Genomic DNA, 72,089 nt, shown 5'->3' with positions numbered 1-72,089 from the left:
TTCATGCATACATTTGAACTACTCTTTGAGCCACTATTAAGATGGTTACGCTTCTGCCTGTGTGTCTCCTCGCATAACACTGTTCACAGGAGGGCGCCAAAGCAACTCCCACTCATCCTACTCCTGATACTACTGTTCGCCTGAGCTCAGATACTTTGCCTCCATGCTGGCACCACTCCTGATATGCGGCTTGGGGTGCAATGACAGTGAGCACTGACCACCTGGACAAAAGAAGTCTGCACTGTGGAGAGTTTTAGCCCTTACTCTCAGTCTTGAGGGCTTCCTGTATGATTTTTACATTGCTAAAAATGCTTAAACATGCGAGTCCCTAGCAAATATTAATTTTGACTGTGGGCTTTAGAATCAGTTAAACCTAAAGTAGAATCCCCATTTTGCCACTACTAGGTTCTGTGACTTTGGAGAGATTGTTTAACCTCTTCTGCATAACGGGAATAATAGTGCTATTTTAATGTTTTAAAAGCCACTTAAAGTACCGAATGCAGACTTGACGCATAGGTAATGTTTGAGAAATAGATGATCTTATTATTACCACGGCTGAGAGAAGGAGCCCTTAGCTGCTAACTGAAAGGCTGGCAGTTTGAACCCACCCAATGGCTCCATGGAACAAAGACCTGGTGGTGATCTGCTCCCGTAAAGATTACAGACTAGAAAAACCTATGGGGCACTTCTACTATTTTGAAATCTACTCAATGGCATCTAACAACAACAACAGGTGCCAGTATATGTCTCTGAAATACTGGGTGCTTTGTAGCAACAAACAAACAAACAACAACAAAAATCTATCTCTGAGGAGTCTAAATGGAGAGGTGGGAAGTTAGGTACTCAACTCCATTGCTAGTAATTGAGTCAGAGGTGACTTAGTTTGTTAAATGTTTAAGGAGGTTGTGAAATTAGGGAAGCTCTGAGGAGTTACCAGGAGGAGCTCCTACTATGATTAGCATTTGTCAGGCATTTATGGAAGTACAGAGTCCAATTCGGGGCCCTTTTTTTTTGAAGCAAGATGTAGAAAGCTTGGAGAGAGCTCCAAAGAGCATCATGGAAATGATTAAAATGGGTCCTTTGAGGAAAAGCTAAAGAGATTTGGGTTTTTCAGCATGAAGAAAAGTATCGTGGATGTGAGGAGAAGGGTAAGAAAATGTGAACACAGTGAATTTTATTTAAATTTTGCTTTAAATCATTAGACACAAAAACAACACTTTAAAATTTGATTCTTATAAAAAGTTCACTCCTGGAATTGTTTATAGTGCGGATACCCATACCCATTGCTGTTGAGTCAATTCTGACTCCTAGTGACCCTATAAGACAGAGTAGAACTGCCCCATAGGGTTTCCAAGGAGCGGCTGGTGGATTCAAACTGCCAGCCCTTTGGTTAGCAGCCATAGATCTTAACCACTGCGCCACCAGGGTTCCACAGTGTAGAGATGCCGCTTTTCCTCCTCCAAAGGTATATTGTATACATTCTAAAGCAGTAATTTATTTTTTCACTTTACTGTTGTAGTTACAAAAGAAAATCATTTTTTTCTCCTTTTTTGAGAAACTATTAAAATCAACTGACACAATTTTTTAGTAGGAAAGACAAGTTATCTCTAATTCTACAAGTTAATCAGAGATAGCTTTCTCTGATGTATTAAAGTAACAACCATCTCCCAGAATAAGGCGTGTAAATATTTTTGTTTAACCAAAATGCTAAGCTTTTTAAGTTAGAGTTGTGCATTTGTTTTTGTCAGCCAATGAAATCTTTAATGATGTCTTCTCAAAATAGCACATGTATTTATTATTTTTGTCACACATGTGAATTGCGCTTTTCAAAAAATGAAATAAAATAGACCTTAGTTAGTTGGTTAAAATTATTAAGCTATATGGTAAAGTTAGTATTTTTCTCCTTTTTCTTTTTATTCTTGTCCTAGAGGAGAAGGGGCTCTTTGTTTTTTCAGTTCCTAAATGTTACCTCGATTTAGAATGAATCGGTGCAACGGAAATAAACATCCTTCCTACACCTGTGAAAGAACTATTGCTGCTGAAAATTAGACTACTACTTTAAAGGTCCAGAGTGAATTCAGGTGTTTAAATGGCTTTCCCTAGTCTATTATGTGAGTTTCTTTCAAATCTGATCAACAAATATTAGTCTTGAATTGTGCCTTAAGAGTGATTAGAACGCTTTTCGTAAACAGTATATGAATAAATTTTACTTTGTAATCCCAGCTCTGAGTTTTGATGCATCTTAAATATGAACCATTATAGCCCAAAGTTTAATTAAATCTTAGTTAAAAAACAATAATAACAACAACAAAACCCATTGTCATCAAGTCAATTCTGACCCATGACAGCTCCATGTGTTACAGAGTAGAAAACCACAGAGTTTTCTTACCTATAGTCTTTACACAAGCAAATTGCCAGGTCTTTCTTCATGATACCAGTGGGTAGGTTCAAACCACCACCTCTTGGGTTAGTAGTTGAGAATGAACTATTTGGGCCACCCAGGGACCTCTCAGCTCTTAGCTAGAAGTCATCTTTCCATACCCTTTAATGTGTTAGATGGAATGAGCATGACTCAGAGAGATTAAAGGACTTCCCCAGTGTTTTGCAGCTAGTCAGGGGCAGGGCCAGCATGAGAGCTCAGGATAGTGGGAATTCACTGGGCATTATTCTTCCTAGCACTTAACGCCATGGCTTCAGTAGAGAGTGCAAGCTATGTGATCTTTTTCTCATTCGATTTGAAATAAAATGAAGAATCTTCTCTGTTTTTTTGTGCTATTCTGGGAGGAAATTTTTGTAGTTGAACAAGATAGTTCATACAGGCTCCTTGGTATTAACCTCTAAAGAGCTTAGGCAGTGCTTTCTCCAAGTATCCCAAGACAGGCCCTTTCTGGGGCTAACTGTCCACCAGTTATTTCCCTTCCATCTCTGTGCTGGGTTGCTGAAACTCCTAGAAGAACAAGCATTCATGTTAAAGTTGCAAAGAATACTCTGCTCACAGGGCTCAGGAATCAGCAGCCACTGGGTTTTAGCAGTTACACTAGGTGTGGAAATGGCACTTATAGTCTGTGATTTCTGGTATCCACCCATGCTATCTATGTGAGCTATTTTGAACTCACAAAAACATTAATAAACATAAATTGTCTTAAAATAAATCATTAAAGGTGGATTATGATTTCAAACCACCTAAGCTGTACAAGTCAGAATCAAACACAGCAATGGCAACGGGTTTAAGCTATACAAGTGGCACATTTGCAAATTAATACATTGGGATAATTCGGTAAATTGTACAAAATAAATAAGAACTGGATTTTCGATGAGGTTAGACTGTGCGCAGTGAGAAAACCCCATGTTTTATGGGGGAGAAAGAAAATTTTTTTTTTATCTTAGTGTTTTCAAGTGTTTATACAAATGTAGACAATCTTCAAGGTTACTAAGTGAATTTGATTAAGTGTGTCTTGGTTTCCTTGAGCTGCTGTAACAGAAATACCACAAGTCGGTGGCTTTAAAGAAAAGAATTTTGCTTTTTTCTTGAAGTTATGGAGGCTAGAAGTCCAAATCAGGGTCTTGTCTATTTTGATTCTATCCTTGTCAGTAGCTCCAGGTGTTTCTTGGTTTCTTGGTGATCTTCGCATGGCATTTGTCTTCCCCTGTGTGTGTATCTCTGTGTCTAATCTGCTCTTTTTATAACCTGGAAGTAATTAGATTTAAAACCCAACCTACCTGGATATGATCTAATTAACATAAAGAAATGCCTATTTCCAAACAGGATTAATCCACAGGTATTTTAGGATTCTGAAATTTATTTTTAGAAACAGCATTCAATCCATAACAAGGTGAAATGAGCATTACTTGTGTTTGTACCACAGGAAATGTTGTTATGCTTAAAATTGTTGTTGTTGTTAGTTACTGTCTTAGTCATCTAGTGCTGCTATAACAGAAATACCACAAGTGGATGGCTTTAACAAAGATAAATTTATTCTCTCACTGTCTAGTAGGCTACAAGTCCTAATTCAGGGTATCAGTTCCAGGCAAGGCTTTCTCTCTCTGTCGACTCTGGAGGAAGGTCTTTCTCATCAATCTTCCCCTGGACTAGGAGCTTCTCTGTGCAGGAACCCCAGGTCTAAAGGATGCGCTCTGCTACCAGTGCTTCTTTCTTGGTAGTATGAAATCCCCAACTCTCTGCTTGCTTCTCTTTCCTTAAGATATAAAAGGTGGCGCAGGCCACACCCCAGGGAAACTCCGGTTACATTGGATCAGGGAGGTGACCTGAATACGGGTAGTGTTACAATACCACCCTAATCCTCTTAACATAAAATTACGGTCACAAAATGGAGGACAACCACACAATACTGGGAATCTTGGCTTAACCAGATTGATAAACACATTTTGGGGGGAACATAATATAATCCATGACAGTTATAATTGAGTTGATTCTGACTCATGATGACCCAGTGTGTGCAGAGTAGAACTAACTGTTCCATAAGGTTTTTAAGGCTGTGACCTTTCAGAAGAAGATTGTCAGGCCTGTCTTTCAAGGTGCCTCTGGGTGGGTTCCAACCACCAATCTTTCAGCTAATGCTTGAGCACTTAACCCTTTGTGCCACCCAGGTACTGCATATACTTAAAATTAGGGTATTCATCATTAGGATAATATCAAACTTTTTTTGATTTCCCAAGTAGACCTTCCCTTCTTTCAATTTCTCTCCTCACATATACCATCCCTGAACAAGTATATGCTGAATATACCCTATGGTAAGAGACAGTTCATTAAAGTATTTGACATTTAAGCCCCTAAAAAGACCATTAAAAAGTTCACCAATCTTAAGGTGACTATCGTATTTAAGACAATAAATATCATGATATCGTATGATGTGTATCGCTTGATACATCTTGCTGTTACTACATACAGTTTTTTTCTATAACCTCTCATAACTAGGATTTCCTAGCCACATAAAAGGGGAAAGATTCTAAATTTTACATTCTTAAAAATTTTGTCCTCATTCCATATTAACAAAGAATATTGCTTTATCAGAGAGGATCAAAATATGACAAGATTCTTGATTTGTAAACTTTCACTTAAAGCACAATAAAAATCATAAAAAAATAACAAGATTCTGTTCATATTTTTATGTAAAACCTCTATTTTTTATTATAATTCAAACTCCTCTTTTTTTTTTTTAAACATTCCCCTTTGATACCTTTGTTTCCTTATTCAGAATGAAAGGGTTTTTTTTTTTTTTTTTTTTTTATCATTGATTCTATTGTTTCAAGCCTGGAGCCATTCAAATTAATTTTTATATACTGTACTCAGTTTAGTAAAATATTTAGTGCTTTTATAATCGTGTAAACCATTAGGCTGTAATTACACCAACAAGGCACAGAGACTAATAGTTCTATGGGAACACAACAGTGATGCATGATGGCCTTATTAATATAATAATCCTGAAACACTAAGAATATTAAAAAAATAAATCATTGTTACAGTCAGTATTTAGTTACAGGTTATAAAAAAATACAATTTTACCACTTTTCTCACAGCCACTTGGTGAGGCCTTAAACAATTTTAGTAAAGGTTCAGAAAGTTTCCAGCAGGTTTAAGTACACCTCAATGATCTGGCTGTAGTTTAGTGAATTTTAAAGCATCAATAATGTTACAAATAGGAGCCAGGCTGACTTCACTAATTACTTGGAGCTACTAGATGGCTATAAAGTAGGTAGATGGGTGTCAGTGGTAGCTGACATGTGTACTCTAACATGTTTCCTATTCCTGCTAGATTGTAAGCTCAATAAAGTCAGGTACTTTGTGTGTCTTCTTCGCCACTTTTGTGTCTTTGCCTGACACATACAAGGGGATTAATGAAACTTACGTTGTATGAATGAATGAATGGTCAGAATCCCAGATATTAATTAAGCCATCTTTTTAGTGGGTAAGGTCACTGTGTGTTCAATGTTCTTCACTCTCTTTCTTGCTTCCTTTGTCCTCTGTTTTGAGTGAAGACCCAGCCATTTTAACTTGCTTCTTTCTTTTGACATATTTCCAGCCAGAAGGTGAAATGGTAGAACTCTAAGACTTACATTTTGGATAATAAGGGAAGTACGTACAACAAACTTACTTTGTAGGAATTCTTTACTGGAGTGTCTAGGATTCTTGAAGCTATTAATAAAATGAAACTATGATTCATAGGTGCAACTTTGCAGACTTTTTGCAGGTGGCTAGAATCAACTCCCACCATGCATCTGTCAGTTTGTTGTACTGTGGTGGCTTGGGTGTTGCTGTGATGCTGGAAGCTTTCCCACTAGTATTTCAAATACCAGAAGGATTACCCTTGTTGGACAGGTTTCAGTGGTGCTTCCAGATTAAGGCAGACTAGGAAGAAGGACCTGGGAGTCTACTTCTGAAAAAATTGTCCAGTGAAAACCTTATGAATAGCAGTGGAATATTGTCTGATGTAGTGCTGGAAAATGAGCCCCTCAGGTTGAAAGGCACTGAAAATATGGCTTGGGAAGAGTTGCCTCCTTAAAGTAGAGTCGGCCTTAATGACATGGATATAATCAAGCTTTTGAGACCTTTATTTTCTGGTATGGTACGACACAAAATGAGAAGAAACAGCTGCAAACATCCACTAATAATTGGAACATGGAATGTACAAAGTATGAACCTAGGAAAATAGGAAGTAGTCAAAAATGAAATCAGACAGTCATATGGACAACTATGCCAAGAACGACAAATTGAAGAGGAATGGGATCACATTCATCGTCATAAAGAACATTTCAAGATCTATCCTGAAGTACAATGCTGTCAGTGATAGGGTGATATCCATATGCTTCAAGGAAGACCCCCCTCCCACATGTATATTACTTCATTGTACCGTGGGGGCTTGTGTATTGCTGTGATGCTGGAAGCTATGCCACTAGTATTTCAAATAACAGCAGGGTCACCCATGGTGGACAGGTTTCAGCTGAGCTTCCAGGCTAAGACAGTCTAGGAAAAAGGACCTGGCAGTCTATTTCTGAAAGAAATTAGCCAGTGACAACCTTATAAATAGCAGTGGAACATTGTCTGATATAGTGCTGGAAGATGAGCCCCTCAGGTTAGAAGGTACTCAAAATATAACTGAGGAAGAGTTACCTCCTCAAAGTACAGTCAATCTTAATCACATGGATGGAATCAAGCTTTCAGGACCTTCATGTGCTGATGTGGCCCAACACAAAATGAGAAGAAACAGCTACAAGCATCCATTAATAATGGGAACAATGTATGAATCTAGGAAAATTGGAAATTGTCAAAAATGAAATGGAATGCATAAACATCGATATCCTAGGCATTAGTGAGCTGAAATGGACTTGTATTGGCCATTTTGAATCAGAAAATCACATGGTCTACTATGTTGGGAATGGCAAATTGAAGAGGAATGGTGTTGAATTCATATCAAAAAGAACATTTCAAGATCTATCCTGAAGTACAATGCTGTCAGTGATAAGATAATATCCATACACCTATGAGGAAGACCAGTTACTATGACCATTACTTGAATTTTTGTACCAACCACTAAGGCCAAAAATGAAGAAATGGAAGATTTTTACCAACCTCTGCAGCCTGAAATTGATCAAACCTGCAATCAACACTAATTGATAATTACTGCCTAGTGGGATGAAAAAATTGAAAACAAAGAACTGGTAGTTGGAAAATATGGCCTTGGTGATAGAAACGATGCTGGAGATTGCATGATAGAATTTTGCAAGACCAATGACTTCTTCATTGCAAATGCCTTTTTTCAACAACATAAATGGTGACTATCCATGTGGATCTCATCAGATGGGATATACAGGAATCAAACTGACTACATCTGTGGAAAGGGAAAATGGAAAAGCTAAATATGATCAGATCAGAACAAGGTCAGGGGCTGACCGTGGAACAGATCATCAATTGCACATATGTAAGTTCATGTTAAAGCTGAAGAAAATTAGAAGAAGTCCACAAGAGACAAAATATGACCTTGAGTATATCCCACCTGAATTTAGAGACCATCTCAAGAATAGATTTGACGCATTGAACACTAATGACCAAAGACGAGATGAGTTGTGGAATGACACCAAGGACATCATACACGAAGAAAGCAAGAGCTCATTAAAATGACAAGAAAGAAAGAAAATACCAAAATGGATGTCAGAAGAGACTCTGCAACAAGCTCTTGAAAATCTAGTAGCTGAAGCAAAAGGAAAAAATGATAAAGCAAAAGAACTGAACAGAAGATTTCAAAGGGCAGCTCAAGAAGTAAAAGTAAAGTATTATAATGAAACGTGCAAAGACCTGGATTTAGAAAACCAAAAGGGAAAAACATGCTTGGTATTTCTGAAGCTGAAAGCACTGAAGAAAAAATTCAAGCCTGAAGTTTCAATACTGAAGAATTCTTTGGGCCAAATACTGAACAACACAGTAAGCATCAAAAGAAGATGTAAGTAATACACAGAGGAGTCACTGTACCAAAAAGAATTGGTTGGCATTCAATCATTTCAGGAGGTAGCATATGATCAAGAACTGATGGTACTGAAAGAAGAAGCCCAAGCTGCACTGAAGACATTGATGAAAAAAAAAAAAGTCTCTAGGAATTGACCCCTACGTGTCTGTCAGTTTGTTGTACTGTTGGGGCTCATGTGTTGCTGTGATGCTGGAAGCTATGCCACCAGTAATCAAATAACAGCAGGGTCACCCATGGTGGATAGGTTTCAGCTGAGCTTCCAGAGTAAGACAGACTAGGAAGAAGGACCTGGCACTCTACTTCTGAAAAGAGTTAGCCAGTGAAAACCTTATGAATAGCAGTGGAACATTCATTGTCTGATACAGTGCTGGAAATTGAGCCCCTCAGGTTGGAAGGCACTCAGAATATGACTGGGGAAGAGCTGCCTCCTCAAAGTAGAGTCGACCTTAAGGACATGGATGGGTCAAGCTTTCGAGAACTTCATTTGCTGATGTGGCACAACTCAAAATGAGAAGAAACAGCTACAAACTTCCCTTAGTAATTGGAACCTAGAATGTATGAAGCATGAATCTAGGAAAATTGGAAATCATCAAAAATGAAATGAAATGCATAAACATCAATATCCAAGGCATTAGTGAGCTGAAATGGACTGGTATTGGTCATTTTGAATCAGACAATCATATGGTCTTCTATGCTGGGAATGACAACTAGAAGAGGAATGACATTGCATTCATCATCAAAAAGGACATTTCAAGATCTATCCTGAAGTACAATGCTGTCAGAGAGAGGATAATATCCATACACCTACGAGGAAGACCGGTTAGTATGACTATTATGCAAATTTTCGTACTGACCACTAAGGCCAAAGATAAAGAAATTGAAGATTTTTACCAACTTCCGCAGTCTGAAATTGATCAAACATGCAATCAGGATGAATTGATAATTACTGGTGATTAGAATGTGAAAGTTGGAAACAAAGAAGGATCGGTAGTTAGAAAACATGGCCTTGGTGATAGAAATGATGCCTGAGATCAAAGGATAGAATTTTGCAAGACCAATGAATTCTTCATTACAAATACCTTTTTTCACCAACATAAACAGCAACTATACATGTGGACCTCACCAAATGGAATACACAGAAATCAAATCCACTACATTTGTGGAAAGAGACGATGGAAAAGCTCAATATCAGTCAGAACAAGGTCAGGGTTCAATTGCAGATCAGACCATCAATTACTCATATGCAAGTTCAAGTTGAAACTGAAGAAAATTAGAACAATCCCATGAGAGCCAAAGTATGACCTTGAGTATATCCCATCTGAATTTAGAGACCATCTTAAGAATAGATTTGACGCATTGAAGTCTAATGATGAAAGCCCAGAAGAACTGTGGAATGACAACCTATATGAAGAAAGCAAGAGGTGGTTAAAAAGACAAGAAAGAAAGATAAGACCTAAGTGGATGTCAGGAGACACTCAGCAACTTGCTCTTGAACACCGAGTAGCTAAAGCAAAAGGAAAAACTGATGAAGTAAAAGAGCCAAACTGAAGATTTCAATGGGCACCGCGAAAAGACAAAGTATTATGGTGACATGTGCAAAGAGCTGCTGATAGAAAACCAGAAGGGAAGAACACACTCAGCATTTCTCAAGCTGAAAAAACTAAAGAAAAAATTCAAGCCTCCAGTTGCAATACTGAAGGATTCTGCAGGGAAAATATTAAACGAGACAGGAAGATCAAAGAAGATGGAAGGAATACATCGAGTCACTATACCAAAAAGAATTGGTTCACATTCAACCATTTCAGGAAGTAACATATAATCAGGAACTTTGGGTACTGAAGGAAGGAGTCCAAGCTGCACTGAAGGCATTAGCAAAAAAGAAGGCTTTGGGAATTGAAGGAATGCCAATTGAGATGTTTCAACAAACAGGTATGGTGCCGGAAGTGCTCACTCGTCTATGCCAAGAAATTTGGAAGACAGCTACCTGGCCAACCGACCGGCGGAGATCCATATTTATGCCTACTCCCAAGAAAGGTGATCCAACCAAATGTGAAATTTATTGAACAATATCACATGCAAACAAAATTTTGCTAAAGATCATTGAAAAGTGGCTGGAGCAGTACATCGACAGAGAACTGCCAGAAACTCAAGCCAGATTCAGAAGAGCATGTGGAACCAGGGATATCATTGCTGATGTCAGATGAATCCTGGCTGAAAGCAGAGAATACCAGAAAGATGTTTATCTGTGTTTAATTGACTGTGCTAAGGCATTCGACTGTGTGGATCATAACAAATTATGGATAATGCTGGGGAGAATGGGAATTCCGAAACACTTAACTGTGCTCATGAGGAATCTGTACATGGATCGAGAGGCAGTCATTTCAACAGAACAGAGGATACTGCATGGTTTAAAGTCAGGAAAGGTGTGTGTCAGTTTTGTATCTTTTCACCATACCTATATAATCTGTATGCTGAGCAAATAATCTGAGAAACTGGACTGTATGAAAAAGAACAGGCATTGGAATTGGAGGAAGATTCATTAACAACCTGCATTATGCTGACGACACAACTTTGACTGCTGAAAGTGAAGAGGATTTGAAGAACTTATTGATGAAGATCAAGGACTACAGCCTTCAGTATGAATTACACCTCCAAATAAAGAAAGCCCAAATCCTCACAACTGGACCAATAAACAACATCATGATAAACGGAGAAAAGATTGAAGTTGTCAAGGACTTCATTTTACTTGGATCTGCAATCAATGCACTTGGAATCAGCAGTCAAGAAATCAAATGATGTGTTGTATTGGGAAAATCTGCTGCAAAAGACCTGTTTAAAGTGTTAAAAACAAAGATGTCACTTTGAGGACTAAGGCACTCCTGATCCAAGCCATGGTGTTTTCAATCACCTTATATGCATGCAAAAGCTGGACAATGAATAAGGACGTCTGAAGAAGAATTGATGTCTTTGAATTATGGTGTTGGTGAAGAATATTGAATATACAGACTGCCAAAAGAATGAACAAATCTGTCTTGGAAGAAGTACAGCCAGAATGCTCCTTATAGGCAAGTATGGCAAGGTTTCATTTCATGTTCTTTGGACATTTGGTAAAGTACAGAGTCAGTGAAAAAGAGGAAGACCTCAATGGGATGGACTGACACAGTGGCTGCAACAAAGGGCATGACAATGATTGTGCAGGTCCCAGGACCAGGCAGTGTTTCATTCTGTTATACATGGGTTCACTATGAGTAGGAACTGACTTGAGGGCACCTAACAACAATAACAATAGCTACCTTGATGGATATGCCCCCTTGTTTCTCTGAAAGTGTGCTTCTCTTTCTTATCCTACCCTTTGTGCTGTCTCTTGTCCTGACTGCCCTCACTAGATCTTCCTTTTGTCAGTTTGCAGCCACAAGATTAGAGAGCGTCTGCTTTTCTAGGAAGCAGAACCAATGCTTATTTCTACCTTCCTGTGTCTAGTTACTAGTGTTTTTTCTGATATTTGCACACAACACTTAATATGTTGATTGAGAGTCTCTCTAGTACTTGGCCAGGGTTCTAAATGAGAAGATCAGACCTTGAGAATCTGGAGTTCACATAGCCCAGGATCCACCAGTGATAGCACCGAGCATCTATCTTTCTGGATCAACTTCTCTAGAATCATTGTATAAAATCCACCTACTAACTACTAGTGAAAAAAAAAAAAAAAAACTACTAGTAGCAACTTATAAATGTAAAATTAAAAGCCATAAGCTTCATGATCATCTCAGGAACATCTGACACAAGGCTTTACTGGCAAGGCTGAATGATTTCCTTGGAAAACAATGTGCCTGAGGGTGCTGAGGAGTATGTTCAATTATTTAAACACAGCATATTGAGCCCCTGCCAGGTAGACAGCACTGTTTAAGTTTCTGGGAATTAAAAGATAAATAATGATAAATCTGACAGTGACCTTATCATCGAGTAGCCCTCAGTCTAGGGGAGAAAGGAGGCACATTCATTAACATATGAAATGCGTACTCTGTGAGAAGTAAAGCCCATTAGATGACAGCACTGCCTTGAGATAGAATGTAGACATTCAGGGCTAGAAGGGATTATAGTTTAGTTTACCCATTCTCCCCAGAACCTCTCCACCACAGTGGCAATCCAGCTTTGACTTAACATCATATAAGACAGGAAATACTTACTGAATCAACTTCTCTAGAATCCTTGTATAAAATTTGTCTACTAACTACTGTAAGTAAAAAAAACAAACCCATTGCCTTCGACTCAATTCTTACTCATAGCCACCCTACAGAAGAGAGAACTGCCCTATAGGGTTTCCAAGGAGCAGCTGGTGGGTTTGAACTGCCAAACTTTTGGTTAGCAGCCGTAGCTTGCTTAGCTCTTAACCAGTGCTAAAAAAAAATTTTTTTTTTTTTAGCAACTCATAATTGTAAAAATTAAAAGGCGAAAGATATCATAAGCCTAATGATCATCTCAGGGACACCTAGCACGAGGGCTTTACTGGCAAGGAAAGGTAGGCTGAATGGTTCCCCTGGAATGATCCCCCAAGGCAGCCTGTTCCAATTTTATGTCTTAGAGCCAAAATCTGTCTTCCTACAGTTTCCACCATGGATCCTACTTTAACCTATGGGATCCATCCAGGATTAACTCTTATTTAGCCTTCTGATAATTCTGAAACTGTTGGACAATGGCTATGATAATAGTGACCATTATTAATTGAGCAATTTAAAACAAGGCATTATTTAGATCCCTTATATGTGCTAATTCACGTAATCTCCTTAACAACACATGATGTGAATGTAATTATTACTCCCATTTTATAGATGAGGAAGTGGAGGTACAAAAAGATTAAGTGCATTGGCTGATATTGCTCCATCAGTGAAGAGTAGAGTTGAGGTTGGCAGCTGGGCACCTGACCCCAGAGTCTGCGCTCCCTCCCTCCCTGGGCTCCTTTTCCAAGATAAATATCCCTAGTTTTTCCTATGGCATGTCTTTAATCCCCTCATGGTTCTATTGCTAGTATCAGATTTTTTGTAATTTGAAGTATGTGGCAAATGGAGAAAAGAACATTGCATCTGTTTTCTAACCTACCTCAGGTTGAGTGCAGCTCTCACCTCTATTCACCTGGACATGCTATATTCATTGCAGTAGTCAGGCCCCATCAGCTTTTGGGGCAGTTTTATCACATTATTATTTATATAACATAGCTTTAAACTCATACATTTGACAAATATTCACATATGTCATTAAGCCTAATTTTCTCCACCGTTAACATCCAAAACCAGTCTCATAACTTTCATGCTTCAGATTCTTTGGGGAATGGGGTCCCAGTAAAATAAGCAAATTACTTAGGCTCCTTTAGGATCTAGTTTCTGTTGCTTTTCAGCCTCATCTCCCAGCATCTTCCCATCTTCTCTGAAACCTGTTCAGCATCACAGCAACACGCAAACCTCCATTGACAGAGGGTGGTGGCTACGCATGAGGTGCGTTGGTGGGGAATCAATCCCAGGTCTCCTGAATGAGCACAAATCCTACCACAGTCATCAATGCCCCTAATTTATAAAGGGGGGGGGGGGTGGTTAGGGAGTAGAGATCAGTACAAGAAGCTTCCACACAGCCACCACATGCTACTTTATTCCCTCTCTCTGTTCCTGTTAGCACTAATTTGAAGTCACGATAAGCAAATCTTGGAAATGTTTTATTCTTTTAACAATGAAAACAAATTTTATAATCAGACCAATAGAAGAGTGATTTATTCATTAACTGATAGTACAGAAGGCCATACACAGAGAGATAAAAATAAGAGGTAGCAGAAAAAAGATAAAAAAAATTTACCTCCAATGTTTTAGGATTTTCTTTTGATTTAAAGAAGAAAAATTCTTATCCCTGTACTAATTTTTGTACTTTCTTGGGATAGTGCTATTTTCTCATGTGATAGGACAAGTCATACTTAAATGTGCCTCATTTTGCTAACAGCGTAGTTTAAAATTTAATGCCTAATCTTTGCATGATTTGCCTTAGAAAGTTGCAAGATGTGTTTAAAATACAAAAGCTTCTCTTTGAAGCTATGATTAACTACATACTATACCTTTGGATGAAGCTCGGGTTCTGATCAATATTTAATAATGATTTCACGGCAAGTGGGTGGGTATGCTCATTAGAATGGTGAGGAAAGGATGCATTTTAATACAGAATTAAGAAATGTAGCTCCAGGGCAGGTGATATTTGCTTTAGAGATTTGTTGTAATTTAAATAAGGTGTCTTAAATACAGCATTCTGTGCATTTCTTTTAAATGACAAATTGTGTTCTAGATCTAAAAGTATTACCATTATTATGATGGATGTGATCTGTGATGAGGTCTGAACAGCTCAAATAAATTAACATTGTGAAAACATGGCTCAAAACAATTTGGAATGGCTTCAGCTTTTTAATTCATTCAGACACAAGATGTATTTCCTATGTTACTAAATTCAATAGTATAAAAGTCTAGAATGTTAAGCAGAACTTTGAAAGTTTTCTGCTTTTACTCTTCTTTGCCATGGGATAAATTTAGCTCAAGAACTTCATCCTACTGGCTACAAATTCAACATTGGGAAAATCTTAGATTCTGTTTAGGGTATCTGTAAACAAGGTCTCCACTGATGAAAAACAATTTGATAGATGGATCGACACAGTGGCTGCAGCAATGGGCTCAAACATAGCAATGATTGTGAGGATGGAATAGGACTGGGCAGTGTTTCATTCTGTCGTACATAGGGTCACTATGAGTTGGAACTGACTTGACAGCACCTAATCAACAGTCATGAAAGCAGCAGTCAAGAAATCAAAAGACTTATTGCATTGGGCAAATCTGCTGCAAAGGACCTCTTTAAAGCGTTGAAAAGCAAAGATATCAGCTTGAAGACTAAGGTGCACCTGAACCAAGCCATGGTATTTTCAATGGCATCCTATGCGTGTGAAAACTGGACAATGAATAAGGAAGACCAAAGAAGAACTGACGCCTTTGAATTGCGATGTTGGCGAAGAATATTGAGTATACCATGGACTGCCAAAAGAATGAACAAATTTATCTTGGAAGAAGTACAACCAGAACGCTTCTTAGAAGCAAGGATGACGAGACTCCGTCTTACATACTTTGGACGTGTTGTCAGGAAGGATCAGTCCCTGGAGAAGGACGTCATGGTTGGTAAAGTAGAGGGTCAGTGGAAAAGAAGACGACCCTCAACAAGATGAATTCACACAGTGGCTGCAACAATGGGCTCACACATAACAATGATTATAAGGATGGCACAGGACTGTGCAGTGGTACACAGGGTCGCGATGAGTCTGAACCGACTCAACAGCACCTAACAACAACAATAACATAGCAACAACAAATTTTAATACGCAGTCCCGGAGTAGTGAAAATGGTTAACGTTCTCGGCTGCTAACCGAAAGGTTGAAAGTTTGAGTCCACCCAGGTGCACCTCAGAAAAGAGGCCTATCTACTTCCAAAAAATCAGCCATTGAAAACCATATGAAGCACAGTTCTACTCTGACACACGTGGAGGCATCATGAGCCAGAATGGACTAGAGAGCAACTGTATTATTGTAATGCAGTGGTAAACTGTAAGAGCAAGTTTGACTGGTCACTACTACACAATGCAACAGAAACTGTTGATTAAAGTATGGTTTATCTGGAAAACAGAAAATTCACATTCAAAGTTAAATCACGAAGAGAGTGAAAGGAAGCACTGAAGGTTGACATAGACTGGCAGTCTGCTTCCATAAAGATTACAGCCTTGGAAACGCTATGGGTCAGATCTATTTTGTCCTATAGGGTCTCTATGAGTCAGCATCGACCAGCAATGGGTTTGGTTTGGGTTTAACTAGAATCAAGGATCTTAGAAGGCAAAAGGATTCTATTCCCCACAGAAAGCAAATAGGCCCTGAACAGCAGAGATAAAATGGACCTTCACCTCAAAATGAAGACCATTCTAGGGGATTCAGGCTGATTGATGAAGGCTTGGGCAGGCTTTCTCCTCATGATCCCAAACCTGAAGAATGGGCTTTCCCATGGAACATTCCAAACAAACCACCACCACAGCTGAAGCTGCTGTCTGTCTCATTAAGACCTAAACTGGGGGTTGTCTTGGTTTCCTAGTGCTGCTGTCACAAAAATATCACTGGTGGGTGACTTTAAAGAACAGAAATTTATTTTCTCACAGTGTAGGAGGCTAGAAGTCTGAATTCAGGACACTAGCTCTAGGGGAAGGCTCTCTGTCAGCTCTTGGGTAGAATCCTTGTCGCAGCTTCTGTAGCCCTGCTGTTTCTTGGTTCCTTGGTGATCTTCACGTATCATCTATCTTCTCCCCATTTGACCTTTCTTGCTCTGCTTCTATGCTAATCTTTTTATAAGTCAGAAGTGATTAGGTTTAGAACACACCCTACTCTGATGGGGCTTATTAACATAACAAAGAAAACTCTACTCCCAAATGGGACCACATCCACAGGTACAATGGTTAGAATCTCAAACTGTTTTTCTAGAGACACAATTCAATTTATAACAGGGATCTAAATAGATTATAGCATCATATGTGTGACTCTGTGTGTGTGTGTGTGTGTGTGTGTGTGCATGGGCAAATCTAGAGAGCAAGAGCAGGAGTGAGAACAAAAGTGAGAGAAACAGAAAGACAGAGAACCTGTGATAAAGTCATTGAAATTCTAAATTCTCTGTTTCTGTTTGCTTTATTTTAAGTTTGCTTCTTTATGTCTCTCGTTTGTAGAAATAATTTTCAACTCTTTGACTGATTTCCCAGTCAGGGATTCAGAGGGTATTGAGTGATCTGACCTATTAACATAGCTACTATTTCTCAAACCAGTAACTCAGCTTTTCTCAAGAAAATATTAGTGGTGTTCCAAGAAAAAAAAAGTCTATGCTGGCAATACATTTTTTTAAGACTTATATACACATATACATTTCCATACAATTGTTCTTATTATTATGCATTCATTTACCTTTTAAGAAATGGCATTTCATATATGACAAGGTTGCAGGTTATTTGCACGAGACCTGACGTAGCAGTGCTTGTTGATGTGAATGCTGCGATGGTGCTTTTTGTCATTTGATGATTGCTAATCCATGTCATACAACGTGTCATACTTTCAAGATGCATTTGTGATATTATTAAATATTTATTTTTAAAGACATTAATTTTAAAGCAGAACCTTGTGGTTTTTAAGCTGTCTGAATCAAGTAAGCAATATGTTTGGCTATTATGGTAGATTTTGGATTCTAGAGTAAAAAGGAAATGAGCTGCCCAAGATGAAACAATTAAAGGTACTTGGAGTATTATAACTTAAGGATTATAGAATATGGAAAACATGCAGTTTACATTTTTCTTCTCGCTGCAGGAAAATTGTGGGAGACTGGATTTCCACAGCATTTTGCAGAGAAAACAAGGTATAGGAATGAGATTGGTGTTGCACCTGATATGACAACCTGATTCAGTGACCTTGTTCCTAAGTTTAAGGAGATACGTGGGACGAAGGAGGAACTTAAAGGCACTGTTCATATTTTTAAGTGCTGAGATTTTATAATATTTGTGAAATCAAATGTAGTTTACCTTATTTATTTCACTTTTCTTGTTCTTTCTATACTTATAAAACAAAAATGATTAAATTACTTTAATATACTACATTGGTTTTGTCAAAAAATACACTAAAGCATATGAATTAAAATTCAAATAGTAATTAATTCATTCTCGAGACCATTTATATATATATATATATATACCTCTCAAGATCTTGTGAAGATCTTGTGATCTGTTATTTTCAAAGTTATTTTATTTGTGATCAAAGCTATTTTATTTAAAATACAAGTTTTATTTATGATCAAAAAGTTTAGGAAGAATAATGCATCTGATCTCTGTTGATATAATCTTGAATTTAATAAAAGATGTTTGAGGACATTCTGGGAGCCAGGAAGATAGTGTGTTGTATCAGAAAGAGTCCAGACTTTGGGATTAAGTGGGCCATAGTTGAGACCCCAGCTCTGCTACTCATGAGCTGTGCCAGCTGGAAAATCACAACTTCACAGCTTTAGTTTTCTTGTCTGTGAAATGGGGATAATCAGATGAGCATGGCAGAGCTGTTGGAGTAAACATTGAGTGAATTGGCAGCTGGTGTTATGCATTTCACATGGAAACTTCATTTTCACTGGGCCAGGAATTGGAGAGGAAATAAAGTGGTGAAGATTTTCTTATTTCATTCATATGGGAAGAACAGTCAGGGGAGTGAGGGAGCATCTTGACGAGAAAGATGGCTTGGGACCTCAGCCAGGAAGACGCAGGTCACTAGTCCCTCCTCATGTCTCTAGACTTTTGGAAATGATAGCGTGGAGAAAGAGAGATGGATGGGATTTTCCTGTGAGGGTGCAGACTCTGGGATAAACTTCCTCTCTCTAGGTTTCCAGGAAGAAGAGAGTTAAAGAAGAATAACCAATAGCAAATACTTGGACACCAAGTTTAACATGCCTCATCAGCACGCTTAAAACTGCACCCACTAGGCATAATGAAAAATAAATAGGCTTGACCTTGACTCTGACTCAGGCATGGGGAAAACTGACGAAGGGGCATGGGGAAAAGAAGAGAATGTTTGTCTTTCTTCCCTCAGCACCATGTGCAGGCTGCCGTGGTAGCGGAAATCAAATCAAATCTCATAAGTTCATGCTCTGACTTCAAATATATCTACTGGATTCTTCATCACACAATGTATTAGCCTAAACCTAAGGATTAAGGATAGACCTTCTGAAGGAAATCATGTCAGAGCTGAAAGATGATGGATGAAAAAGGTTTAGCCTCATGAATAGAGTTGGGAAAGACATTGCAGACAGAGAACAACCTAAGTGAACTCATGGAGGCAAGAAATAGCAAGACATTAGTATAGCAAAACTACCAGTAATTTGAAATTAATAAAAAGTAAAGAGTGATACACAAGCGATGGGAAGGCTTGGAGAGGAAGAGGCAGTTGGTATAGGGTTATCCTGTAGGCAGGAGGGGACCATATCTGAATTTTCAGCAAGAAACAGAGGTGTTCCAACGCATGCTTTGGAGAGAGCTGGCTTCCATACTCGGATGAATTCAAAGAAGGCACAGTTAGAAGAAGAAATGAGTTAGGAACCTATTGCACCATGCAGAAATAATGAGGTCGGAATTCAAGCATTGATACCACCTGAGGAGTCTAGGTCATGGATTCCAGAGAACCTGGTGATTAACTGGATAATGCAGGAATTGTATGGATGAGTCCTACCATTGACTGAGTGCAGGAAAACATGAAAAAGGCCAGTTGCTTTCATTTTGAAGCTAATATGTCGAATTGTCCGTTTATTCCTGTCTTTTCATTTTGTTAATTTAGACACGTATTTTCCAGATTTTTAGAATGTTTGTTCCTGTTATTTAATGCATCAAAGTTTGTTTAAACTATGTCAGCTACAAACTTGATAAGTATGCTTTCTAGGCTTTATTCAAGTTCCTGATAAATCACTGAATGGGAAAACGTTACTTGGCACACTGTAGTGGTTTAATGGCGTGTCAGCTTAGGTTATGATTCTCAGTGGTTTGGCAGACACTGTACTAGGTACTTTTCCATAATGTGATAAATATGATCACTTTCCTTTTTGTGATCTGATGTGAGCAGCCAGTCAGTTGAAAGGGGAGTTTCCCAGGGGGCATGTCCTGCCTCCAGTACATAAATGGATGTTCTGGCAAAGCTCTCTTTCCCTCTCTCCTTCCCTCTCTCTCTCTACCCTGCATTCTTCTAGTCACCTGACCTCCAGTTCCTGGAACATAAGCCAACAGAAGTCTCCTACCTGCTACCTGACCCACAGATTTGGCACTTGATGGCTCCCATATTGTGTGAGATATTTCCTGGAAGTAAATCTTTCTCTCTATATTTTTATATATATGTTTCACTGGCATTGCTCCTCTAGAGAACCCAGATGAAGCCATGCACTGATCCAATTTTATACTGTCTTATTATTTGGGTTGGCTTTGATTCAATAGTGTAAATTTTTTGGATGTAAACCAACTAACTGGAATATCTTCCAGCCCATATTTTCCTTTCCTACCAGTGCCAGGTAACTGTGACTTTGGTAACCTCTTCCCCTCCCTACTACCAGAAAATCTGATCAATCTGCTGATCCTAATTACAAAAGAAATTGTTCATGTACCATGTTCTATAAATAGGTATGAAGAACACATTTCTGTCTAGCTTATTTTTTTTTTGCTGAAAAGATTGTTTGCTAAAAATTTTGTCCATTTAAGTAACTGGCAACTGATAGACAAATGTTTATATTTTTATGACTAGAACTTAAATGTATATTGATAATAGTTCCATTTGAAAAAATATAATTGTCTTTATATGATTAATTCTGTAATTCTGTGTGAAGTAACCTTGCCGTTGAATAGGATGAGATTTCTCAAAGAGACAATCCAGTCTTGTGAGTCAATAAAGGTTCAAAATTATTATACCTTTATGTACAATAAGATTTTCTAAAACACAAATGACTCATATATTTAAAAGGTACTAGAAATCAAGACAAAGCTGGTAAGTTCATATTCTTACTTTGAATATATTCCCTGGACTCTTCTTCATAAATGAGTTGATCTTTAGAGCAGTCGTTCTCAATTGGGGGTGATTTTTCTCCCAGGGGACATTTGGCAAGGCCTGGCAACATTTTATGACTGGGATGGGAATTAGGGTGATTGCTAGTCGCATCTAATAGGTAGAAATCAGGGGTGCAACAAAGAATTATCGAGGCCAAAATGTCTATATTGTCTAGTGGTTGAGAAACTCTGCTTTAGAGGTTCTTGACTATCATGTCCTACTTTCAGAGGCACAACACTAACAGCTGCATCTAATCAACTCAGTGGCAACTGGTATAGTCTAGTACTGTATGCTACCAGCATGCCACATCTATGCTACCATTTAAAATATAAATTTTTTAAGTTACTACTTTGTCACCCAAAACTTTTAGTTACTTTACACAGGAAGTGTCTGTTTACTTAAGGACTACTCTTCCAACCCCATTGCTGTGGAGTCCATTCCGATTCATAGCAACTCTATAGGACAGAGTAGAACTGCCCCATAGGGTTTCCAAGGCTGTAACCTTTACAGAAGCAGAGTGCCACATCTTTCTCCCATGGAGCGGCTGGTGGCTTCCAACCACAGACCTTTTGGTTAGCCACCAAGTGATTAACCACTGCACCACCAGCGTTTCTGCTGAAACTTTTTCACTCAGTCCTGTAATAACTTTTCCTCAAAGTGCTCTAATATTATTTCAACTAATTTTCCTATTCACTAGTTCTTCTTGGATTAACAACTTAAATTTACAATATTATTTTATTTTTAGAACTAACATAACCCCATTGCTCTAATCCTACCCTTAAAATTCACATTTTTGTTGTTGTACAAAGGGTGTCCATCTATAAGCCCTTTTTTCTCACGTCGCATTCATGGGAAGCCATCCTTGATAGGAGGATTCTCGTGCAAGTGATTTATTGAGGACGTCCTCCTAGGAGAAACTGATAGTGTGGGGAGAGGGGGTTAGAAGTACAGAGAAGAAGAAGTAGTGACAGGAAGGCAATTTCAGGACAAGCACTGTGGGGAGTTGTTTCAGCCTCATCTCGTACCCCAGGAGGTCCCTGGTGTATGAGATTGAGTGGTCCCATTACCATACAAGGGAGCTGATCTTCCATTGGCCCTCACAGTTTGGTCCTTGGCTAAGAATCTCCTCAAAAGTCATAAACTCCTAGCACTTCCTGCTTTCTGTGCCTGTGGGCCAACTGCTCCAGTAGCTGGGGAATTCCTTTCAGGAGGGCGCTGGCCTTTGGAAGGAAGGAAGGAAGGAAAAATATATGAAAGGCAGGAGAGAGGCTCCTGAAAATGGTAAAAGGGATCAAAGGGGATCTAGGAGAACATCTACAGTGCTTCCTACACCATGGAGTAACCATGTATCAGTAAGATTAATCAAAATAGTAGTGCAGAGTAAATACTTTTCTTGAGGGACAAATACCTATGTAAGTGTTCAGGCTCACAAGGTAATAGTTCCCTAGAAAAGCAAGCTTGAATTATACTGCATGACTCAATGTCAATTTATAATAATTGTACTTTATATCATACTTTTAATGTGAATTTCACATTTTCCAGTTCTCTTCTTATATGTTCCTCATAATAATAACTATAACTTCTCTACTTCAGTGGAATTAGCATTCCCACATGAACTAGAACTATTCAATCATTAATAGTCTCACTATGATTTTTCTACTTGACTTGTTATGACACTTTAATAATTTCATCAGAGTTTAGGTATTGTGAAATGTTACAATTTATACTTCTGGGCTCCCAGGACAATGAGTCAATAAAGCAATCTCTCTGGTGAAAATAAAATGTTAAATAAATTAACACTACATGAAAAACTACCAAAGGAATTACTGTACAATATTATTTATTTTTAATTTTTCCCTTTATATAGAAAGTGTGAAGATATCCTAGGTGCTCTTTGTAAGGTTCTTTTTTTTTTTTTTTAATGCTTTACTTGAAAAGTTTACAACTCAAATTAATTTCTCATTCAAAAATGTATACGCATATTGTTTTGTGACATTGATTGCAATCTGCAAAATTGACAGCATGCTTTCCCTTTCCATCCTGGGTTCCCTGTGTTCCTTTGTCCAGTTCCTGTCCCTTCCTGCCTTCTCATCTTGCTTTCGGACAGGAGTCGCCCATTTGGTCTCGCATATTGATTGAACTAAGAAACATGTTCCTCACATGTGTTATTTTTGTTTTATAGGCCTGTCTAATCTTTGTCTGACAGGTGGGCTCCAGGAATGGCTTCAGTTCTTGGTTAGCAGAGTGTTCGGGGCCATAGTTTTGAGGGTTCCTCCAGTCTCTGTCAGACCATCAAGTCTGGTCCTTTTATGTGAATTTCAATTCTATTCTACATTTTTTTCCTATTCCGTCCGGTACTCTCTGTTGTGGTCTCTGTCAGAGCGGTCCTTGGTGGTAGCTGGGCACCATCTAGTCTGGTCTCAGGCCAGTGGAGGTGCTGATTCATTAGTCATTTGGGCTAATATTTTCCTTGTATTTTTTTTTTTTCTTTCTTCATCCTGCTTTGTTCCAGATGGGATGGGACCAATACATGTATCTTAGATGGCTCCTCACAAGATTTAAGACTCCAGATGCTACTCACCAAAGTGGGATGTAGAACATTTTCTTTATGAACTATGGTTTGCCAATTGACCTAGATGTCCCCCAAGACTATGGGTCCCAAGCCTCAGCCCCAGCTACTAGGTCCCTCAAAGTGTTTGGACGTGTCTAGGAAACATCTGTGCTTTGCATTGGTCCAGTTGTGCTGACTTCCCCTATATTGTGTGTTGCTCTTCCCTTCAACAAAGTTGACCTTTGTCTACTGTCTAGTGATTCCCCCTCCCTCACCTCCCCATCCTCATAATCATCGAAGAATGCTTTTTTCTGTGTGTAAACGTTTTCTTGAGTTTTTATAATAGTGGTCTTACACAATATTTATCTTTTTGTGACTCGCTTATTTCACTCAGCACAATGCCCTCCAAATTCATCCATGTTGTGAGATGTTTCATAGATTTATTGTTATTGTTTATCACTGCATAGTATTCTGCTGTGTGTATGTACCACAATTTGTTTATCCCTTCATCTGTTTATGGAATTTAGGTTTTTTCCTTCTTTTTGCTATTCTGAACAGTGCTGCAATGAACAGGGGTGTGCATATGTCTATTCGTGTGATGGCTTTTATTTCTCTAGGGCATATTTCTAGCAGTAAGATTGCTGAGTCATATAGTATTTCTATTTCTAACTTTTTAAGGAAGCACCATATTGTTTTTCAAAGTGGTTGTACCATTTTACTTTCCCACCAGCAGTACATGAGAGTTCCAATCTCCTTGCAACCTCTCCAACATTTGTTATTTTGTGTTTTTTGGATTAGTGCCAGTATTGTGGGAGTGAGATGGTATCTCAATGTAGTTTTGATTTGTATTTATCTAGTAAAAAAAAAAAAAAAAGTGGCTAATGATGATGAGCATTTCTTCATGTGTCTGTTAGTCACCTGAATGTCTTCTTTGGTGAAGTGACTCTTCATATCCTTTGCCCATTTTTAATTGGGTTATTTGTCTTTTTGTTGTGGAGGTGTTGCAGTATCTTGTAGATTTTAGAGATTAGACCTTTGTTGGGTATGTCATAGTCAAAAGTTTTTTTTAGCCTGTAGGCTCTTTTTTTGCTTTTTTGGTGAAATCTTTTGATTTGCGTAAGTGTTTAATTTTTAGGAACTTCCAGTTATCTAGTTTCTTTGATGGTGTTTGTGCATTGTTAGTTGTGATTGTAATTCTTGGCTGGCAATTTTTTCCTTCAAGGCTTTGTATATATCGTCCCATAGTCCTCTTGCCTGCTTGATTTCTGCTGAGTAATCTGCTAAATAATCCTAGTCTTATTGGTTCTCCTTTGTAGGTGACTTTTCACTCATCCCTAGCCACTCTGTCTTTGGTTTTGGTAAGTTTGATTATGATATGTCTTGGTGACTTTCTTTTGGGGTCTATCCTGTATGGGGCTCGTTGAGCTTCCTGTATAGATATCTTCTCATTTTCCATGATATTAGGGAAGGTTTTCTGTCAGCAAATCTTCAACAATTATCTCTGTGTTTTCCAATATTCCCACCTGGTTCTGGTACTCTGATCACTCGTAGCTTTTTCCTCTTGATAGTATCCCACATAATTCCTAGAGTTTCTGCATTTTTTTTTCATTATTTTTTCTGATTTTTCCTCAAACAAGTTGGTGTCAAGGGGTTTATCTTCATTCTCACTTCCATTATCTCAATTCTGCTCCTATGACCTTCTATTGAGTTGTCTAATTCTGAAACTTTATTGTTAATCTTTTGGATTTCTAGTTGCTGTCTCCATATGGTTCCTATAACAGCTTGTTTATTCTGTTGTTTTGTTCTTGTTTTGCTTTCCTGAATTCTTCTATTGCTTTGTCTCTTCCTTGGTTTGTTCTGTGTTTTGTCTGACCTCCTTCCTGATCTCTCATAGAGCTTTGTATACTAGTCTCTTGAATTCTTTATCAGGTAGTTCCATTGCCTTATCTTCTTCTGGAAGGTTTTCTGGTTCTTTATTTTGGTTGCTGCTGGAGCCATCTTGTCCTGCTTTTTTATGTGATTTGATACCGACTGTTTTCTCTGAGGACCAATAAGTTATTATATTTATTTATCGTATTTTTGTTTTGTTTCATTTTGATATGTTCAAGTAGGCTAGGTGTGCGTATTGCTCTGATCGTTGGTTTCAACAAACTCTCACCTCCTCTCTCCAGGTGGTCAGAGCAACTACTATGAGTGCGAGCCTGGGAGTCTGTTCATTATTCTTGCGGGGGTGCAGGTGTTCAGGTTGCTGGTGCCTGAGTCATTAGTCACCAAGTGTGTGGCACAGAGACTCTCACCTCTAGTCCTAGGTGGTCAAGGCTGTGTGCGGGTGTTCGGAGCAGGCACAGGTCTCTCGTTGCAATGCGGAGCAATGAGAGGGGCAAGGCAGGGGGGCTGTTGGCTGCCCCCGGGTGCATGGATGAGGGCACATTCCTCTTCGCTAGACTGCATAGTTGAGGTGGAGGGTATTGCAGTTTGTCCTTGGGTGGTGCAATTGACTGGAGAGATTGGGAGGCACCACAAATTCTTAGGCCCTAGTTGTGGGTCACTAGATGAAGAGGGTGGAATGCTGGTCCTCAGGCCCCCAGTGTGTGTTGGTAAGGCCCTTTCTTAGGGGATGAGGCAGTGTTATATGTCACAAATCTGCAGCTCCCACTTGGCTGCTATGGGTGAAAATTGGCTTCAGGTGGATACCCTGATTGTGTTGTCTTAATAAGGACATGAGTGTTTGGATTGGCCCACAAGGCACTGGGGTGGGAGTGAAGGGTGGGAATGAAGGCTGCTGCAAATCCACGGACCTGCTACACCAGTAGTTGGGGAAAGAGCTGGTGCCTCCAGACCCAGCCTTGAGTTCCCTGCTTAGGGGGCATGGTGTTGCTGAATGCTGTGGGACTAGTGTACGAGTGGGGATGGGGATGGGTAAGGGAAGGAAGTGCTCCTTGGCCATGGTCTCTGGTTGGGGAAAGGGCATGCAGTGGGTTGAGAGATTGCACTTAACTTTCTCAGGTCTGATGTCACTCCTGTTAGGCTCTGAGGTATGTGCAGATTCGCTGCTGCTTGGCTACACCAGATGGGGTGGGTTTGGGCTCTGGATGTTGCTGCTTGCTTCAGCCCCTGTATGCTGTGCAGATTTAGCTAGTAACACCAGCAATCCCACTATCCATATCCTGTTTCCATTGTTTTTGAATTTTCTCTCCCTCCACCTGCTGCTCAATCCAATTCTTCAGCTTCGTCTTTGATGATTAGGGTTACTAGTTTGTCATGTATATATTTCACTCACTTGTTTTTTCAGGTCTTTGTTGTAAGAGGGGTGATACAAAGCATATGACTATTCTGCCATCTTGACCTCACTCCTTATAAGGTTACTTCGGATTCTTCGATTTTATGTAAATACCTTTTTGTTACTATAACCAGTACTTGCCTCAAATATTAGATAAATTGAAAATTAATGTTTAAGCAATGTGCATGTTAGCTTTGATGCTATCACTAGTAACAGCATACATCTGGAGAATGAAAAGTATTTGACTTTTACAGCTTTGCAAGGCTCCAAATAACCTGATCCAAGTCCAGTTAGACTGTAGACCATTTCCACGCTCCCCACCTTTTTTCCTTCCCCATGCCCACTTACAGACTGGATAGATCTAGCTTGAATTTATTTCTCTTTCACAGAGTTTTGCTGAAAGTGACAGCAAGTAGCCAATACACACCAATATTTTGAATTTTCCCTACATCTCCCTTGCTACAACCTTGAGGATATGGTCTGCCTTCTAAGGTACCACAGGCTAAAGTTTAAAGGTATGTTTTTTTTTATGTGTGTGTGCGTGCGTTTCTACAGCTAAAGAATCATCATCTTCCCAGACACCTGCTCTCTGAAACTTCTTGATCACCATATTTTTAGGGTTTACTATGGGAAGTACCTCAGTATAGTTATCAAAATTCTATAATAGTTAGGATATAGGTTTGGCAAGAAAACAGAGACTCAAAATCACAGTGATATGAACAATATAGAAATATATTCTTTGTAACACTTCTTATAACAATCTGAAGGTGGGATATCCAGGGCTGATATGTCAACTTTGTTCCACAAGAATGTACAAAGATCCAAGTTCCTCCAATCTCATTGCTCTCCACAATATGGACAAAACCTATTTGGCACCAATCAACATTTCAAGCAGCAGTATGTTAAATCAGTTGCCTTCTAGTCGATTTCAACTCATGGCAACCCCGTGTGTGCCAGAGTAGAACTGTGCTCTGCAGGGTTTTCAGTGGCTGATTTTTCAGAAGTAGATTGCCAGACCTTTCTTCCAAGGCATCTTTGGGACTCAAATCTCCAGCCTCTCAGTTAGCAACTGAGCACATTAATCATTTGCACAACCCAAGAACCCCAGCAATATGTTAGCAAGTGGGAAATGAGAACACCTCATTATTTAAAGACAAAAGGGGAAGTTATTAGCCAGAATGGCTACACTTTACATTTACATTTAAAAGAGGCTGGGAAATGTATTATTTATTCTGGGCAGCCCTAAAGCAAGCTAAAGACTCTGGAAGAAAGTGGGTATGGGTCTAAGAGGACCACTACTGTTGTTGTTAAGTGCCGATGAGTTGGTTCTAACTCATAGCAAACCTAAGAACAACAGAATGAAACACTGCCCAGTCCTGTGCCATCCTCATAATTGTTATGCCTGAGCCCAGTGTTGCAGCTGCCATGTCAATATATCTCATTGAGGGTCTTCCTCTTTTTCACTGACCTTCTACTTTACCAAGCATGGTGTCCTCCAGAGAGTCGTCTTCCTGATAACATGTCCAAAGTATGTAAGACAAAGTCTCACCGTCCTCACTTCCAAGGAACATTCTGGTTATCCTCTTCCAAGACAGATTTGTTTGCTCTTCTGGAAGTCTGTGACATACTCAATATTCTTTGCCAATACCATAATTCAAGGGCATTAATTCTTAAAAAAAATTTTTTTTTTTTTAGGTCTTCCTTATTCATTGTCCAGCTTTTGCATGCATATAAGGCAATTGTTGGGTCAGGCACACCTTAGTCCTCAAAGTGAAATCTTTTCAACACTTGAAAAATGCCTTTTGTAGCATATTTGCCCAATGCAATATGTCATTTGATTTCTTGATTGCTGCTTCCATCAGTGTTGATTGTGGGGATCCAAGTAAAATGAAATCTTTGACTTCAGTCTTTATCATGATTCTGCTCATTGATCCAGCTGTGAGGATTTTTGCTTTCCTTATGTTGCCATACTAAAGGTTGTAATCTTTGCTATTCATCAATAAGTGCTTCCAGTCCTCTTCACTTTCAGCAAGCAAGGTTGTGTTATCTGCATAACGCAGGTTGTTTACGACTCTTCTTCCAGTCCTGATGCTGTGTTCTTCATATCATCCAGCTTCTCAGATTGTTTGCTCAGCATTCAGATTGAATAAGTATGGTGAAAGAATCCAACCCTGAGACACACCTTTCCTGACTTTAAACCAACCAGCATGCCTTGTTCTGCTCAAATGAACAGGGTTTGTCCATGTACAGGTTCCATATGAGCACAATTAAGTGTTCTGGAATTTCCATTCTTCACAATGCCATCCGTAATTTATTATGATCTACACAGTCGAATGCCTTAGCATAGTCAATAAAACACAGGTAAACATCTTTCTGGTATTCTCTGCTTTCAGCCAAGATCCATCTGACATCAGCAATGATAACCCTCATTCCACATGCTCTTCTTAATTGAACTTGAATTTCTGGCAGTTCCCTGTCAATGCACTGCTGCAAGCACTTTTGAATGATTTTCAGCATAATTTTACTTGCGTGTGATATTAGCAATATTGTTCAATAATTTCTGCATTCTGTTGGATCAGCTTTCTTTGGAATGGGCACAAATATGGATCTCTTCCAGTTGGTTGTCCAGGAAGCTGTCCTCCTAATCTTTTGACATAGTTGTGTGAGCTCCTCTAGTGCTACATCTGTTCCTTGAAACATCTCGATGGGTATACTATCAATTCCTGGAGCTTTGTTTTTCATCAATGCCTTCAATGCAGCCTGGACTTCTTTCAGTACCATCGGTTCTTGATCATATGCTACCTCCTGAAATGGTTGAATGTCAACCAATTCTTTTTGGTACAGTGTCTGTGTATTCCTTATATATTCTTTTGGTGCTTCCTGCGTCGTTCAATATTTTCCCTGTAGAATCCTTCAATCTTGTGACTCATGACTTGAATTTTTTCTTATATTCTTTCAGCTTGAGAAATGCTGAGTATGTTCTCTCCTTTTGATTTTCTAACTCCAGGTCTGTACACATTTCATTATAATATTTTACTTTGTCTTCTTGAGCTGCCTTTTGAAATCTTCTGTTTGCCTCTCTTACTTCATCATTTCTTCCTTTTGCTTTAGCTACTCTACTTTCAAGAAAAAGTTTTAGAGTCTCTTCTGACATCCATTTTGGTATTTTCTTTCTTTCTTGTCTTTTTAATGACCTCTTGCTTTCATCATGTATGATGTCCTTGGTGTCCTTCTACAACTCATCTGGTTTTTGGTCTTTAGAATTCAATGCATCAAATCTATTCTTGAGATGGTCTCTAAATTCAGGTGGGATATACTCAAGGTCATATTTTGGCTCTTGTTAACTTGCTCTGATTTTCTCAGCTTCAACTTGAACTTGCATGTAAGCAATTGATGGTCTGTTCTACAGTCAGCCCTTGGCCTTGTTCTGACTGATGATCTTGAGCTTCTCTATTGTCTCTTTCCACAGATGTAGTTGATTTGATTCTTGTGTATTCCATTTGGCTAGGTCCACATGTATAGTTCACCATTTATGTTGTTGAAAAAAGATATTTTTGATGAAGAAATCATTGGTTTTTCAAAATTGTATCATGTGATCTCTGGCTTCATTTCTATCACCAAGGCCATAGTTTGCAACTACTGATCCTTCTTCTTTGTGTCCAACTTTTGCATTCCTATCACCCATAATTATCAATGCATCTTGACTGCATTGCTCCAGCCATGCTATGTAGTGATATATATTTCAAATTAAAAGAATATATAATAATTATAAGCTATACAACTAATTGACTCGACGGCGCTGGGGTTTATACAGCTAATTGTACGACTTTTAAATATTTAATGTAAAATTTGAAAGAACTAGAAGAATAGATGCACAAACACACCACCATAATGGAAGTTGTTTGACTGACAGCTTTGAGCACTAATTGATATACAATTCATTTTACTTGTTTAAGGTGTACAATTTGATAGAATTTTGATACACATTTATTCCATGAAGATAATTAACATACTCATCACCCCCCAAAAGCTTCCTTATGCCCTTTTGTAATCTCCTACTGCCTACTATTCTACCCCATCTACCCTACCACCCAGCTCAGGTGAGCACTGATTTGGTTTTTGTCACTATGAATTAGTTTTTATTTCCTAGAATTTTATATGATCTGGCTACTTACATTGTGCATAATTATTATGAAATTCATCTATAGTATGGCATCATTATGTATAGTATACTATAGTATATTATGTATAGTGTAGCACCATTGTAAGGATGGCTCAGGACTGGGCAGTGTTTCGTTCTGTTGTGCATAGGGTCGCTATGAGTCAGAACCAGCTCGATGGCACCTAACAACAACAACAATAGCATCATTAATTAATTCAGTTTTATTGCTGAGTAGCATGACCAAATTTTGTTTTGTTGCTAGACGATTGAGTTTTTTTCAGTGCTTGGCTATAACAAATAAAGCTGCTATGAATGTTTGTATACGATGTGTATGCTTCCATTTATCTTGGATAAATATCTAGGAGGAGAATAGCTGGAGAATATTATAGGTGTATTTTTAGCTTGGAGGCCTCTAGTTGGTGCAAAAATGCTTAAAGAGCTTGTCTGCTAACAGAAAGATTGGAAGTTGGAATTCAGCCAGAGGAACCTCAGAAGACAGGCCTGGTGATCTAGTTCCAAAATATCGGCCATTGAAAACATGATGGGGCAAAGTTCTACTCTGACACACATGGAATCGCCATGAGTGGGAGTTGACTTCACTTGACAGCAACTGATTATTTTATGCCTAATTTTATAAGAAACTTAAAAACTGTTTTCCAAATTGATTGTACCACTTTACACTCCCATCAGCAATATTTGAGAGTTCTACTTGCTCCACATCTCACTAGCACTTGGTATGATCAGCCTTTTAATTTTAGCCATTTGAACAGGTATGCAGCAGTATTTTATTGTGGTTTTAATTTGCATTTTCCTAATGACTAATGATGTTTGTTTTAGGCTGGGTTCTCTAGAGAAGCAAAACCAGTAAAGCATAGAAATATACACATTTAAAAAAAACCCAAACCTGTTGCTGCTGAGTCTATTCTAACTCATAGCGACCCTATAGGACAGAGTAGAACAGCCCCATAGGGTTTCAAGGAGCAGCTGATGGATTCAAACTGCTGACATTTGGTTAACAGCCAAGCTCTTAACCACTGTGCCATAAGAGAGATTTATATCAAGGAAATAGCTCAGGCGATTGTAGAGGCTGGAACATCCCAAGTTCTTGGGTCAAGCTGGAGGCTTCTCCTGATTCGTGCAGCCACAGGGACTGGCAAACCCAAGACTGGCAGGTAAGAGAGCAGGGCTCTGGTTCACAGGCTGAGAAAACTGATCAACAGGCAGGTAAACTATTAGCTCAAGTCCCAAGAACCAGCGGTCAGATGAACAGGAGCCAGCTGCAGGAACCAGGGTGAGCAAAAACCCTTGAGCCTTGCAGAAAGTCCACCTATGTTGGATGTGGGCCACACTCCCAAGGAAACTCCCTTTCTATATAGATGGGCTACTCACAGCAGATCTCATCATGAAAGTGTTCACATCATCACAGGACTGTCAAACTGCATTATAACTGCCAAATCACTGAGAATCATGACCCAGCCAAGTTGACACACAGTCTTAATGATCACAGTGTTGAATATCTTTTCATATGCTTATTTGCCATCCATATCCCTTCCTTATTGTAGTGTCCAAACCTTTTCCCAATTTTTTTATGCTTGTGAGATTATAAGTTATAACTTATAACTTATGATTATAAGAGTTCTTAGCATATTTTGGATACAAGTGCTTTATCAGATATGAGATTTGTAAATATTTTTTCCAGGACTGTGGCTTCTCTTTTCATTCTTTTAACTATCTTTTGGAAAGCATATCTTATGTTTGAAGTCCAATATCGTTTTTTTTTTTTTTTTTACGGAACATTTTGTGTTTATCTAAGATATCTTTGCCTAACCTCAGGTCATAAATGTTTTCTTTCTTGTTATTTTTCTAGAAATTTATAGTTTTAGCTTTCGCATTTAGATCTATAATTCATTTTTTTTTTATATATGATCTGAGATATGGATCAAAGTTTTTTATTTTTTTATCTTTTGCATATGTATGTGTTATATACAGTGAAACCTGTGAGAGCCAGAACTCAATGGCACTGAATTATTTTTCCAGGTCTTGCAAGTTTTCCACCTTTGGCAGGGTGCAATCTTAACCACTTTTCTATCACTTGTTTTAGAGGAAAATATTTGAATTTTCCTTCTCTGACAGGTTTTCACTTTACAGGTTCCATCTTTCATAGGTTTTACTGTATATATGCATGTATATGTTGTTGTTGTGTTGTTAGGTGACAGTCTTAGTTATCTAGTGCTGCTATAACAGAAATTTCACAAGTGGATGGCTTTAACAAAGAGAAATTTATTCTCTCACAGTCTAGGAAGCGAGAAGTTCAAATTCAAGATGCCAGTTTCCAGGGAAGGCTTTCTCTGTCTGTTGATTCTGGGGGAAGGTCCTTGTCATCAATCTTCCCCTGGCCTAGGAGCTTCTCAATGCACAGAACCCAGATCCAAAGAATACAATCTGCTCCCAGTGCTGCTTTCTTAGTGACATGAGGTCTCTCTCCTCTCTGCTCAATTCCTTCTTTTATATCTCAAAAGATATTGACTCAATATACAACTTAATCTTGTAGATTTAGTCCTGTCTCATTAACGTAACTGCCTCTAATCCCGCCTCACTAACATTATAAAGGTAAGATTTACAACACATACAAAAATCACATCAGATCACAAAATGGTGGACAATCATGCAGTACTGGGAATCGTGGCCTATCCAGTTTGACACACATTTTTGGGGGACATAATTCAATCCATAACAGTGCTGCTGAGTCAGTTCTGACTCAGAGAGAGCCTATTATGCAATAGAATGAAACACTCCCTGGTCTTGCACCATCCTTACAATCCTTGCTTTGTTGTATGTGTATGTGTATGTGCGTGTGTTTGTATGTGTGTGTATATATACACACACACCCCTACTCCTCACTTATTGACTATCTCATTATCTGACATTTCACGTTTAGAATAGTAAAAAATCTGCTATCCACTATTTTGCACATTAACAACGTATGTCCGGCAGTAACATGCCAAAGTGCAAGACAAGAATAATGCTGGCTGTGATGGTTAAGGTTATGTGTCAACCTGACTAGGCCGTGATTCTCAGTGGTTTGACAGCTACGTAATGATGTAATTAGGTAGTTACGTAATGATATAACTTGGCAGTTTTGTAATGATGTAGTAAGTCATCCTCCATTTTCACATAATAATGATTTTTCACACAATGACCTGATCTTTGGAACCTAACCATGTCAATAACTGAGGAGTAGGTATATACATACATTTTTTATATATATATGTATACACACACACACATATATACATGTACGTACATAAACTCATTGCCCACAAGTCAATTCCAACTCATAGTGACTTTGTAGGACAGAGCAGAACTGCCCCATAGAGTTTCCAAGGAGTGACTGGTAAATTCAAACTGCTGACCCTTTGATTAACAGCTGTATCTCTTAATCATTGTGCCACCAGGGCTCCATATTATAGTCCAAAAAGATTATTCTTTTTCCACTGAATTGTATTTCACTTATCTTCAGTTATTTTGTCTGTGTTTTATATTGTTTTTGTGGGAAGAGCTTAATTACAAATTTAATTTTTTTGAGTACATATAGGGCTGTTGTGTTATTTATTTCTTTTTGAATGAATTTAGGTAGTTTGTGTCTTTCAAGGACTTTATCCATTTTACCTAAGTTGTTGAATTCATTGGCACAGAGTTGTTTATAATAACTTTTATTTTTGATTCTTTTTTTAATAATATTAAAAAAAGTAATAATATTTTATTGTGTTTCTGGTGAAGGTTTACAGAGCATTTTAGGTTCCTATTCAACAATTTCTACACAAGTTATTCAGTGACATTGGTTACATTCTTCACAATGCATGAAAATTCTTATTATTTCCATTCTGGTTGTTCTGTTTCCATTGATCTAGTTTCCCTGCCCTCTTACATTCTCATCTCTGCTGTAAAGTAATTGTTGACTGTTTCATCTCATATAGGTGATTTTTTTTTAAGGAGCACAGTACTTATGGGTGATATTCATTATTTTTTTGAGTGAACTTTTTATTTAGCTACAAGGTGACCTCAGCAGTTAGTTTCAGTTCAAAGTTTGAAGAGTATCACAGGGCAATAGTTTCAGTCCTCCAGTCTCAACTGGTCCAGTCGTTCTTTTTTTTTTTTTTTTAGGAATTTGAGGTTCAGTCCCACATTTTTCTCCCATTCAGTTGTGGCCCTGATTAGAATAGTCAGTAGAGGTAGCTGGGCATGATCTAGTTCTACCGGTCTCAGGGTAGATGAGGCCATGGTTTGTGCAGACTATTTGTCCTGTAGACTAGTTTCTTCTTTGAGTCTTTGGTTTCCTTCTTTCTCTTTTGCTCCTGATGAGTAGAGACCAATATTGCAGCTTAGATGGCCACTTACAAGCTTTTAGGAACCCAGACATTACTCACCAAGCTAGGATATAGAACATAACTTTATGAACTATATTATGCCAGTTGATCGAGATGTTCCAGGAGTCTATGGCCCTAATCCTTCAAACCCAGAAATCCAGTCACACGAGATGTTTGGTTATGTCTAAAAAGTATTCACAACTGTGGCCCCTATGTGCTTCATTCTCATTATCTTTTTAAATCTGTGGAATCTATAGTGGTGATGGTTGTACAATGTAGTGAATGTAATTAATGTCACCGAGGTGTACACATGAAAATAATTGAAGCAGCAAATATTTTGTTATATGTATTTTTACCACAGTTAAAAAAAGGTGTACGATCTGTAGTGATGCCATGCTTCATTTCTGATACTGATCATTTTTGTCTTCTTTCTTTTTTCCTGATCATCCTGGCTAAAGATTTATCAATTTCATTTCTTTTCTCAAAGAACCAGTTTTTGGTTTCATTAATGTTTATTTATTGTTTTCTTTTCTTTTCTATTTCATAGATTTCTTCTCTGATCCTTATTATTTTCTTTCTTCAGCTTGCTTTGGGTTTCATTTGCTCTTTTTTTTCTAGTCTCTTAAGGTAGAACTGAGATCACTGATTTTATACTTTTCTTCTTTACTAATATAGGTATGCCAAAACAAACAAACAAACCTGTTGAGTTGATTATGACTCATAGCAACCCTATGGGACAGAGTGGAACTGCCCCATAGGGTTTCCAAGGAGTGCCTGGTGAATTCAAACAGCTGACCTTTTGTTTTACAGCCATAGCTCTTAACCACTGTGCCACCAGAGTTTTCAATATAGGTGTACTGTGCTATAAATTTTCCTTTTAGAATTGCTTTAGCTGTGTCCCATAAATTTTGATAATTTTATTTTTCATTTTCATTCAGTTCAAAAATATGTCCCAATTCAAATTATTTTTCATGCTTGATGTGATTTAAAGGTAAATAAGTGTTCATAAAACTCTTTTTATAAACTTAAACAGTATAAGTAAAAAATCTTTATGAATGCTTATAGATGCAATAAAGTGATAATAAAAGGAAAACAAGGGAACAATGAACATTGGATTCAGATTACTAATTACTTTTGGTATTGGATAGGGGGACCATATAATTTATTGTTAAGAAACTAACTTCTGGTGAGCAGTGGCTTTGTGGGTGCTTATTGCATTATTGCAAAAACTAACAAAACAAATGCAATCATTCATGAACTAATGATGACAGGTATTATCAACCAAAGATGCAATTAATTTGTATAATTTAGGTGAAAAAATAGATCCAGCAATTTCACCCTTAGGTATATATCCTCTAGAAGTTCTTGAGCATAAAAAAGAAAACAAGTATAAAAATGTTCAGAGCAGCATCATTTATAAGAGTAAGAAAAATAGAAACTATTTAAATGCCCGTCAACAAAAGAATGGGCAAAATGTGCTATCCAGTTCAGTGCAATAACGAACTTCCCAACTTTATTTAAAGTGAAAGCACCTTTTCTTCCCTTGCTAAGGCCTTCTCCAGGTAGCTTTCTGCTGCTAGTGGCTCATCTATTTATCCAAACAGAGGTTCCTCTCTTCCTTCCTTACTGTCTAGGCTGCCTCTGAATTCGACAGGGATGAATGGTTACTGGGGGGGTCAGGGGTGGAGGGAAGGAAGCAATATCTTGCTTGATTGGCTCTGTTGCTGTAATCTAATGTTGAAGTTCTTTGGGTTTGATCCATGACTACAGTCAACTCTCTTGAGGCCTTTGGTGTTTTTTTATAGATGGGGATGGGATCCTCCCCCTACTTGTACTGCTGGAAATCTTTGACTTGCAAATACCTAGTGTACAGAAACACTCTCATCTCCTGGGCATTCGGTGATATACACCCAGTCTCTTTCCTATCCTGCTGTCATTTGCTTTGTTCAGGCTTTCATGGTTCTCATCTGGACCTTTGCAATAGCCTCCCAACTGGTCTTTCTGCCTTCAGCTACTCTGGCCTCCAATACTTTCTCGATATTTCCATCAGTATTCTTGACTGTGCCACTTCTTAAAATTTGAAGGCTGCTTCTTGCCTATGTAATATAGTCTGTGCTCTTCAGTATAACTTACACAGACATTCACAATTAATGTCGGTATTAGCCTATCCAGTCTTCACTCTTATCCCTCCATGCCCATGCAACTCCAGTCACACTGAATTCCTTATACATATACTTTCATGACTCCATATGCTTATACATCAGCAAATTTACTTTCCTTCTGTTTCCTGAATTTCACACTTACTGATAACCTATAATTCGTAAATCAATTATAGTGATATTTATCTCAGAAATATGTCATATTTGCATGCTCAGCCATCATACATATTGATACATCTAACCATAAGGACTAGACTATGATCTCAGCCAACGAGCACTAAGAAGCCAGCCACTCAGAGATTACCTCAATTTAAATGATGCTGAACTGCCTTTTTTTTTTTTCAACTCTAGCTTGGTATTCCTTGGCCTCTCTTTCTTCCATTATTTTATCTTTTGATGAAGAGTTTTGACCCTTTATAGATGACAAAATGAATATAAATGAAGGTATTGGAGGTGCCACAAAATTGCCCAGAAAATGTACCATGAACTTTTATAGATTTAGTGACCCTTCAAGTTATTAGTCAATGAAACAGAGATTAAAGATCAGCAAACAATTAGGGATAGGTAGAAGTATGTTTGCCTTATAAAGACTATCATAAAGATCACTGAAGCCTGGGAGGATTGATCTGCTATTATATGTACAGCATGTGAACAAAATTATAGCTTGAAACTTGTCAGGACCTAGAAGGACTAAAAGAGAATTCCACAACAGGGGAAGTATAAGATGCCTGGTATGCAACTACATGGAGATTATGCCATGAAGACACCTTATATTGCTTAACCATTCATTAGTTCATTCATTTTCTGAACCATATCCCGTACACAAAATAGAGGTATGCCTACATTTGCTTACCCATTGTCAGGGACTGAATTATGTCCCCCAAAAAATGTTTGTTATCAATTTGGCTGGGCCATGATTTCCCCTATTGTGTGATTGCCCTCTATTTTGTGATTGTAATTTTATGTCAGAGAGGATTAGGGTGGAACTGTAATTTTATGTTAAAAAGGATTAGGATGGGATTGTAACACCTGTACCAGATCACATCCCTGATCCAATGTAAAGGGAGTTTCCCTGGGCTGTGACCTGCACCACCTTTTATCTCTCAAGAAATAGAAGAAAAGGGAAGCTAGCACAGAGTGGGAACTTCATACCACCAAGAAAGCAGTGCAGGAAGCAGAGCGAGTCCTTTGGAGCTGAGGTTCCTGCGCTGCGATCACCCGAGACCAAGGGAAGACTGATGATAAGGACCTTCCTCCAGAGCTGACAGAGAGAGCCTTCCCCTGGAGCCAGTGCCCTGAATTAAGACTTGTAGCCTACTAGACTGTAAGAAAATAATTTCTCTTTGTTAAAGCCATCCGCTTGTGGTATTTCTGTTATAGCAGCACTAGATGACTAAGACACCCATTCTTCAAGGTCTCATTCACAATGCCCCTTCTCTGCAATGTTATTCCTGATTTGTCTAGGCAAAACTTTTTAATTTTTGTGTTACCATAGCATCGATACTTACTTTTACTATAGTACTTACCATATCAAAGTGTGTATTTTTCTGTCTCTCTAAATATGTTTTGAGCCCCTCAGGGGCAAGGATCATGGCTTATTCATCTTTGTATCTCCAACACCTAGCATACAGCTTGACACATAGCAGATGCTTGATAAATATTTGTTGAAACAAAATAAAATATTTACTATAGTTCTTCATTGAAACTCATAAAATTTTCACTTCTTTCCTCCCCTGATACTGAACCATCTATGTGAAGGGAAAACTTGATTCCAAATAACAAATAGAAAATATTACACTATCTAGAAATAAAAGACAGCTTTCTGGCACCCACTTTTCTCTTTTTACTCAATGACTCCTTCAAAGATCACCTGGGACCTAAATTTTAAATATAATGGTAAAGATTTTTCAGCATGATCTTGCCTTCTCACTCTGCCATATTGATACAGTTAACTGCTCTGCTCTCTCTTTCTCTTTTTGGAAATTCTGTCCTTACATGATTTCCTCGGTGGTGCTCTATTCTGGTTTCCTTCTTAATTCTGCTCCTTGTTAGTATCTTCTGTAAGCTAGCAGTCTTCTTACTCTCCTTCGTTTTTTTATCACTCTTACCTTCTCATTCTATATGGGCTTTTATTGGGCAGTCATTCCTGCTCGAGCTTTAATTACTATCTAAACATTGATCACTCTTAAATCTATATCATCTGGGTATTCAAAAAGGGTGTCAACACAACGTCCTCCCCGAGAAACAGAAAATTCCTTTTCCTACAGCATTTTATATCACAATTTAGCTCTAGCGATCACCCCAGTCAGAACTCTGGGAGGCAATGACGGAGCCTTGCCTCTCCCACATGTGATCATTCTTACTGGTTGATTGCACCTACTCCTTTCTGCATCTATTGCCTTCGTGCACCCCAATGGCCTCTCTCTTACCCTTTTCCCACCCATGACCCAGTGTTGCCGGAGCAATCCCTGGAAGACGTGAATCTGATCATGTCACACTCCTGGTAGAAATCTGCCAGTAGTTCCCCCACTGTAGTAATAAAGAAACCCAAATTCCTTAGCATGACATAAAAGGTCCTTCATGACCCAGGTCCTGCTTCCTATCCAGGATCGTCTCTTGACCTCCTCATATCTTTCTGTATGTTCCTTCTAAGCTAAAACACTTGTGGTCTTTAATGTGCCACATACTCTCACCTCCTGCCTTTTCATGTGCTGGTTGTCAGCTTGGAGCTATCTTCCTCCCTTTTGCCTTTCTCTTGGCTAAGGTATCCTTCTTAAATTTCAACAAATATCTGTTACATGCTCCAGACATTCTGCTGGGCTCTGGAGAAAATGGCTGAACAAAAGAGATTTTAATCCCTTCTTCCACGAAGCTTACTTCTTAGTAGGGAAGATAGTAATAAGCAGATAATACTAATAAATATTTAAATACAATCTTGGATGAAGGTAAGAAAAAATAAAGGCTGGGCTGAAAATGATCAAAGTGGAATTTCTTCTACTGAAGTAATTGTCACATTACTTTGAATTGGAATTGTTTGCTTTTCAATCTCCTTGGCTGTAAACTTCTTGAGGGCAGGGACTTCATTATGTCATTCTTTATGTGCCCAGTGTTCAGAAAGAGCTTGGGCCCCAGAAGGTGGTGAGTGGGTGTTTCTTGAACTAATGAAATGTAACCTGTATTCACTAAGAATAGAAGTTGGTAAGGAGTTGAGTGTCTCTGGAAGTATTATGGCACTGGTGGACTGCACGCTGCTAGTGATTCTGTAGGAGAAATTCCCACATTGTGTGGGAAATGAATTAAGTGACCTCTAAGTTATTTTCCAGTTGCCATTGAGTCAATTCTGAGACACAGCAATCCCATGTGTGTCAGAGTATAACCATGCCCCGTAGGGTTTTCAACGGTGGATTTTTCCAAAGTAGATTGCCAGCCTTTTTTTCCGAGGCCATTTGCAAACAGTTAACATACTCAGCTGCTAACTGAAAGGTTGCAAGTTCAAATCCACACTCATAAGACAGGCCTGGAGATCTATTTCCAAAACATCAGCCATTGAAAACCCTATGGAGCACATAGTTCTACTCTGATATACACGGGGTTGCCATGAGTGGAAGCTGCCTTGGTAACAACTGGTTAAAGTCTCTCCCAACTCTAAATATTATGATAGGTTAGCCACCTACAGTATCAAATGACCTATTGGAAGGAACTTGCCTTGTGTACTTTGTTGATACAATGTCTAGGACGATGCTTCCTGCAGTGTGTTGAAAGATGGGAACGTAAGTGTCTAAATTTTTTTTTTTTTTTTTTAAGGTCCTCATTGTTAACTTCACAATAATCCAGTATACCTGCAAGTCTTCCACTAGTGGACTCAGAGGAGATGTGGTTTGGCAAGCTAAATAGTAACTTAAGGTTTTAATAGCTATTTTTATTTTTAATATTTGCTTTGTTAATTGTAATATTTACTTAATCCATGAATTTAAACTGTCTACTGGCATTGTGCTTAACACGATAAAAAAAAAATTAGAGCCAAAAGGAGGTAAATTATAATCTTCTGAGTAGAAACTGAAATGGAAAACTAGGTGACATTTAATAAGCCAACTCTTTTTCTTCTCCAGTTCCTTCTTTCCTCACCAAGGAAGCAGAGGCTTGCTTTCTGAAACTGACAAGATTTGAAAACCCTTTGTTATAGCCTGAGATGTCTGATCCTATTCTAAGAGTTTTGGTCTTATGGATAACATCCACCCCTCTTTACTTCGAGGGCACTTAACACAAGGCATTTGTAATCCGCCATGTTTGGGCATGGAAATGACTCTTGCCTAGTGGAGGGAAAAAATAATTTTCAGTGTTTTTTGTTTTTACTTGTTATGGCTCTGAAATTTTCCTGCTTTGACATGACGGCTAAAATGTGCACAGCTTTTCTGTGCCATCCGCAAACATATTTTCAGCATGCCTGTTTTCATGAAGAAAGCGAAGGAAGCATAAGCTTGGCACGACACTAAGTCTGGGGTGTGTCCATGGAGGCCATCTGTTCCATATACACTGTGCTCTGCCGATGTGCAGCAGGAAAGAAATCTGTGAAATCAGAATGTGGATTTTTTAAGACGTTAACTACCAAATAACTTGTGTGATAGGATTGGGGGCATGACCCTTGCCCCCACTTGAGAGCCTATCTTCCACTTCCACTTCTTTTTAATTATTCATGATAAAAGTATATTTACTAGGTGAATATTTAATATGGCAAAATCTGTGTTACCATCCTGACTTTGGGGCAGCAGGGGAAAGGATGCAGAATGCTAGTTAGCAACACACTTGAGTTTAAACTAAGAGTTAGTCGTTGCTGTTCTTAGCTGTCATCAAGCCGGCCCCTGACTCATGGTGACCCCATGGACAACTGGATTGGACTGTTATTATCTCTAGGGTTCTCATTGGTGGGTTTTTCGGGAGTAGATCACTGGTCCTTTCTTCCTAGCCTATTTTAGTCTATTTTGCCTGAAACCTGGCAACCCACAAGCCTCTACTGACAGATGGGCAGTGGCTGTGCTTGAGGTACATTGGTTAGAAAGTGAAGCCAGGTCTCCTTCCTAGGAGGTGAGAATTCTATCACTGAACCATCACTATTCCTAGGTGTCATGAGGAAGAGGTGTTGCTGCTGGGAACGGACATAACTGAGTCATCGGAATCTGTCTTGTTGCAGTGCTGTCTCTATTAATTTCTGTTTGGTGACTGGAATTCTGGGGGCTGCTGCCAGTTGCTGCCAAAAGTGACTACTTCTTTACACTGTCTTCTTCCCATGGAAAGTCCATACTCATTTTACAGAGGTACAGCATCTTCTTCCTATGGAAAGTCCATACTCATTTTACAGAGGTACAGCATTGGTCTCAACGATGACAACAAAGATTTGCATTCAGAAAATACCTACTTGACTATTCTAAACATGCAAAAAGCCAAACACTGGCTTTTCCTGTAACTAGTTTCTCCAAACATTGGCTTAACCCTTAGTAGTCCCTACTCAATGTATTTGATTCAAAAGAAAATCCTCATTTTCCTGGGCTAATTCATGGTGGAGAAAAAGAAACAGAACTGATGCTCAATGACAGAGAAAGAGAAAATTGCACCCCCAGGAGGATTTTGTATGATGTAAATGGAGGCATGATTAAACCTCCTTCCTTTTGTTTTTCACACCAGGAAAATGTTAGTGAAGCCAAGATCAAACTGACTCTTGCCAGGCTTTCTGGTCACAGAAATAATCATCAGATGGCTACCAAGCTGTGTCAGTTTCCCTAGGGGATCAGTGTCTAGGAGACTGAGAACAGACTGATTTGAATGAGCACAAACTGAATCAAAAGCAAGTTCAGACCCCTTTAGGTAGTCAGACTCACTGCTCTGGACTGGGCGGTACAGGAGACAGATGCTGACATGATAACATCTCTGAGAAACAGCAGGACTCACCCCATGCGGAGTCCCTGGGCGGTACAAATGTTTACCGCACTCAGCTCCTAACCAAAACCTTGGTGGTTCAAGTCCACCTAGAGTCACCTTGGAAGGAAGGCCTGGTGATCTACTTCCTAAAAATCAGCCACTGGAGACCCTAAAGCACAGTTTTACTCTGACACACACAGTATCGTCATGAATTGAAGTCTATGTGATGGTGACTTTTTTTTTTTAACCCCTTGTGGTGCCTGGACACTGTTCTGTTATTTCACTTGGCAGCTTTTATCTTCCTCCATACAAACTGGCTCTTTGTTGGATTCTTGAGCCCAGCCCACAGCTTTTTATATGGAGTAAAAATGTTATTTAAATACAAAGAGATAAATAAATAAGTTAGAGTCAGCCCCAGACAACCCATCATCTGGAAAATTATACTGAGCTACTTTTAAAATCTGTTTCTATAATCTTAACACAGGTGGAGAACTCACCGAATTAACTTTAGAGGTGAAGAAGGGGCTCTATCAATTGGATTTAATCAACAAGCATTTTTTTCTTTTTCTACAAAAACATACTGGTATCAAGTATAACACAAAAAAAAAAAGGAGAGAGAGAGAAAAGAAACATTTCTAGTCCACTTAAAACAAATAGATGCTTTGGAGCACCTATTATATGTCTGCTATTCAAGATAAAAAAGATGAACAGGATAAAGTTCTTGTCTTCGAGTTGCTTATGGTCTTTTGAAAAATAGCCTAGTAAACCTGTGAGATCGCTCTAATAGATGCATGTTCAAGATACTAAAGAAACAAAGAGAAAGGAATACTTAATTCTGCCTAACTTAAGTTTAAGGGAGTTTTCTGGAAGGAATGAGTCCCTGCGTGATACAAATCATTAACGTACTTAGCTGTTAACTGAAAGGGTGGAGGTTTGAATTCAGTCAGAGGCCCCTTGGAAGAAAGTCCTGGCTATCTACTTTTTTAAAAAATCAGCCATTGAAAACCCCGTGGAGCACAGTTCTACTCTGACGTGAATGAAACTGCCAGAAGTTGACGTTGACTTGACAGAACTATTTTTTCTTTGTTGTTTGTTTGCTTTTTTCTGGGAGGAAAGAATGTTGGGTTCTGTCAGAAGACTGGAAGTATGGCGTGGCAGAGTGGATGGTGAGACGGGGGATGCTGAGGGGCCAGCAAGCGCCAAACAGGAGAGGACTAGTGGTGTTCAGAAACAAAGCAAAGTGTCTGTGTGGAATTTCTGGGACTAAAGATGGGGACAAAGAGAAATTGGATAGAGGAGTTCACTGGCCAGATCATAAGGGGCATATCATGGTTTTCTAAAGCTAATTTTTCCTTTAAAAAGGAAAAACCCAAGAAATGTCCCCTTTGGGAGACTCTGGTCTGCCTGGTCACATACACCTCGAGCCTGTGGCTTTTCTTCTCTATTCAAAGAGCTTGGATTGTTGCAGAAAGGCAGAATAAATGGAGAGCTGTACCCCAATTCCCTTTCTTCTTTTGATTGCTCACCCCTTAAGGACTCATCCGGAATGGCATTTGAATGCTTGGCTTTATAAATAGAGTTTTAATATACAGCAACTATAATGGTAGAAGGAGGGATAAGCTCTTTTGAGTATCTTCAAGGGTGTGAATCCACAGAAAGCAATGTCACAGAGGGAATATTTTTGGCTTTGGCCACCAAAAATCAAGCAATAGTAACAGCACTGCACACTCAATACAAAAAGGCCTGGGTTATTCTCTATCCCTGTTATCAGCAGCCACAGTCATTTATTCCTCTACCTCAGCACTTCATCATTTTGGGATTTAGTGAAGGGCACAAATTTCAGACGTAACAAGTTCTTGCATTTCATTGCCCAGTTGCTACCTGGTTGACATTTGGGAAACAGATCAAGTCAGAATGAAATAGAGTGCCTCTCTTTCCCCCTCCTTCCTCTCCACCATCCTTCAATCCTATTCTCCTTAAAAAGAAACAAGTGACTTCTTTGACTAGGTGCCCATCTCATATCTCGCTGACATGGGACAAGTAAACTTTCTATTTCTAGCAGATTAATGAAGAGAAAGCCTCCTGTTCAGCAGGCCTCCATGACTGGAGATTGGTTACAGAATGTGTTATCCCCATTTCCACAGTGCCGGCCTCCCTGCCTGCTGTCCTACATTATTTCCATCGCTGGTTTCATATTGCCTTTAGTTCTTTCCTTTGGCTTTACCTGCCTGTTTTAGCTGCTACCTATTTCCCTTGTATATCTAGTATAGATTGCCAATGATATTTTTGATGAAGGGAGCTCTCATTCTGATGGTTTTGATTTTATTTCATAACAGAACTAAAATAAAAATTGGCTTTACTGCTACTTTGGTATTACTGAGTCAAACTAATTTCAGAAGTAACTTGTTTGGTTTGATTCAGCCACATCACATACTCTAGTTTCTCACTATCAGAATTCAAGTCTTGAAACTAAATGCAATAAAAATGTTCAAATATATCCAAACAGAGTTAGGTTTAGGAGTTAGATGAAAACCATATGGTGTCAATCAAATGTACATGACATACGTAACTTAAATTCTTAGCTATGTCAGCGACTTAAAAGTATTAAGGATCAAGTTGCTTTCTACCAACCTATTCCTGGAGTGAGGTTTATAAACCCTGTAATTGCATTGCTCAGGTTATTATCATGAATTGAATGAACATAATTTTAATATTTGAACAAAGGCCATTGCATTGGATCCATGATCTGGAATTACTAAGTAGGTTTCAGTAGGCACAGAATATTTCCAGGGTTTCACATGGTTTCACACCATTTCTCTTGATATATGAGGTGGGGTTAATCATGTGTTAATATTCAATGAAAATTCACTGGTGGAAAGAAATCTTTACTCATTAATGACTAAGCTAATGATTTCCTAATCTCTACTGAAAATACAAGTAAAGCCATGGAAAGAGTGCACAATTAGGCTTACAGAGAAACCTGTAATACTCTGAAGACAAGTTAATTGTATCTTACAGTACGCCTAAATTTTACTGACTATTTGATATCGATGTTTTGAGCTTTTGATATACGGATAACCTTTTCAAAAGCACTTCATCTTTAATCATTCTAGAGAATTTTCTTTTGTTCATTTGTCAGGGGCATGTTTTGTTAATCTTAAAGCATCTTTTATTATTTTTTCTGAATACAGTAAAAACTTAGAAATTAATTAGTTTAGTTCAAGTATTAATATCTACATTTTCAGGTAGTAAAGGTCTTGCAGTGTTTGATGGTGATAGATATTCTGCAATGATGATTCTGGTAGTTGAGAAAAACTAGACAATTAAGCTTTATATAAAGACTGTGCTACTGTATATTTTGACTTTTTGTTTTTGCTTTGCTGTAAAATGCAATAGAGATGCTTATGGATGCTGCAAGTAATAGAGGACTGACCATTACTGACTTAAAGATTTATGTTTCACATACACCTAAAACAAACCAAACCTGTCGCCATAGAGTCAATTCCTACCCATAGCAACCCTACAGGATAGAGTAGAACTGCTCCATAGGGTTTCCAAGGAGTGGCTGGTGGATTCAAATTGCCGGCCTTTTGGTTAGCAACCAAGATCTTAACCATTGTGCCACCAGGGCTCCCACATATAACTAGGAGCCCGGAAAAGAGGGTGCTGCCAGCATTGGCTCAGAAGCTCAGGGAAATTAGAGCCGCTGTCTCTGTCTTTCTCTTGGTCTTTTCCTCACGTGTCACCTCATGGCCACAAAAATGTCCACCCATCATAAAGGCATTTATATTCCAAGCAGGAAGGATGAGGGTGAAAGAAGGGCCATGCCATAGGGTTTTTTTTTTTTTTATTTAAAAAGTTTACCCTCACCACCCTGTTGCGTCTTCTTTTACATTTAATTGGCCTCAAGGCCATCTTAAACACTGAAAATGGCTTGGGAACAGGGGTTGTAGGTGGGAGCTAGTACAGGGCACCATCAGTGTCTGTCAAAAAGATATGTTGACACAATTACACACGTCAAACTTTTTTTTTTTCATTTTTAACAACACCCTAAATAGGAGTTATAGAGTACAGAATGGAAGTATGGGCTATTTAGCAAGTTTTTCATACATTCTCCTTTTTTATGTGTAATTATTTTTTTCAGAGCTTCCTGTTCCTCTACTTTTGGTATCTGGGTTAAATTTAACTAAATATTTAATAAATTAAGTATAGAAACCAATACAAGTTGTGCTACATGGTGCAATATGACATGTTGTGACTATTAAACCAACAACTGCTGTATGCTAAAAAATGCTGCCAAGCAAGCTATTCAAAACTTAGTGGATTAAAACGACGTTCAGTTATTCTCAGGGTTCTGCTGGTCAGCTGATTCATCGGGGCTTACCTGGGGCTCTGCTGTGCTCCACCTGTCTCTCAATCCCCTGGTGGCACCAGTAGGCTATCCCGAGGATATTCTTTACAAGGCGATGGTTGACATGCAAGGGAGCAAGCTCCCAACGCAAATACTTTTCAAGCCTCTGCTTGTATCACATCTACTAATATCTCCCTGGCAAAGTGAGTCACACAACCAAGTTCAGAATCAAGGAGTTGAGAAATATATCCACCCATGGAGTGGGAATAACAGGGAACATTTTTAGAGACTAATTTAAGCTACCACAATCTTCCCACTTGCTTTGGGCATGATGACTGAACAATAGTGATTTTTCTGGCTTATCCGGAATATAACATAGCACCTTGAGTGCAGCAAATGGTTAACTGCTCATCTACTAACCGAAAGGTTGGCAGTTCAAATACACTCAGAGGTGCCTTGAAAGAAAAGTCTGTAAATCTACTTCCGAAAGGTCACGGCCATTGAAAACCCTATGGAGCAACTCTGAAACATGGAGTTGCCATGAATTGAAATCGACTCAACAGCAGCTGGTGGCCTTTTCTCCACATGTTTGAAAAACAACAGTGTGAGGTGTAATGGTGTAAGACATTAGCCTTATATTCTTAATAAATATATATTTGAAACACTGTGGTTGAAAAATACAGTCTATTATCATGCCCAGAGTCACTGTAAAATCTCAATAGAAACTTGTCTTGATGTAGAATGCTGACTCTAGTGGAAGTTGGCAGGATCTAGACCTTTGAATGGCAAGAACCCCTAAAGTTGCCACTTTCATGCTGATAAACTCTTGTTAGGATATACATTTCAAAAGCCAGAGAAGATCTGGCCAGGAAAATAAGCTCAATGTTATATAAATATGTAACAGTTATGAAGAGTGCTTTCTTTCATAAGAGTAGGGCATATGTCAAAGGAGGTAATGACCCTGAAACACTGTGCTTGCTATACAGATAAAGCTTACCATATCTCACGAGCTCGGTGATCTCACTCCTAAGGGGCTTTACCTGTGTACATTGAAATTCTTTTCCTGGAATTGCCATTCTCTCACGTGGCCCATACCCTAGTATTATAGATACGGTGAGTCTGGAGCATCTGGTCTAGATTCTTCTAGTTATTTCCTCCTGCAAATCAGGTCAGATACTTTTGATAATGCATTCCAGAACCTACAGCAACTGAGTAATAATAGAGTAAGAATAACAGCTAACATTTATCAACCACTTCCAGTATTTTACTATATGCTGTTAGTTGCTGCCAAGTTGATTTCTACTCACGGCAATCCCATGTGTGCAGAATAGAACTGTGCTCCATGGGGTTTTCAAGGTTGTGACTTTTCAGAAACAGATCATCAGGCCTGTCTTACTACGTGCCTCCGGGTGGATTTGAACTGAACATTTTGGCTAGTACTAGAGTGCTTAACCATTGTCGCCACCCAGACAACCCTACTTTACTACATGGGGTAATACTGTTTCCATTGGTAATAGGTAAAGAAATAGCTGCTTTTGACATTGAAACAGCTTGCCTAAGACCAACTTTTTTTTCCTTAAAAAAACAAAGTCAAGTCTATGGTGTTTAAGTTCAAGGTAGAAAGGAAAGAAAATGAATGCATTTGACTGTGTATCAAATAATAAGGTATTAGTGTTGAAGATGATGGGCATATTCCTTATTATAAATAGATTAGCTCCATTTTTGTACCTAATGCTACATACCACAAATCAATAAAGAGAAAAAAATTATTATTGACCTTCGTGATGCTTCATGAGAAATAGAACTGCCAGTGACGAGTTCTCCAATGTAATCTTCAAATACAATGAATAATTTTAGAAAGGAAATGTAGCCCAGAAATACTTTCAAAAGTCTGTGATGCAAATTCATGGCTTGGGTTCATGCACTCGTATGAGGAGGAGGTGGTCTCTGAAAGATGGTGGGCTTGACCTGGAGAATTATGTTAGAAAGAGTTCACAGTATTAAACTGCTTTTGTAAATGGAGGAGAGACAGAACTCCTTTTCTGAAGAACTGATGTGCACAGTAAGCTGACTGCATATCATCCATAAAGTCAAGAGGAGCCGAGTTAGCTGAACGGATAGGGCACATATTAAGTTGATAGTGATTAATTAGTTTTATGTCACTTTGGTGCTTTTAGACTTGTTCATGGTGTGGTTTTCAATTATTTTAGTATTATTGGAAGAGCCAAGATTAGACCAGAGTTATTAGAATTAGATCAGTTACCTTATTTGCAGAGTAGGATAACCTTTGCTATTTTTCTTTCACGTGATCAGTGCCATTTGCGAAGAAAAGAAGATGAGGTAGTGTGAACGTATACAAAGGCTAAGCCGAGGGCTAGGTTGTTAAAAGCAGAATCAGATAAAGTTATGCTCACAATTCAAAAAGGTATTTGGATAAATTGTTTACAGTCTTATTGTCACTTGCTGTCATTTTTAAGTTAGTCATATGAAGATGCAAAAAGACAAGAAGGAAGTGGACTCCTGAGCTTCTGAGAAACAATTTAGAAAATACAATCATTGTAAATTCCTCACATTTAATTGGGAAAATATTTTCTTGTGATGACATGCTAAAGAATATGCTTGCATATTTTATGCATGTGTGTATACATTCATGTACATACATGCACACACACACACAGATATATATAGAGAGAGAGGGACTGTCTTAATGAGACTCTATGAATCACATGCCCAGTCTGCAAACTGCAGGAACTAAATGGGGTATAAATTTGACAGCTGTGTTTGTGACAAAACTTTATTCTATTGCATTATCAGTTAGGCAGTGGGATGAAAAAGGTTGAAAATCTTTCAGATGTTATTTGCAAATGAGACGACATAGTATCATGTTTCACATCAAATGGAAGGTCTGAGTGACTGCATTTTGTGTGTGTGTGTGTGTGTGTGCGTGTGTGTGAGAGAGAGAGAGAGATGCCTGAGAAGTGACTAGCATCATAGAAATCCTTTCATAATAACCCCCCAGTGAAGGACAATTCAACCTCCTGGTATGAATTCTACCCCCCTCACTTCTTTTGGCCTCTCTCTCCATTAGTTGACCTATTGCCTTCTGTATATTCACCTCTTTCCCTTAAGATACAAACAGAGAATAATTTATCTTATTTTAAGGAAAAATAAAAAAAAAAACTGCCATTGACCTCATGACCCCTGTCTACCTTCTTTTCTAAGTCACTCTTCTGGAAAGAGTATTCTCTGCTCTCATGTTTTTCATCAAGTGAGATTTGGCTATTTTTAATTGTAAAGATCGTAGTTGACTCCCTGATTGCTAAATCCATCTTTTAACAATCTATCCCTATTGCCGTCAAGTTGATTCAGACTCACAGCGACCTTACATGGTAAATATAACATCCTATTTGATTTACTTATTTATTACATTTATCATCTGATTTCCACCCATTAGAATATAAGCTTCAAGAGGACAAATACCTTTGTCTATCTTGCTCACTGATGTATCCCCTGATTTTAGAATGGTGCCTGGTACAAATGGAGCTCAAAAAAAATTGTTGAATGAATGACTAAGTGAATAAGAAGGAGTATGTGGTCTGTTTAAGTTGTTGGTGCTGGTATTGTCACCCTTTCTTATCTAATGTCCTCTGACTAGCAAATATCTAACCACTAGAGTGTTTTCTTAATTGTGGTAAATATATGTGTAATTAAGGTCCACTGTACTTTGAGGAGGCAGCTCTTCCCCAGTCATCTTTTCAGTGCCTTCCAATCTGGGGGGTTCATCTTCCAGCACTATATCAGACAATGCTCCTCTGCTAGACTGCCGGGTCCTTCTTCCTACTGTGTCTTAGTCTGGAAGCTCAGCTGAAACCTGTCCTCCATGGGTGACCCTTCTGGTATCTGAACACCGGTGGCATAGCTTCCAGTATCACAGCAACACGCAAGCCCTCACAGTATGACAAACTGACAGACACATGAAAGCTGGACAATGAATAAGGAAGACTGAAGAAGAGTTGACTCCTTTGAATTGTGGTGTCAGTGAAGAATATTGAATATACCATGGACTGCCAAAAGAATGAACAAATCTGTCTTAGAAGAAGTTCAACCAGAATGCTCCTTAAAAGCAAGGATGGAGAGACTGCATCTTACATACTTTGGACATGTTCTCAGGAGGGATCAGTCCCTGGAGAAGGACATCATGCTTGACAGGGTACAGGGTACAGGGTCAGCTCAGTGGAAAAAAGGAAGACCCTCAGCGAGGTGGATTGACACAGTGGCTGCAACAATGAGCGCAAGCATAACAATGATTGTAAGGATGGCTCAGGACCGGGCAGTGTTTCGTCCTGTTGTGCATAGGGTCGCTATGAGTCAGAACTGACTCGACAGCACCTAACAACAACAACAACATATGCATAATAAAACATCTACCATTTTAACATTTTTTACATGTATAATTCAATGACATTACTAATGTTCTCATTAGCCACCATTATCATTGTTTACAAATTTGTTCATCACTCTTAGCAGAAGCTCAGTGTCCCTTAAGCAATGACCCCCATTTTTTTCCCCTCCCTCCTGCCCTTAGTGACCAGTAATAAATTTTGGTCTCTATACATTTGAATATTCTAGATACTTCATATAAGTGGGATAATACAATATGTTCATGGCAGAGTAATACTTCCTTGTATGTTTATACCACATTTGTTTATCCATTCATCTGTTGATGGGCATTTATGTTGTTTCATCTTTTGGCTATTGTGAATAGTGCTGCAGTGAACATTGTTATATATGTATCTGTGTTTCTGTTTTCAATTCTTTTGGGTTTGTACCTAGAAGTGGAATTGCCAGGTCATATGGTAATTCTATGTAGAACTTTTTGAGGAATCACTGAACTGTTTTCCACAGCAGCTGTACCACTTTACAATCCCACCAGAAATGAATGAGAGTTCCAGTTTCTCCACATCCTCATCCAGATCTATTGTTTTCCTTTTTTTAATTTTTAATTATAGCCTTCTTAGTGGAGTTGAAGTGATACCTCATTGTGGTTTTAATTTGCAATTCCCTAGTAACTAATGACATTGAGCATCTTTTCGGGTGCTTATTACCCATTCGTATTTCTTCTTTGGTGAAATGTCCGTTCAGATTCTTTTCCCATTTTTTAATTGATTTGTTTGTCTTTCTGTTGTTATGTTGTTGTTGTTAGGTCCTGTGGGGTCAATTTGATTTATCCTGATTCCATGTGACGGAGTAGAACTGTCCTACAGAGTTTTCTTGGCTGTAATCTTTACAGAAGCAGATTCCTAGGTCTTGCTCCTACAGAGCCACTGAGTGGGTCTGAACTGCCAACCTTTCAGTTAGCAGCCAATCCCTTAACCATGTGCCACTGGGGCTCCTTTGTTAGGTTGTTGGAGTTCTTTATATATCTTGGGCATTAAACCATTATAAGATATATAGTTCCTCAAATTTTTTCCCAATTATGTTGTCTCTTTACTTTGTTGATAAAGTCTTTTGATGAACAAAAGAAGATTCTTTACAGAGCCCACCACTAGAGACCTCTACGTTGTACCGTCCGCAGACATAGGTAATGCAAGGTCTGATGACTTGGGCCAAGTCCTATCATGAAAGCTGTAGCCTGGCTTCTTTCTGGGCATTATCTGTTCCATGGGAATTCATAAGCCCTTGCACATTTGTCACTCAAGTCAATAAGGAAAAAAAAATCTTTTTCCAAAGCATCAACTAGGTAGTAGAAATGTTACTCTGGAGATAAGGAATTAGTAGGTGCGTGCGTGGTCTGTCTCTGATTTAATGTAGATAATAGTATTATGTATGAAATGTTTTGCATTGCATAAAACAAGTCACATCTATCCAACTTTCTATCTATATATCTATATGTATATCCATATCTGTATCAGATTATGAAAATAAATTTGTCCTCTAATTACTCAACTTTGCAATCTACATATGAGTCATAGTAGAGACAAGCAGTCCTCTAAAGAAACACAACCACAGGCCAGTGATTGAAGGGACTAGTATATCTGAAAAAAAGAATGCTGTGGAATGATAGGAATGGAAATACAGGAAGACTCAAACGTAAAATATGGCAATAACCAACCAAGAGTAGATGAGTTTATTTTCTTCTTTCGTTAATGGATATCTTTTCCTGAAAGTCTTGTTACCTTTGAATTATAGAAAAGGTAGTGTAATTTCCCTTAAAAAGCCAAAGATCTTAAAACAAGAGACATCTCCATCAATATCAGAATCAAAGCGCACATCAGAATCAGAAAAATAGTGGAATGCTGGAATTCTTGTGGCAGACACTGCTATAGGTTGACCCAACTCCTTTTCCTTTTCTTTCCAAGGCCAATACTAGATTACACTTCCCTGCCTCTCTTTCAGTTAGGTGGGAGCAGGTGAGTGAGTTCTGGTCAAAAAAGTGAATGGAAATTATGTGTGTCATTTTCAGGTCTAAAAATCCTTCCGTGCTCTTTGAGTTATGCCTTGGAGGAAAGGTACCTGTCATTTTATATATATATATATACACACACACATAGATATCAATATATATACAGATGTGAAGATATATATATAGATATATGGATAGAAATTTGGATAGATATAAATCGTTTTATGCAAGGCAAACATTTCATATATAATACTATCACCTACATTAAATCAGGATACAGACCATGTACCTACTAATTCCTTATCTCCAGAGTAATGTTCCAAAACATAAGCACAATTGACATTTTGGGCTGAGTTTGTTGTGGGAGAATGTCTTGTGTGTTGTAGCGTGTGTCGCAGAATCCCTGGCCACTGCCAACTAGAGGCCTCAGTGGGTAGGCCAGAGTCTCTGGCCTCTACTCACCTATGGTTGCCATTGAGTTGATTCCAACTCATGATGAATGACTTCATGTGTTATGGAATAGAACTGTACTCAATAGGGCTTTCAAGGCTATTACATTTCTGATGCAGACTGCCAGGTCTTTCTTTAGACATGCCTCTCGGTGGGTTTGAACCACAACATTTAGGTTAGCAGCTGAGCTCATTAACCCTTTGTAATACCCAGGGACTCCCTCTACCCACAATAGTCCTCAATAGTGACAATCAAAATTGTCTCGTGGTGGGAGGGACAGATTACCCTCAGTTGAGAGCCACTGCTCTAGAGGAAGGGATTGAAAAGAATAAGACTTTATGTATATTGGCCCTATTGACTGCCTTTAGCAAGGTATCAATATTGAGATAAACTCAAGGAAGAATTAGCTAGGCTATAGCAGAAGTAACATGTAATATAATAGAGAATAGAAATTTGGAGACTCCAAGGCTTAGGAAAGGTGAATTGTTCCTAGACCTCAGTCTGTAAGAGATAAGTTTGAAAAAGACTGAGCATCAAAGACTCAGTAAAACTTCTCAGAAGAGCAAAGAGATTTAATGATACAAAAGAGAAGAGAGGAGAAAGCGTGATCTTTCCACCTATTATTTCAGATGGCCTAAAGGAATCATTACTACATTAAAAGAAAAAGAGTCTAGGGAAAAAAATCAATTTGGCTTGAGAATTATGTCTAAGAACAAACTTTAGGTATGCCTACTGCCATATGGAATTGGCTGAAGGCAAATACATCAGAAACCTAAGTAAGTCTTTTACTGAATTGTATTGCTGAGGAAACCATGTGCCCAAATAGAAACCACTTTCCGCCTCCCAAGGTTACTCCGTTAGGAAGCAGGTTGTACAAGCTATCCTGACCCCAGAGAGTACACATTCCCCAACATTCAGTTCAGATATAACCAAGAAGAGTGATAAACAAGGAAGAATAAGGATAATGATAGACACTGAAGAGGTTACAGCCAGGAACCATGGAGAATAATGGACAAGAATGTACAGAGAGAAGATTCAGGGTTTACTCAAGGAGGGATTTCCACATGTGTGTGAATACCTATATTACACACACACACACACTTGGTCCTATACCTGTGAACTTTAAATTTAGCAACCCTCAAAGACAGTAATAATGATACCTAAGAGTACTGTTGTTGTTGTTGTTGTTAGGTGCTGTCGAGTTGGTTCTGACTCAGCGATCCTATGCACAACAGAACGAAACACTGCCTGGTCCTCCACCATCCTCACAATTGTTGCTATGCTCGAGCCTACTGTTGCAACCACTGTTCCAATCCATTCCATTGGTTCAGTCCATTTCTTTTTGGTTGGCCCTTTACTTTACCAAGCACGAGGTCCTTCTCCAGGGACTGACTCCTCCTGATAACATGTCCAAAGTATGTGAGATGTAGTCTCGCCATCCTTGCTTCTAAGGAGCATTCTGGTTGTACTTCTTCCAAGACAGAGTTGTTTGTTCTTTTGGCAGTCCATGGTATATTCAATATTCTTCTCCAACCCACAATTCAATTCTTCTTTAGTCGTCCTTATTCATTGCTCAGCTTTCGCATGCATATGAGGAGATTAAAAACACCATGGCTTGGGTCAGGTGCACCTTAGTCCTCAAGGTGACATTTTCCCTTTTCAATACTTTCAAGAGGTCTTTTGCAGCCAGTTTGCCCAGTGCAATGCTTCTCTTGACTTCTTGACTGCTGCTTCCATGGGTGTTAATTGTGGATCCAAGTAAAATGAAATCCTTGACAATCTCAATCTTTTCTGTGTATTATCATGTTGCTTATTGGTCCAGTTGTGAAGTTTTTTTTTTTCTTTATATTGAGGTGTAATCCATACTGAAGGCTATGGTCTTTGATCTTCCTCAGTAAGTGCTTCAAGTCCTCTTCACTTTCAGCAAGCAAGGTTGTGTCATCTGCATATTGCAGGTTGTTAATGAGCCTTCCTCCACTCCTGATGCCCCGTTCTTCTTCATATAGTCCAGCTTCTTGCATTGTTTGAAGAGGTATGGTGAAAGGATACAACTCTGATGCATACCTTTCCTGACTTTAAACCATGCAGTATCTCCTTGTTCTGTTCTGACTGCCTTTTGATCCATGTACAGATTTCTCATGAACACAATTAAGTGTTACAGAATTCCCATTCTCCACAAGGTTATCCCTAATTTGTTATGATCCATACAGTTGAATACCTTAGCATAGTCAATAAAACAAGGTAAACATCTTTCTGTTATTATCTGCTTTCAAACAGGATCCACCTGCCATCAGCAATGATTTTCCAGATTCCATATCCTCTTCTAAATCTGGCTTGATTTTCTGGCAATTCCCTGTCGATATACTGCTGCAGCCACTTTTGAATGATCTTCAGCAAAATTTCGCTTGCTTGGCTAACTGGTTGGAAGAGATCTGTATTTATGCCTACTCTTTTTTCAAGAAAGGTGATGCAACCGAATGCAGAAATTATCAAAAAATATCATTAATACATTAAGAGTACTAGCATAGTAATTTTGTCCAGCCCTGCATAGATAGTTTCAGGGCTCCTGTATTGTCATTTTAGACAGTCATAATCCCATGTGTAAGACTAGTATGTTTGTTTTGTTTGATGCAGTTTTATTATCAAGTTACTTTTGATGAAAAGAGAAAAACCAAGATGCAAACATTAGAAACTTTTAGAAACTATTAGAAAGAAGCAAGACAAGTTAAAACCACTACCATCAGCATTTACAGTACTTGTGAAATTTAATTTTACATGGATGTTTATACATTGGTAATTTTTAAAATGCCTTTATATTTCAGTGTATATTTATAAAATACAAAATAGATATATGCAAATTGAAACAAATAAAATGATATGAATAAATCAAAAGCTAAGATATTTCCCTTCCCACGCCGAGTAAAAAAAACCGAATGCCTTCGAGTCCCTCTTAAATTCTAATATGTCTTGTTTAAATCAATATTAATAATCTTGTGTTATTTTCCTACTCATTTCTTGAAGTTCATAAACACATATTAAGATAGATAGACAAAAGCAAGGGCATGAATGAGAGAGATTTATGGTGTTGTTTTTCTCTTTTGTTTCATTATTTTTGTTTGTGTTTGTACAGAATGGTATCTGGGTTGATTATTCTTCACTTGTCCCCTCTGGCCCTCATACCTTATCCTCTCTTCTCTTCATCACTCCGTGGCCTGGAAGGCTAACCCCTACCGATTGTACCAACTGGCTCTGTTGAGTTAGACAATGGAAGAAGATCAGAAGGAAAGAGAGGAGATTTTATATCTCTCCTGCTCCTGTTTTCTCAATGACAGTTTCTTTCCTACCTTGCTGCCATTCTGGCTGAGGCTGTGTTCTGCATTTTTCCTTTTCACACATAGAGATGGTAGCAGTTTCTTTTAGTTGCTGTTCCTCGGTGGCTTTCTTACCTCTGCCCTCTCCTAGGCAAATATCCCTTATCACATACTTATGGATTAAACATTAAGAGTCTTGCTGGGACTCTAATGACTCTACATACTCACAATATACTACATATTCTGTCACTATTTTCAACTTAATTGTGGACATCTTTCTAAGTCATTATTTATATCTTTAATTCATTGTTTAAAACAGCTTTATTTGGTTAGTGTATGCCTTGTTCCAAATAGTCCTCTACATTTTTCTGAATTCTTTGGTTTTGAGATGTCTCTTTTAAATAGTATAAATGGATTTATAAAATTAAATCTGACAATTCTTAATATTTAGTTAGGGCATTTGATATATTTATATTTACCCATTAACCACTAATGCCAAAAAAAATAAATATTTTTTTGAACTTCTGCAGTCTGAAATAGATCAAATGTGCAATCAAAATGCATTGATAATTACTGGTGATCAGAATGTAAAAGTTGGAAACCAAAAAGAAGGATCAGTAATTGGAAAATATGGCCTTGGTGATAGAAACAACACTGGAAGAGATTGCATGACAGAATTTTGCAAGGCCAATGACTTATTAATAGGAAATACTTTTTTTCAACAACATAAACAGTGACTATACACGTGTACCTCACTAGATGGAATACACGGGAATCGAATAGACTATATCTGTGGAAAGAGACAACGGAGAAGCTCAATATCATCAGCCAGAGTGGCCAGGGGCCAACTGCAAAACAGACAATCAATTGCTCATTTGCAAGATCAAGTTGAATTTGAAGAAAATTAACAGAGGCACACAAGACCCAAAGTATGACCTCGAGTATATCCCACTTGAATTTAAAGACTATCTCTCAATAGATTTGATGTATTGAACACTAATGACCAAAGCCCAGATGAGTTATGGGATGACACAAAGGAAGCAAAATGTCATTAAAAAGAGGAAAGGGATGGGGCCAAGATGGCAGAGTAGTCAGACACATTCTGTGATCCCTCTTATAACAAAAACCTGAAAAAACAAGTGAAGCGATTATATATATGAAGAGCCCCGAAAATCAAAGGCAAAGTTAGGAAATCAGACTGAGTGGCATGGGGAGGGAGACACAATTCAGAAGCAGCAAGGAGTTACCAGACCTGACTTGGCAGGAACTGGTGCCCCTCAGGCATGATTTTCTGGTGAGACAGCGGTGGGTCTGGTGGTAGCATTCAGGACATGGCTTCCCCAGGGACAGACGGTGAGCTGCACAGTCTACTCATGTCTCAAGAATCAGAGAAAAACAGTGCTCTTGGCAAAAGCTAAGTACTTGCATTTATTTACCGTCTCCCCAGCCTCCAAGACGGCTTCAATGGCTATTGATTTCCCTGGGCTTGAGATAGGTTCTTCTGCATGTCCTGAGCCATTCTCCCAGCCTTGGAAAAGGAATAAATTAATGATTGGGGGAAAAGATAATTTACAGTCTCCCCTAAGCTGGGAACTCAGGGCAGAAGCAGCTCCTGTCCAGACACAAACGGGCTGCAAACTTTGAATATCTTTCACCTCTGCCTGGACTTGTGTGGGACCATTTCAGGAGCTTAGGCCTTTGTTGGTAGGCTGCAATGGCATATGTGCCTGAGATCTGACTTCAACTGTTTTAGCTGTGTGGTGGAGAGGTGATTTTTTGATGTTTGACACTGCTTTGCCTAATAAACAGGGTCCTCACCTACCCACATCAGGGGCCTGAGGACTGGTGGCTCCACCCATGTCACGTAGCCACCTGTGACAGGGGTCCAAAGATAAGTGGTGCCTCCCAGTCCTTACAACCAAAATCATTGGGTACCTGTGGTCCAGTTGCAGAATGAACAAACCTGTGTGCTCTAGGGAACAGGGACGTGCTTTCCTAATGGACACTTGAGGGATGTTTGTCAGCCCTCTGCCTTACTCAGAGCATGACCTCTTCATATAAAAAGATACCTGTGCCTACACCAATCACTCCTGCCCCTCTAAGACTGTAAGATAAAGCTTGCACCACACACTTGATGACCAACTGCCTGGACACCTGAGCTGAAGCCATACAAGAAAAGTGAATGGATTCCTAGGCTTATATACCTGGTAACAGCTCTAGTGATCTGGTGACAGGACATTAGAGGTCCAAAGGTGCAAATAATCAAGCTAGCTCACTAAAGCAGCATACTTGGAGATATCAAAACAAAACAAAGCAAGAAGCTAGGATAGAGTAAGCAAACATAAAATAAATTAACACAGTAACTTATAGATGGCTCAGAGACAACAGTCAATATCGAATCAAATAAAGAAGCAGACCATGATTGCTTCAACAAGCTCTCAAAACAAAGACTCAAGGAATCTTCCAGACAAAGAGGTCTTCCCGAAATTACCAGAGGCAGAATACAAAAGATTAATATACAGAACTCTTTAAGAGGTTAGGAATGAGATCACACAAAATGTAGAACAAGTCAAGGAACACACAGATAAAGCAGATGAAGAAATTAAAAAATATCATTCAAGAGCATAATGAAAAATTTAATAGGCTGCAAGAATCCATAAAGAGACAGCAATCAGAAATTCAGATGATTCACAATAAAATTTCAGAATTAGACAACTCAGTAGAAAGTCAGAAGAGCAAAATTGAGGCAATGGAAGTTGAATTAGTGAGATTGAAGATAAAAAACTTGGCACCAACACATTTGAAGAAAAGTCAGATACAAGATTAAAAAAAAAAAAAATGAAGAAACTCTAAGAATCCTGTGGGACTCTATCAAGAGAAATAACCTATGAGTGATTAGGGTACCACAACAGGGAAGGAGAACAGAAAATACAGAAAGAATTGTTGAAGACTTGTTGGCAGAAAACTTCCCTGCAATTGTGAAAGATGAGAAGATAGCTATTCAAGATGCTTATCAAACCCCACGTAAGATAGATCCCAAAAGAAAGTCACTGAGACATATTTTAATCAAACCTGCCAAAGTCAAAGATAAAGAGAGAATTTTAAGAGTTTCTAGGGATAAATGAAAAGTCTCTTACAAAGAACAGTCAATAAGAATAAGCTCAGACTACTTGACAGAAACCATGCAGGCAAGAAGGCAATGGGATGACATACTTAAAGCTCTGAAGCAAAAAAAAGTTGCCAGCCAAGACTCATACATCCAGCAAAACTGTCTCTCAAATATGAAGGTGAAATTAGGATATTTCCAGATAAACAGAAGTTTGGGAAATTTGCAAAAACCAAGCCAAATATACAAGAAATACTAAAGGGAATTCTCTGCTTAGAAATCAGTAATATCAGATATCAGCCCAAGACTAGATCACAGGACAGAGCAACCAGATATCAACCCAGAGAGGGAAATCAAAACAATAAATGAAGATAAAAAACACTCAAAACAGGGAAACAGTGACGTCATTATGTAAAGGAAGACAGCATTAAATCAACAAAGAGGGACTAAAAAATGTAGTAATAGATCTTTCATACAGAGAGGAAGTCAAGGTGATATAAAGAAATAAAAGTTAGATCTAAACTTAGAAAAATAGGGGTAAATATTAAGTGAACCACAAAGGAGACTAACAATCCTACACATCAAAATTAAATACAAGGAAAACAAAGACTCGACAAAAACAAAATCAACAAAAATGAAAAAGAGGAAAAGAAAATGTATAAAGAAAACCTACTCAGCACAAAAAAATTAAGTGGAAAAAAGAAACTGTCAACAACACACACAAAAAAGATATCAAAATGACATACCTACCCATAATTACACTGAATGTAAATGGACTAAGTGCACCAATGAAGAGACAGAGAGTGGCAGAATGGATTTAAAAAACACAATCTGTCTATCTGCAGCCTGTAGGAGACACACCTTAGACTTAAAGACACAAATAGACTAAAACTCAAAGGAAGGAAAAAATATATCAACTAAACAAAAATGAAAAAAGAGCAGGAGTAGCAATATTAATTTTGGAAAGATAGAGTTTAAAGTTAAATCCACTTCAAAGGACACTATATACTCATTAAAGGGACAACATACCAGGAGGATATAACCATATTAAATATTTACCCACCCAACAACAGGGCTTCAAGATACATAGAACAAACTCTAGCAACATTGAAAAGTGAGATAGACAGCTCCGTGATAATAGTAGGAGACTTCAACACACCACTTTTGGTGAAGGACAGGACATCTAGAAAGAAGCTCAATAAAGACACAAAAGATCTAAATGCCACAATTGACCAACTTGACCTCATAGACATATACAGAACACTCCACCCAACAGCAAACAAGTGTACTTTCTTTTCCAAAACAGTTGGGACATTCTGTAAAGTAGACCACATATTAGCTCATAAAGCAAGCCTTAACAGAATCCAAAGCATTGAAATATTACAAAGCATCTTCTCTGATCATAAAGCCATAAAAGTAGAAATCAATCACAGAAAAAGCAAGGAAAAGAATAAAACACTTGGAAAGTGAAAAACACCCTGCACAAAAATGACTGGGTTATAGAAGAAATAAAGGCTGGAATAAAGAAATTCATAGAACCCAATGAGAATGAAAACACTTCCTATCAAAACCTATGGGACACAGCTAAAGCAGTGCTCAGAGGTCAATTTATAGCAATAAATGCTCACATACAAAAAGAAGAGCCAATATCAAAGGATTATCCCTACAACTTGAACAAATAGGAAAAGAGCAACAAAAGATACCCTGAGGCACCAGAAGAAGGAAATAATAAAAATTAGGGCAGAATTAAATGAAATAGAGAACAGAAAGAAAAAAAATTGAAAGAGTTAACAAGACCAAAATCTGGTTCTTTGAAAAAATTAATAAAATCAATAAACCATTGGCCAGACTGAAAAAAGAAAAACAGGAGAGGAAGCAAATAACCCAAATAAGAAATGAGATAGGTAATATCACAACAGACCCAACTGAAATTAAAAGAATCATATCAGATTACTATGAAAAACTGTGCTCAAATAAATTTCAAAATGTAGAAGAAATGGATGAATTCCTAGAAACACAGTACCTACCTAAGCTAACACAAACAGAGGTACAACAACTAAATAGACCCATAACAAAAGAAGAGAATGAAAAGGTAATCAAAAAACTCCCAACAAAAAAAGCTCTGGTCCGGACGGCTTCACTGCAGAGTTCCACCAAACTTTCAGAGAAGAGTTAACACCACTACTACTAAAGGTATTTCAGAGTATAGAAAAGGACGGGATACTCCCAAACTCATTTTATGAAGCCAGCATATCCCTGATACCAAAACCAGGTAAAGACACCACAAGAAAAGAAAATTATAGACCTATATCCTTCATGAACGTAGATGCAAAAATCCTCAACAAAATTCTAGCTAATAGAATTCAACAACATATCAAAAAAATAATTCACCATGACCAAGTGGGGTTCATACAAGGTATGCAGGGATGGTTCAACATTAGAAAAACAATGTCATCCATTATGTAAATAAAACAAAAAAACCACATGATCTTATCAATTAACGAAGAAAAGGCATTTGACAAAGTCCAACACCCACTCACGATAAAAACTCTCAGCAAAACAGGAATAGAAGGAAAATTCCTCAACATAATAAAGGGCATTTATACAAATCCAACAGCCAACATCGTCCTAAATGGAGCGAGCCTGAAAGCATTCCCCTTGAGTACAGGAACCAGTTGAGGATGCCCTTTATCATCACTCTTATTCAACATTGTGCTGGAGGTCCTAACCAGAGCAATTAGGCTAGACAAAGAAATAAAGGCATCCAATTTGGTAAAACCCGGTAAAGAAGAAGTAAAAGTATCTCTAGTTGCAGATGACATGGTCTTATACACAGAAATCCCTAAAGTATCCTCAAGAAAACTTCTGAAACTAATAGAAGAGTTCAGCAAAGTGTCAGAATAAAAGATAAACATAAAAAAATCAGCTGGATTCCTCTAGACCAACAAAGAGAACTTCAAAGAGGAAATCACTGAATCAATACCATTTACAATAGCCCCCAAGAAGAAGATAAAATACTTAGGAATAAATCTAACCAGAGACGTAAAAGACCTATACAAAGAAAATACAAGACACTACTGCAAGAAACCCAAAGAGACCTACATAAGTGGAAAAACATACCTTGCACATGGATAGGAAGACTCAACGTTGTAAAAATTTCTGTTCTACCCAAAGCAATCTATAGATACAATGCAATTCTGATCCAAATTCAAATGACATTTTTTAATGAGAAACAAATCACCAACTTCATATGGAAGGGAAAGAGGCCCCGGATAAGTAAAGCATTATTTAATAAAAGAATAAAGTGGGAGGCCTCGCAACTACCTGATTTTAGAACATATTATACCGTGACAGTAGTCAAAACAGCCTGGTACTGGTACAACAACAGATACACAGGCTAATGGAACAGAATTGAGATGCAGACATAAATCCATCCACATATGAGCAGCTGATATTTGACAAAGGCCCCAAAGCAGTTAAATGGGGAAAAGACAGTCTCTTTAATAAATGGTGCTGGCATAACTGTATATCCATCTGCAAAGAAATGAAACGACCCATACCTCACACCATGCACAAAAACTAACTCAAAAATGGATCAAAGACCTAAATATAAAATCTAAAACGATACTGATCATGGAAGAAAAAATAGGAACAATGCTAGGAGCCCTAATACATGGCATAAACAGTAATACAAAACATTACTAACAATACACAAACACCAGAAGAGAAAGTAGATAACTGGGAGCTCCTAAAAATCAAACACCTATGCTCATCCAAAGACTTCACCAAAAGAGTAAAAAGACCACCTACAGACTGGGAAAAAGTTTTTAGCTATGACAATTCTGATGAGGATCTGATCTCTAAAATCTACATGATACTGTAAAAACTGAACTACAAAAAGACAAATAACTCAATTAAAAAATGGGCAAAAGCTATGAACAGACCCTTCACCAAAGAAGACGTCTATCAGATTCATGAGGAAATCCTCATGATCATTAGCTATTAGAGAAATGCAAATCAAAACTACAATGAGATACCACCTCACTCCAACAAAGCTGGAATTAACCAAAAAAACACAAAATAGTAAATGTTGGAGAGGTTGTGGAGAGTTTGGAATACCTTTACACTGCTGGTGGGAATGTAAAATGGTACAACCACTTTGGAAATCGACATGCACTTACTTAAAAAGCTAGAAATAGAAGTACCACAGGATCCAGCAATCCCACTCCTTGGAATATATCCTAGAGAAATAAGAACCTTCACACAAACAGATATATGCACACCCATGTTCATTGCAGCACTGTTTACAATAGCAAAAAGATGGAAGCAACCAAGGTGCCCATCAATGGATGAATGGATAAATAAATTACAGTATACTCACACAATGGAATTCCATGCAGCCATAAAGAGCAATGATGAATTCATGAAACATCTCATAACATGGAGGAATCTGGAAGGCATTATGCTGAGTGAAATCAGTCAGTTGCAAAAGGACAAATATTGTATGAGACCACTATTATAAGAACTCAAGAGATAGTTTGAACACAGAAGAAAATATTCTTTGATGGTTACAAGGGTGGGGTGGGAGAGAGACAGAAGGGTTTTCACTAATTAGATAGTAGACAAGAACAATTTTAGGTGAAGGGAAAGACAACACACAGTACAGGAAAGGGCAGCACAACTGGAATGAACCAAAAGTTTCCTGAATAAATTGAATGCTTCGAAGGCCAGAGTAACAGGGGCAGGGTTCTGGGGACCATGGTTTCAGGGGATATCTAAATCAACTGGCATAACAAAATGAATTAAGAAAACATTCTGCATTGCACTTTGGTGAATGGTGTCTGGGGTCTTAAATTCTAGCAAGTGGCCATCTAAGATGCATCAATTGGTCTCAACCCACCTGGAGCAAAGGAGATTGAAGAACACCATAGATACAAGGTAATTATGGGCCCAAGAGACAGAAAGAGTCACATAAATCAGAGACTACATCAGCCTGAGACCAGAAAAACTAGATGGTGCCCAGCAACAACCGATGACTGCCCTGACAGGCAACACAACAGAGGATCCGTGATGGAGCAGGAGAACAGTGGGATGCAGACCTCAAATTCTCATAAAAAGACCAGACTTAATGGCCTGGCTGAAACTAGAAGGACCCCAGAGATCATGGTCCCCAGACCTTTTTCCTCACCAAAGACTGGAACCTTCCCAAAGCCAAGTCTTCAGACAGGGATTGGACTTGACTATAAGACAGAAAATGATACTGGTGAGGAGTAAGCTTCTCGGCTCAAGTAGACGCATGAGACTATGTGGGCAGCTCCTATCTGGAGGCGAGGTGAGAAGGCAGAGGGGGACAGGAGCTGGCTGAATGGACAAGGGGAATACGGAGTGGAGAGGAGGAGTGTGCTGTCAAATTAGGGGGAGAGTAACTAGGAGTACATAGCAAGGTGTATATAAATTTTTATATGAAAGACTGACTTGATTTGTAAACTTTCACTTAAAGCACAATTAAAAAAAGATGGGAAAGATCAAAACGGATGTCAGAAGAGACTCTGAAACTTGTTCTTGAATTTAGAGTAGCTATTTTTTTTTTTTAAAGCAAATGGAAGTGAAAGAGCTGAACAGAAGATTTCAAGAAGACAAAGTATTTTAATAAAATGTACAGAGACCTGGAGTTAGAAAACCAAAAGGGAAGAACGCATTCAGAATTTTTCAAGCTGAAATAACTAAAGGAAAAATTCAGTCTTTGAGTTGCGATATCAAAGGATTCTGTGGGCAAAATATTGAACGACAAAGGAAGTATGAAAAGAAGAGGGATAGAATACAAGTCATTGTACCAAACCGAATTGATCAATGTTCAACCATATCAGGAGGTAATATATGATCAAGAAGTGATGTTACTGAAGGAAAAAGTCCAAGCTGCACTGAAGGCATTGGCAAAAACAAGGCTCCAGGGATTGACGGAATACCAATTGAGATGTTTCAGCAAGCAAATGCAACTCTGGAAGCACTCCCTTGTCTTTGCCAAGAAATTTGGAAGCCAGCTTACAGCCTAGAAAACCATATGGGGAAGTTCTCCTCTGTCACATGGGATTGCTATGATTTGAAATCAACTTGATGGAACCTAACAACAAAGTACTTTGTATTTCTATATAAATTCTAGAATTAGCTTGTCAATTTTCACACATACACACACACAAATAAAAGCCTGCTGGAAGTTTGATTGGAATTGCTTTGCAACTGTAGGCCAATTCAATGAGAACTGACATGTTAACAATATTGAGTCTTCCAATTCATGACCATAGCATATTTCTCCATTAATTTCTCTCAGCAATGTTTTATAGTGTTCAATGTACAGTTCTCACACATTTTTTTTTCTAAAATTCATTCTTAAGTATTTTAAGGAAACCCTGGTAGTGTAGTAGAGAGTACTTGACACTATTGTAAATGTTTTAAAGTTTCTTTTTATTGTTACAGAAATGGTCTTTTTAATAAAATGCACGAACCCAAATAAAACTGATTAATTATGCTAAACATTTACCAGAATTAAAAAAAAAAACACTGTTATATAATGTTTTCAGAAAAAGAGAGGAAATAGCATTTGCTATTGCTCTCTTTTTTTAAAATATTTGTAAGATAGTCATATTTTTATTTTTAACATATCTCTTTTTTTTTTTTTTCCTTTTGAAATTCCCTATTCTCTTACTCCCTGGTAACTACGAATCTTCTTTTGTTTTGATGAATTTACCTATTCTACATATTACATATAAGTGGAATCATGCAATATTTGTTCTTTTGTGTCTGACTTATTTTACCAGCTTAATGTTTTTAAGGTTTACCTGTGTTATAGCACGTATCAGAACTTTGTTTTTCTTTATAGCTGAGTAACACTACGTGTGAGGTCATGAATAAGAAAACTCAATACAGTTAACATGTCAGTTCTCCTGTAGTATGTACCACATTTTGTTTATTTATTTATTCATGGATATTTGAGCTGTTTCCACCTTTTGGCTATTGTGAACATGACGCAATAAATATCGGTGTACACGTGCCTGTTTGAGTTACTGCTTTCAGTTGTTTTAGGTATATAGCTAGGAGTAGAATTGATGAGTCACATGGTATTTCTATTCAAATATTTTAGGATCTGCCGAACTGTTTTCCACATCAGCTGCACCATTTTACATTCCCATCACAATGTACAAGTGTTCCAATTTCTCCACATCCTCACCAACATTTTCTCATAATAGCCGTCCTAATGAGTATGAAGTGATAGCTCATTGTGGTTTTGATTTGCGTTTTCCTAAAGACTAATCATGTTGAACATGTGCTTATTGTCCATTTGTACATCTTCTTTGGAGAAATGTCTATTCAAGTCTTTGCCCATTTTTTAATTGGGTTGTTTGTCTTTTTATTGCTGAGTTTTAAGTGTTCTTTATATGTTCTGGATATTAAACCGCTAGCTGATATATGGTTTCCAAACATTTTCTTCCATTTTGTAGGTTGTCTCTTAATTCTCTTGATAATGTCCCTGATGCACAAAGATTTTAATTTAGTACAGTTATAATTGTTTCTCTTGTTGTTCATGCTTTCTATGTATATATATATCTATAAATACATTGCCTAAAAGGAGGCTCTGAAGTTCTACCCCTGTTTTCTTCTAAGAGTCTTATGTTTTAGAGTTTACATTAGGTCATTGATCTATTCTGAGTTAATTTTTGTATATTGTGTGAGGTATAGGTCCAGCATCATTCTTCTGAATGTTGAAATCCGGTTATCCCAGCATCATTTGTTGAACAGATTATTTTTTCCCTATTGAATGAATTTGGCATCCTTATCAAAAATCAGTTAACCATAAATGTATGGGCTTATCTCTGAAATCTCAATTTGATTGGTCTGTATATCTATCCTTATACCAGTAACACATTGTTTTCATTACTGCAGTTTTGTAGCATGTTTTGAAATTGAGAAGTGCGAGTTCTCTCAGTTTGTTCTTTTTCTTCTTTTTTCCAAGATTATTTTGGCTATTTGGAGTCCCTTGCAATTCCATAAGAATTTGAGGATAAGCTTTTCCAATTCTACAAAAAGAGCTGTTGAAATTTGTATTAAGAATTGGGTTGTATCTGTAAATTGCTTTTAGTAGAATTGACATCTTAACAACAATGTCTTCCAGTTTATGAACATGGGATGTCTTTCCATTTATTTGTTGTTGTTATTGTGTGTCATCAAGTCAATTCTGATTCATAACAACCATATAAGGCAGAGTAGAACTGCCCCATAAGGTTTCCTAGGCTATAATCTTTACAGGAGCAAACTGCTAGATCTTTTCTCCTGCAGAGTGGCTGGTGTACTCGAACCACCAACCTTTCAGTTAGCAGCCAGCAGCTGAGTTCTTAACCACTATGCCACCACAGCTTCTATCCATTTTGTTTAGATCTCCTCTAAGTCTGTTCAACAGTTTCAGAATTTTCAGTGTAAAGGTCTTTCAGCTCCTTGCCTAAGTTTATTCTTAGGTACTTTATTCTTTTAGAAACTAATGTAAAATGAATGGGTTTCTTAATTTCCTTTTCAGATGGTTTGTTGCTGATGTAGAGAATTACAACTGATTTTTTTTGAGTGTGTGTTTCTCTTGTACACTGCCACTTTGCTGAATTTGTTTATTAGCTCTGGTAGCTTTCCTGTGGATTCTTTGAGATTTTCTGTATATTAAGTATCATGTCACCTGAGAATGAAGTTAGTTTTACCTCTTTTCTGATTTAGATGCCTTTTATTTGTTTTTCTTACCTAATTGCTCTGGATAGGCCTCTCAGTATAATGTTGGATAGCAATGGTGAAAGCAGGCATCCTTGTGTTTTTCCTGACCTTAGGGGGAAAGCTTTCAGTCTTTCACTATTGAATATGATGGCCACTGTGGCAGTGGCCTCAGTAGGGTTGGTGTCGCCCAGTGTGGTGACTCATGGTGTCACCCCCCATGCTAATTAACCACAGTATTGTAGCTAAAACACCAGAAATTATGACAAAATCAGCATCTTTAAAAACACTGACAACAACAAAAACAACAGTGTATGCTTAATAGCATGTGCAGATGAAACCACGGGATCCCAAGTGTCGTTGCAATTGGGTAATAATGACAGCTCTGACTGGAGCGCACTTGAAGGTTGAAAAAGTAAATTAACTTAGAGTTTTAGCCTTGTAAGTATATCTATACATGTAAGCTGGGCTTACAAAATTTTTTGTTGTTGTTGTTATAACTAACTACAGGGATTTTTTTTATAAAAAAAAATAATAAAATTCTACTGAAACACTGCACAAAACTTTTGTAGACAGTCATTTTGTTGTCATCCCATTAGACAGTGTCACCTGGTACGGTCCACATCCCTCACTCCCCCCAGTGATGCCACCACACTTCAGGTTTTTCATGAGTGTTCTTTATCATGTTGAGGAATTTCCTTTCTATTCCTGTTTTTGGTTTGCACAGCGACTGTGGTCGACAACCTCTAAGATGGCCCCAAATTATCCCTACCTCCTCTGTGAGCCACACATTTGTGTAATCCCCTCTTCTTGAATATGGGCTGAATCTAGTCATCACTTATTACAAAGATAATAATGTAGAAATGATGGGATGTCACTTCTGATATCAGCTTATATAATGACTATGATTTCTATCTTGGTTGCTTTTTCCACTCTCTTGGATTGCCTGCTCTTCGAGAAGTCAGCTGCCATGTTGTGATATATCCCTGTGGAAAGGCATACATCAATGAATTTGGAAGCAGATCTTCTGAGAACTGCCAATACCTATGTGAGTGAGTTTGGAAGTAAATCCTTCCCTGCATAAGCCTTGTTTTGCCAGCCAACTTGGCCAACACCTTGTTTGCAGCGTTACAAGAGGCTCAGCCAGAATCACCAAGCTAAAAAAAAAGAGCTAAGCTTCTCTTAAATTCCTAACACACATAAACTGTGGTATAATGAATATTTTTTCCAGTCATTAAATTTTGGGGAAATTTGTTATGCAATAATATACTTAATATATTGACGTAATAAAATAGATAAGTGTTTCCTTTTTCTTTATTTTCTTAAAATAGCTTGTGTAGAATTAAATGCTTGATAAAATTCATTAGTGAAGCCTTCTGGACCTGGAGTTCCCTTAATGTGAAGACTTTTAATTAAAAATTCAATTTTATTTAATAAACAGCAGCATTCTGGTTTTCTATTTCTTCACGAGTCAGATTTGGTAATTTGTGTCATTCAGTAAATTTGTGTATTTTTCTAAGTTGCCTAATTACTGCATAAAATTATTGAAACGTTCACTTATTTTCTTTTTTAATATTTGTAGGATCTGTAGTGATGTACCTTCTTTCATTCTGAATATTAGTAATTTAAGTCTTTTTTTTTCTGTTCATTCGAGCTAGAGAATTATCATTTTGTCTTTCTAAAAAATGAGCTTTTAGTTTCATTGATTTTCTTTATCATTTTTTTGTTATTATTTTATAATTGTCTACTTTTATCTCTATTATTTCCTTCCTTGTATTTACTTTGTGTTTAATTTGCTTATTTTCTTCCTTAACCTCTTAAAGCAGAAAGAGGTTATTGATTTTGCATCTTTCTTCTTTTCTACTATAAGCAGTTAAAGGTCTAAATTTCCCTCTAAGCACCACTCGGATGCATTAGAAAATTTTGATATGTCATGTTCTCATTTTAATTCAGTCTAAAATATTTTCTCTTTTCTTTCATGATTTCTGCTTTGAATCATGGGTTACTTAGAACTGTATGGCTTAATCTTTAAATATTTTTCTGAATAGTTTCCTATTATTGATTTATAAATTAAATGTTATGACCAAAAAACAAACTCGATGATTTCAATTTTTTTAAATGTATTGAAACTTGTTTTATTATTAAAAACATGATTTATC

This window comes from Elephas maximus, chromosome 3, assembly GCF_024166365.1.
Source record: "Elephas maximus indicus isolate mEleMax1 chromosome 3, mEleMax1 primary haplotype, whole genome shotgun sequence".
NCBI lineage: Eukaryota > Metazoa > Chordata > Mammalia > Proboscidea > Elephantidae > Elephas > Elephas maximus.
This window is presented reverse-complemented; position numbering follows the sequence as displayed.